This window comes from Aquarana catesbeiana, linkage group LG05 (genome assembly GCF_042186555.1).
Source record: "Aquarana catesbeiana isolate 2022-GZ linkage group LG05, ASM4218655v1, whole genome shotgun sequence".
Taxonomy (NCBI): Eukaryota; Metazoa; Chordata; class Amphibia; order Anura; family Ranidae; genus Aquarana; species Aquarana catesbeiana.
Genome location: NC_133328.1, coordinates 12330290 through 12402378, shown reverse-complemented (window position 1 = coordinate 12402378; position 72089 = coordinate 12330290). Strand labels below are relative to the sequence as shown.

Sequence of the window (72089 nt, the reverse complement as noted above, 5' to 3'; positions counted from 1 at the left end):
TGATGGCCCCCCTACCCGCAAAGTAATCAAGGTATCTAAGAAGAACCTCGCGGGGACTCAGGGGGGGCAAGTCAGGACGGCCACTTTCAAGCGCCATCAGGGTTGGTTCATTATGAATTCCAATAAAATAAAAATGAAACCGCTGCGCCAACTCCAAAATTTCAGCCGCCAGCACTACCAATTAGACTAATTGTATGTGAAAATTGAAAGTGAGTTGACCCCAGTTGAAGTCTAAGGAGACGAAACGCGTCGGTGTGTGACGCTACCACAGCCATTATAATTCACTGCGCCAGAGATGTTTTATTTATTTGTTTGAGAAAAAAATTTTTAACTTGTTTTTTACTCGAAAAAATGTTTAATAAAATCTCCTGCTACCCGGGATTTTACACTATGTGGAAGCTTTTTCTCCTTTTGTCGCTGTATATGGGGATTGCCAAGTGAGGGAAGATTCTAGGTGAACACGGGATTCTTTCCGAAGGGACGAGGCCACATCCAGGAGAGTTCAGAGTGGTGGGATACATCTCGGCCATCCCCAGGAGAGGAGATATCCCTATACCGTCTATACGGTAAAAGTCTGTATGACTCACCGCCAACGGCCTGTGAGTCCACCAGTTCCGGTAAGGGCAATTTATGTACATCTCACAGATTTGAATACAAGAGGAACCTCCATGATTTTGAATATGTATCTAACAAGATGAGAGTTGCACACACGTGTTTGAGATCACCCTGACAGTTGATTGAAAGGTTTTACCTGAGAGACTGATTTAAGACTTTTCCTGTTGTCTACCTCTTTATGAGGATAGCTGGATCCCATCTATGTTTATTGATTATTTCTGGATTAAGATAATTTATGAGGATATATAAAAAATATTTTTTTTTTTTTGGGATTGTCACATCAGATTATAATATCACATTTATATTGAGGTCATTTTGTACACGTTTTTTGCTAAGTGTTATCACCTACACGGATACACTTTCATACAGTGTTACTTGTATGTTTTATTTATATATATACAAGCACTCTTTATTGTAACATAGCACTGCACTTTTTCACTTTCATTATGAATTCCAGCCTCAGGCCCAACTGAGGCAGCATAGTTGGCCGAATTTTGCCTTAAAAAGTTGTGTAGAACACAGCACGCCAGGATGATATGATTCAGTTTGTACTCCGCCATGTGTATGGGTGTAAGAAATAGGCGGAACCGGCTGGCCATGATTCCAAATGTGTTCTCCACCACTCTTCTGGCTCTGGCCAGCCGGTAATTAAAAACCCTCTGGGTGAGGGTCCTCATAGGGAATGCCCGCATAAGATGGTCCCTCAACGTAAACACTTCATCAGCAACTAAAACAAATGGGAGTCCTTCCACATTGTCTTCTGGAGGTGGCAAGTCCAAGCTGCCATTCTGGAGACGCCTGTAGAACTCCGTCTGGGCGATGACTCCACCATCGGACATCCGGACATTCTTCCCCACGTCCACATACAGGAACTCATAAGTAGCCAACACCACTACCAACATCACAATACTATTGAACCCCTTATAGTTGTAGTAGTATGACCCTGAGTTGGGTGGTGGGACGATGTGGACATGTTTCCCATCAATTGCCCCTCCGCAGTTAGGAAACTCCCACCGCTGGGCAAAGTGGGAGGCCACAGTCTGCCATTCCTGTGGGTTGGAAGGAAACTGTGGAGTCGAACAAGAAAAAAAAAAAATAATTTACACATATTTCTATTGTTGTGTAGGATCTGGGGCTGCTGTCCCTCCACCCCCCTCTCCCCCTTTCCCCCTTTCCCTCTCCATCCCTCATTCATCTCAGACTCTAACCACACCCCTTTAGCCACGCCCACTATTTCGCGTAAACCACAACCACTTTTCTTCGCGCGCCACATTTTTTGTTTTTCCTATGCCACGCCTGCAAATGCATGCCCCGCCCCCTAATTATAATACAACTCTGCCTACAGCCAAAAAAAGTGTCCCAGAATTTTTTTTACAATGTTGGCAACTATGGAGGTCCTGGTATAGCTTTATTTCTGTGCCATTAAAGATGACTCTGTTTTTCTCCCTTGCTTTCTTTAGAATGGCTTCCTTCAGGGGGAAATTGACCAGGCAGCAGATTATGTCCCTGGGAGGATCAGTATCTCTTCCTCTTGGTCTAAGTGCCATGTGAATCCTCTCAAATTCAAAGGGGGAGTCAGGGGGTCTGTCCAATAGATCATTGAATATTGAGGAGGCAGTTTGTTCTATTCCATTTAGATCTGACAATTCTGGGACTTCCCTGATTCTTATATTGTGATGTCTTTCTCTATTATTGAGGTCTTCTAAGTGTCTTTGTAGCTCTATTATAAGGGAGAGGTGCATATCAGAAGATTTCTGCACCTGCTTAATGGCGTCAGCATGGCGTTCTGTGGCCTGCTCTACAGATCCCAAGTGAAATATTCCTTTAAATATCGTACCTGGGGGGTGTCTATAGTATGCCTGTAAAGTGGTGCATGTTTCCCGTGTTTAGAACAGTCCCTGCACAAAATGACATTTTTAAAGGAATGAAAGTCACTTAAAACTGCTTGCGGCTTTAATGTAATGTCGGGTCCCGGCAATATGGATAAAAATCAGTGAGACAAACGGCATGGGTACCCCCCCCCAGTCCATTACCAGGCCCTTTGGGTCTTGTATGGATATTAAGGGGAACCCCACACCCAAATTAAAAAAAGGAAAGGCGTGGGGCCCCCAAGCCCTATATACTCTGGACAGCAGTATACAGGTGGTGCAAACAAGACAGGGACTGTAGGTTTGTTGTTAAGTAGAATCTGTTTGCAATTTTGAACTGGTACATTTTTAAAGTGTAGCTCCAGCCAAAAAATCTCTTTTTAAGCTTTTTGGAAAATGTAGGAAAGGGGTATGACCCCTGTGACATTTGTTTTGCTGTCTGTGCACCTCTTCAGAAGATTTCACCTCACTTTCTGTCCCAATGACAAATGTTTTTTGAAAATTTTGGGTTTTTAGTGAAACAAGGATTGGTGATAAAGCATCAGTGGAGAGGAGACACGTTTTTCCCATATTAACTCTTACAGGAGAGAATTTCCCTTCCTAGGGGTAGATTTCATCTCACTTCCTGTTGTCTCCTTCTGTTTGCAAGTAGGAGTCGTTTGTAAGTTGGATGTTTGAAAGTAGAGGCCTGCCCTATAGACTCTGCAGAAATTGGGGCCTTAGGTGTTGGTGTTGCCACAACACTGTAAGCCCTCACAGTTACTCTTGGTGGGCGCAGGAACTGGCCCTGCTGTGAAATATTAGATCAAGAATTGTAATTACATGCCATTGTTGAACAGGGGCAGAAAAACTGGGCCTTTGGTGGTGGTGCTGGTGCCACAACACTGTAAGTCCTTACAGTTACTCTTAGTGGGCGCTGGAACGGGCCCTGCTGTGAAATATTATATCGAGAATTGTAATTACATGTCCCTGTTGAACAGGGGCAGAAAAATTGGGCCTTTGGTGGTGGTGGTGTTGCCACAACACTGTAAGCCCTCACAGTTACTCTTGGTGGGCTCAGGAATGGGCCCTGCTGTGGAATATTAGATCAAGAATTGTAATTACATGTCCCTGTTGAACAGGGGCAGAAAAATTGGGCCTTAGGCACTGGTGCCATAACACTGCAACCCCTCACAGATGCTATAGTTAGAGCGCAGGAATGAGCCCTGCTGCAAAGTATTGCATCAAAAATTGTAATTACACGCCCCTGTTAAACAGGGGCTGAAAAATTGGGCCTTAGGCACTGGTGCTGGTGCCATAACACTGCAACCCCTCACAGATACTCTAGTTGAGCACAGCAACGAACCCTCCTGCAAAATATTGCAGCAAAAATTGTAATTACACACCCCTGTTAAACAGGTGCTGAAAAATTGGGCCTTAGCCACTGGTGGCAGTGCCCAGAACCAAAAATGTTCTTACAAGCTATCAGCATTAGCAATGAGCTTCGAGTTCGAGTCGAACTCATGTTCGACTCGAACATCGGCTGTTCGCAAGTTCGCCGAACAGCGAACAATTTGGAGTGTTCGCGGCAAATTCGAATGCCGTGGAACACCCTTTTAAAGTCTATGGGAGAAATCAAAAGTGCTAATTTTAAAGGCTTATATTCATGGTATTGTCATAAAAAGTGTTTGGGGACCTGGGTCCTGCCCCAGGGGACATGGATCAATGCAAAAAAAAGTTTTAAAAACAACCGTTTTTTCGGGAGCAGTGATTTTAATAATGCTTAAAGTGAAACAATAAAAGTGTAATATCCCTTTAAATTTTGTACCTGGGGGGGGTGTCTATAGTATGCCTGTAAAGGGGCGCATGTTTCCCGTGTTTAGAACAGTCTGACAGCAAAATGACATTTCAAAGGAAAAAAATAAATTTAAAACTACTCGCGGCTATTAATGAATTGCCGGTCCGACAATACACATAGAAGTTCATTGATAAAAATGGCATGGGAATTCCCCACAAGGGAACCCCGAACCAAAATTTAAAAAATAAACGTGGGGGGTCCCCCTAAATTCCATACCAGGCTCTTCAGGTCTGGTATGGATATTAAGGGGAACCCCGGCCAAAATGAAAAAAAAAAACGGCATGGGTTCCCCCCAAAAATCCATACCAGACCCTTATCCGAGCATGCAACCTGGCAGGCTGCAGGAAAAGAGGGGGGACGAGAGAGTGCCCCCTCCTACTGAATCATACCAGGCCACATGCCCTCAACATTGGGAGGGAGCTTTGGGGTAGCCCCCCAAAACACCTTGTCCCCATGTTGATGAGGACAAGGGCCTCATCCCCACAACCCTGGCCAGTGGTTGTGGGGGTCTGCGGGCGGGGGGCTTATCGGAATCTGGAAGCCCCCTTTAACAAGGGGACCCCCAGATCCCGGCCCTCCCCCCTGTGTGAAATGGTAAGGGGGTACTGTACCCCTACCATTTCACTAAAAAACTGTCAAAAATGTTAAAAATGACAAGAGACAGTTTTTGACAATGGAGATGGAGGAAGAAACTGAAGGAAGATAGAAGATAGAAGAAAGAAGAAAGAAGAAGCATTTAAATAAAGGAATTGTCAAAAACTGTCTCTTGTCATTTTTAACATTTTTGACAGTTTTTTAGTGAAATGGTAGGGGTACTTTTGTACCCCCTTACCATTTCACACAGGGGGGAGGGCCAGGATTTGGGGGTCCCCATGTTAAAGGGGGCTTCCAGATTCCAATAAGCCCCCCGCCCGCAGACCCCCACAACCACCGGCCAGGGTTGTGGGGGTGAGGCCCTTGTCCTCATCAACATGGGGACAAGGTGTTTTGGGGGGCTACCCGAAAGCACCCTCCCAATGTTGAGGGCATGTGGCCTGGTATGGTTCAGGAGGGGGGGCGCTCTCCCGTCCCCCCCTCTTTTCCTGCAGCCTGCCAAGTTACGTGCTCAGATAAGGGTCTGGTATGGATTTTTGGGGGGACCCCACACTGTTTTTTTTTTTATTTTGGCGCGGAGTTCCCCTTAAAATCGACCTGAAGGGTCTGGTATAGATTTTGAGGGGGACTCCACGCCATTTTTTTTTTTTTTTTTTTGGGCGGGGTTCCCCTTAATATCAATACCAGACCTGAAGGGCCTGGTATGGAATTTAGGGGGACTCCCACGTCATTTTTTTTTTTAATTTTGGTTCGGGGTTCCCCTGTGGGGAATTCCCATGCCGTTTTTATCAATGAACTTCTATGTGTATTGTCGGACCGGCAATGCATTAATAGCCGCGAGAAGTTTTAAATGACTTTTTTTCCTTTGAAATGTCATTTTGCTGTCAGACTGTTCTAAACACGGGAATCATGTGCGCCTTTACAGGCATACTATAGACACCCCCCCAGGTATGAAATTTAAAGGAATATTACACTTTTATTGTTTCACTTTAAGCATTATTAAAATCACTGCTCCCGAAAAAAATGGCCATTTTTAAAACTTTTTTTTGCATTGATCCATGTCCCCTGGGGCAGGACCCAGGTCCCCAAACACTTTTTATGTCAATAACTTGCATATAAGCCTTTAAAATTAGCACTTTTGATTATTCATGTTCGTGTCCCATAGACTTTAACGGTGTTCGCGTGTTCGAACGAATTTTTTGCCTGTTCGCATGTTCTGGTGTGAACCGAGGTGTTCGGCTCATCCCTGATCAGCATGATCATTCAGGAGGAAGAGTATAATCACTCAGCATAACAGGATAGTCACTCAGCATCAGCATAGGCAGTCTTGAAGGGATCTGACATTTCAGAAAAAATTATTCGGTAACATCAGCATCAGGTGCTTGGTAGCTGGTGGTGATCCAAGACTAATTCATTTTTATGAAGGTCAGTCGATCGACCGAGTCGGTGGACAGGCGCACCCTGTGATCAGTTACAAAGCCTCCAGCAGCACTGAATGTGCGTTCTGAAAGAACGCTGGATGCAGGACAGGCCAGTAGCTCAATTGCATACTGTGCAAGCTCTGGCCAGTTATCCATCCTCAAGACCCAGTAACCCAGAGGATTTTCGGGGGGAAAGGTGTCCAAGTCAGATCTTGCCCCTAGGTATTCATGCACCATGTAAAACAGACGCTGGTGATGGTTGCTGGAACTGATCATACCTTGGGGCTGCAGACTAAAAAATTGTCTGAACGCATCGGTCAGACGGCCACCTTCTGCACCGCTCCTTCTTTGACTGACCGAAGCCTCAGCAACACGTTGTCCAGGAACAGGAGTTTGTAACCTCCCAGTCTCTGGGAACGTGTTGCACAGACCTTTCTGCAAGGCCTCCCGAAGATGTTTCATCCTCTGCTCCTTCCGCGATGGCAAGATAAGGTCCGCAACCTTACCCTTGTAATGCGGATCAAGGAGGGTTGCCAGCCAGTATTGATCCCTCTCCTTGATATCACGAATACGAGGATCCTTACACAGGCTTTGCAGGATCAGGGAGGCCATGCAGCGTTGGTTTTCTGAGGCATTTGGTCCGGAGTCATCTGGGTCATTAAGGACGACATGATCCGCAGCCACCTCCTCCCAGCCACGTACGAGTCCATGGGTTTCTTGGGACTGTCAATGATCCCTTGAAGACTGCTGCTGATGCTGAGTGCCAGGCTCCACCTCCATGCTGACACAATCCTCCTCCTCGTCCACTTCCTGTGTGATCGGCGGGCACGCAGGAACACTGTCTGGATAAAGGGGGCCTTAAGAGGTAAGGAAGTCCTCCTCTTCCTCCCTTTGTTCTGCCTCAAGTGCCCTGTCCATTATTCCACGCAGCGTGTGCTCCAACAGGTGGACAAGAGGTAAAGTGTCAATGATGCATGCACTGTCACTGCTCACCATCCTTGTGGCCTCCTCAAATGGTGACAGGACAGTGCATGCATCCCTGATCATAGCCCACTGGTGTGGGGAAAAAAACCAAGGTCCCCTGACCCTGTCCTTGTGCCATAGTCGCATAGGTACTCATTGATGGCCCTCTGCTGCATGTGTAGCCGCTGCAGCATGGCCAATGTTGAGTTCCACCTGGTGGGCATGTCACAGATTAGGCGGTTCTTGGGCAGGTTAAATTCCTTTTGGAGGTCAGCCAGCCGAGCACTGGCATTATATGACCTGCGGAAATGCTGGTTGGTGCCATTGTGGCAAACCACCATACCTTCCTTAAGCTGGCGTGGTGTCAACCACCTCTGAACCTGCCCCTGCAGAGCTGACAGAATCTCTGCCCCAGTGTGACTCCTGTCCCCTAAGCACACCAGTTCAAGCACTGCATAGCATATTTTTGCCTGCGTGCTTGCGTAGCCCCTTGAACGCCTACGGAGCACCGCTGGTTCCGAGGACAAATCAGTACAGGAAGAGGCTATGGAGGAAGAAGGAGAGGTGGAGGTGGAGGAGAGAGGTATGGCAGAATCACCACTAGTAGAATTTTGGAGGCGTGGTGGCGGAACAACCTCCAACACTACTGCACCCTGTCCTGCATCCTTCCCAGCTGCCAGAAGAGTTACCCAGTGCACGGTGAAAGATAGGTAACATCCCTGTCCATGCCTGCTGGACCATGAGTCAGTGGTAATATGCACTTTACTGCCCTGTCCAGCGAGGCCAAGACATTGTCTTCCACATGCCGGTAGAAAAAGTGGTGTCTGGGAACCTGCCACTGAGGAACCGCACATTCCACAAACTCACGGAAGGGGGCAGAGTCTACCAACTGAAAAGGCAGCAGTTGAAGTGCTAGCAATTTAGCCAAGCTAGCATTCAACCGCTGGGCATGTGGATGGCTGGGAGCGAACTTCTTTTGGCGGTGCAGCAGCTGGGGCAGGGAAATTTGCCTGGTGATGTCGGTGCAGATAGCATATTGTCCGCAAGTGCTTGGCTGTGACATACCTAATTCTACACCTTCATTCCTCTCAGTGCAGGTCTCAGAGAGGACTGAAGGTATAGTGGGGTTGGAGATCCCAGCTGATGAGGAGCAAGGAGAGGTCCTCTTTGTTCTTTGGTGTGGGTCTTTTAGGTACGCTTGCCAATGAACTGCATGGCAGGTCAAGATATGTCTGGCCAAACATGTGGTGCCCAAGCGGGTGATGTTTTGGCCACGTGAGATACGCTTGAGACATATGTTGCAAATAGCAGCGGTGGGATCTGATGCACTCGTCTCAAAAAAGGCCCACACCAAAGAACTTTTGGAATAACATGCAGAGACAGCAGCACCCTGCACATGCGGAGCTCTGCAGTGTGATGCAGTCGGTGTGCTGCCCTTAAGCTGGCCCCTGGAGGGCATCCTGCCTCATTGGTGATGTGCCTCCTCCTCCTCCTCCCCTCTCCTATCAGGCACCCATGTGGAGTCAATGACCTCATCACCCCCTCCCTCCTCATCACTGGAGCATACCTGGCAGTATGCTGCAGCTGGGGGAACATGACTGCCAGATTGCTGTCCTTCTTGGGCACCCCATCTCTCTGGGCTCACGTTACTGCCTTCCTCTAGCTGGGTACCATCATCAGAGCCTTCAAAACGCTGGGCATCCTCCTGGAGCATGTACCCAACACTGTGGTCAAACAGTTCGGGGGACTCCTCAGGAGGACATGGTGGGGCTAGGGAAGGAGTCACTGATGCCATTGAGCCGAGAGAAGAGGCCGCCTTCAGCTGCTTTGCTAGACAAAGTACCCTGAGCCTGGGTGAAAGAGGATGAGGAGGATGAGGACTGCTTGGTCATCCACTCTACCAAGTCTTCCGCATGTTGCGGCTCAACACAGCCAGCTGCCGAAATAAAGGACAAGTATGTCCCACGGCCACGTGCTGATGAGGATGCACCGTGTCCACGATCAGCACTGTTGCCTCTAGACACAGAGCCTGCTTGTCCTCTTTTATTGGCTTGTGACTGTCTGCCTCTCCTTGTTGGCCTTCCAGACATACTAATGGCCTGCAGTGAGAGGTAGCTGCACAAAGCTGGGAAGTATATATACTGATACTGCAGCTAGCAGAATCAACTGCCTGCCTGTAGTATTATTAGTATGAGAACATCACCAATTGTCTTCAGGTAGCTTTAGGTGCACACTGTGCAAAGGACACAGTACACTAACTGTAAATACTGTAGCTGCCTGCCTGTGGTACTAATAGGAGCAGAACAACAGCAATTGTCTCCAGGTAGCTTTAGGTGCACACTGTGCAGAGGACACACTACACTAACTGTAAACACTGTAGCTGCCTGCCTGTGGTACTAATAGGATCAGAAGAACACCACCAAATTCCTTTAGGTAGCTTTAGGTGCACACTGTGCAGAGGACGTACTACACTAACTTGTAAATACTGCAGCTGTCCAGCAGGGGGCACGCATCGAGGCGATCGCGAGTGCTGCGTGTCATTCTGACACCCCGCATCTCCGATCCTGATAAGAAGCCTCTGTCAGAGGCTTCTTACCACGTGATCATCTGTGACTAGGGATGAGCTTCGTGTTCGAGTCGAACCCATGTTCGACTCGAACATCGGCTGTTCGATCGTTCGTCGAATTGCGAACGATATGGGCCGTTCGCGCCAAATTCGTGTGGCGCGTCACGGCCCATAATTCACTGCGGCATCGCAGTGCATTGCTTGCTGATGATTGGCCAAGCATGCACTATGACCCGCATGCTTGGCCAATCACAGCGCCGCCTTAACAGAGAGCCATAATTGGCCAAAGCCAAGGAGGCTTTGGCCAATTATGGCTCAGGGGATTTAGTACACGCCCCACACTATATAAGGCCGCCTGCACGGCGGCCCTGTGCAGTGTGTTTTCCGGTGTGCTTAGAGAGAGAGAGAGACAGTGTCATTTCATTTGAGTTAGCTAGATTAGGCAGGACAGTCAGTCAGTTAGCTGCACTTAAAGTGTATTGTGTATACATATGCATCCCAGGTGTTGCATATATATATATATATATACACTGTATTCAGTTTAGCTAGATCCGTTCCTGTTATCTTCTAGACTATTTACATTTAGTGCAGTGCGTCCTGCTCACAGTGTTCAGCTAGATCCGTTCCTGTTATATTCCTACTGACAGGCAGACTTGTCTTGTTACAGTATTTTGAAGAAAATTACTGGTGTTCTTTTGATCCTATTAGTGCCACAGTCAGGCAGCTAGACTATTTACATTTAGTGCAGTGCGTCCTGCTCACAGTGTTCAGCTAGATCCGTTCCTGTTATCTTCTTACTGACAGGCAGGCTTGTCTTGTTACAGTATTTTAAAGAAAATTACTGGTGTTCTTTTGATCCTATTAGTACCACAGTCAGGCAGCTAGACTATTTACAGTTAGTGCAGTGCGTCCTGCCCACAGTGTTCTGCTAAACCTACAAGTAAGTGGGGTGCGTCCTGCTCACAGTGTTCAGCTAAACCTACAAGTTAGTGGGGTGCGTCCACCTCACAGTGTTCAGCTAAACCTACAAGCTAGTGGGGTGCGTCCTGCTCACAGTGTTCAGCTAGATCCGTTCCTGTTATCTTCTTACTGACAGGCAGGCTTGTCTTGTTACAGTATTTTAAAGAAAATTACTGGTGTTCTTTTGATCCTATTAGTACCACAGTCAGGCAGCTAGACTATTTACAGTTAGTGCAGTGCGTCCTGCCCACAGTGTTCTGCTAAACCTACAAGTAAGTGGGGTGCGTCCTGCTCACAGTGTTCAGCTAAACCTACAAGTTAGTGGGGTGCGTCCACCTCACAGTGTTCAGCTAAACCTACAAGCTAGTGGGGTGCGTCCTGCTCACAGTGTTCAGCTAGATCCATTTCTGTTATCTTCTTACTGACAGGCAGGCTTGTCTTGTTACAGTAAATACAGCTACCTGAAGAAAATTGCTGGTGTTCTTTTGATCCTATTAGTACCACAGTCAGGCAGCTAGACTATTTACAGTTAGTGCAGTGCGTCCTGCTCACAGTGTTCTGCTAAACCTACAAGTTAGTGGGGTGCGTCCTGCTCACAGTGTTCAGCTAAACCTACAAGTTAGTGGGGTGCGTCCACCTCACAGTGTTCAGCTAAACCTACAAGCTAGTGGGGTGCGTCCTGCTCACAGTGTTCAGCTAGATCCGTTCCTGTTATCTTCTTACTGACAGGCAGGCTTGTCTTGTTACAGTATTTTAAAGAAAATTGCTGGTGTTCTTTTGATCCTATTAGTACCACAGTCAGGCAGCTAGACTATTTACAGTCAGTGCAGTGAGTCCTGCTCACAGTGTTCTGCTAAACCTACAAGTTAGTGGGGTGCGTCCTGCTCACAGTGTTCAGCTAAACCTACAAGTTAGTGGGGTGTGTCCACCTCACAGTGTTCAGCTAAACCTACAAGCTAGTGGGGTGCGTCCTGCTCACAGTGTTCAGCTAGATCCGTTCCTGTTATCTTCTTACTGACAGGCAGGCTTGTCTTGTTACAGTATTTTAAAGAAAATTACTGATGTTCTTTTGATCCTATTAGTACCACAGTCAGGCAGCTAGACTATTTACAGTTAGTGCAGTGCGTCTTGCTCACAGTGTTCTGCTAAACCTACAAGTTAGTGGGGTGCGTCCACCTCACAGTGTTCAGCTAAAGCTACCTGTAGAAGGTTGGTGGTGTTCTCATACTACAGGCAGGCAGTTGATTTTGCTAGCTGCAGTATCAGTACATATATATATATATATATATATATATATATATATATATATATATATATCCCAGCTTAGTGCAGCTGCAGGCCATTAGTATGTCTGGAAGGCCAAGAAGGAGAAGCAGACAGTCACAAGCCAATAAGAGAGGGCAAGCAGGCTCTGTGTCTAGTGCTGGTCGTGGAGACGGTGCATCCTCATCAGCACGTGGCCATGGGACACGCTTGGCCTTTTTTTCGGCAGCTGGCCATGTTGAGCCGCAACATGCGGAAGACTTGGTCGAGTGGATGACCAAGCTGTCCTCATCCTCCTCATCCTCTCTCATCCATGCCCAGGGTACTTTGTCTGGCAAAGCAGCGGCCTCTTCCCTCGGCTCAATGTCATCAGTGACTCCTTCCCTAGCCCCACCATGTCCTCCTGAGGAGTCCCTCGAACTGTTTGACCACAGTGTTGGGTACATGCTCCAGGAGGATGCCCAGCGTTTGGAAGGCTCTGATGATGATACTGAGCTCGATGAAGGCAGTAACACGAGCACGGACAGAGGGGGTGCCCAAGAAGGACAGCAATCTGGCAGTCATGCTCCCCCTGCTGCAGCATACTGCCAGGTTTGCTCCAGTGATGAGGAGGGAGGGGATGATGAGGTCAATGACTCAACGTGGGTGCCTGATAGGAGAGAGGAGGAGGAGGAGGAGGCGGCACATCACCAACGAGGCAGGATGCCCTCCAGGGGCCAGCCTAAGGGCAGCACATTGACTGCGTCACACCCCAAAGCTCCACATGTGCAGGGCGCTGCAGTCTCTGCGCGTTATTCAAAGAGTTCTTTGGTGTGGGCCTTTTTTGAGACGAGTGCATCAGATCGCACCGCTGCTATTTGCAACATATGTCTCAAGCGTATCTCGCGTGGCCAAAACATCTCCCGCTTGGGTACCACATGCTTGACCAGACATATGTTGACCTGCCATGCAGTTCGTTGGCAAGCGTATCTAAAAGACCCACACCAAAGAACAAAGAGGACCTCTGCTTGCTCCTCATCAGCTGAGATTTCCAACCCCACTAGACCTTCAGTCCTCTCTGAGACCTGCACTGAGAGGAATGAAGGTGTAGAATTAGGTGTGTCACAGCCACGTACTTGTGGGCAATCTGATTTTGGTACACCGACGTCAGATTGTACCAGGCAAATTTCCCTGCCCCAGCTGCTGCACCGCCGAAAGAAGTTTGCTCCCAGCCATCCACATGCCCAGCGGTTGAATGCTAGCTTGGCAAAATTGCTAGCACTTCAACTGCTGCCTTTTCAGTTGGTAGACTCTGCCCCCTTTCGTGAGTTTGTGGAATGTGCAGTTCCTCAGTGGCAGGTACCCAAACGCCACTTTTTCTCACGGAAGGCGATTCCGGCTCTCTACCAGCATGTGGAAGGCAATGTCCATGCCTCGCTGGACAGGGCGGTCAGCGGTAAGGTGCATATTACCGCTGACTCATGGTCCAGCAGGCATGGACAGGGACGTTACCTAAGTTTCACGGCGCATTGGGTGACTCTGCTGGCAGCTGGGAAGAATGCAGGACAAGGTGCAGTAGTGTTGGAGGTTGTTCCGCCACCACGCCTCCAAAATGCTAATGATTGTGACACACCTCTCTCCTCCACCCCCTCCTCTTCTTCTTCCTCCATGGCCTCTTCCTCGGAACCAGCGGTGCTCCGTAGTCGTTCAAGGGGCTACGCAAGTACGCAGGCCAAAAGATGCCATGCGGTGCTTGAGCTGGTGTGCTTGGGGGACAGGAGCCACACTGGGGCAGAGGTTCTGTCAGCTCTGCAGGGGCAGGTTCAGAGGTGGTTGACGCCACGCCAACTTAAGGCAGGAATGGTGGTTTGCGACAATGGCACCAACCTCCTCTCTGCCCTCCGACAGGGACAAATGACCCATGTGCCCTGTTTGGCTCACGTCCTTAACTTGGTGGTGCAGCGGTTCTTGGGCAGGTACCCGGGCTTACAGGATGTCCTGAGGCAGGCCAGGAAAGTCTGTGTGCATTTCCGCCGGTCATATAATGCCAGTGCTCGGCTGACGGACCTCCAAAAGGAGTTTAACCTGCCCAAGAACCGCCTAATCTGTGACATGCCCACCAGGTGGAACTCAACGTTGGCCATGCTGCAGCGGCTGCACACGCAGCAGAGGGCCATCAATGAGTACCTGTGCGACTATGGCACCAGGACAGGGTCAGGGGAGCTTGGTTTTTTTTCCCCACGCCAGTGGGCCATGATCAGGGATGCATGCACTGTCCTGTCACCATTTGAGGAGGCCACGAGGATGGTGAGCAGTGACAGTGCATGCATCAGTGACACTGTCCCCCTTGTCCACCTGTTGGAGCACACGCTGCGTGGAATAATGGACAGGGCACTTGAGGCAGAACAGAGGCAGGAAGAGGAGGACTTCCTTAGCTCTCAAGGCCCCCTTTATCCAGACAGTGTTCCTGCGTGCCCGCCGATCACACAGGAAGAGGACGAGGAGGAAGAGGAGGAGGAGGAGGAGGAAGATTGTGTCAGTATGGAGGTGGAGCATGGCACTCAGCATCAGCAGCAGTCTTTAAGGGATCAGTCCCAAGAAACACATGGACTTGTACGTGGCTGGGAGAAGGTGGCTGCGGACCATGTCGTCCTTAGTGACCCAGAGGACTCCGGACCGAATGCCTCAGCAAACCTACGCTGCATGGCCTCCCTGATCCTGCAAAGCCTGCGTAAGGATCCTCGTATTCGTGGTATCAAGGAGAAGGACCAATACTGGCTGGCAACCCTCCTTGATCCACGTTACAAGGGTAAGGTTGCGGACCTTATCTTGCCATCGCAGAGGGAGCAGAGGATGAAACATCTTCGGGAGGCCTTGCAGAAAGGTCTGTGCAACGCGTTCCCAGAGACTGGGAGGTTACAAACTCCTGTTTCTGGACAACGTGTTGCTGAGGCTTCGGTCAGTCAAAGAAGGAGCGGTGGAGAAGGTGGCCGTCTGACCGATGCGTTCAGACAATTTTTTGGTCCGCAGCCCCAAGGTATGATCGGTTCCAGCAACCATCGCCAGCGTCTGTTTTACATGGTGCATGAATACCTAGGGGCAAGATCAGACTTGGACACCTTTCCCACCGAAAATCCTCTGGGTTACTGGGTCTTGAGGATGGATCACAGGCCAGAGCTTGCACAGTATGCAATTGAGCTACTGGCCTGTCCTGCATCCAGCGTTCTTTTGGAACGCACATTCAGTGCTGCTGGAGGCGTGGTAACCGATCACAGGGTGCGTCTGTCCACTGACTCGGTCGATCGACTGACCTTCATAAAAATGAATGAGTCTTGGATCACCACCAGCTACCAAGCACCTGATGCTGATGTAACCGAATCATTTTTTTTGAAATCTCAGATCCCTTCAAAGACTGCCTATGCTGATGCTGAGTGACTATTCCTGAGTAATTATCCTCTTCCTCCTCAATCATCACGCTGATAGCTTGTAAGAGCATTTTTGGTTCTGGGCGCCACCACCAGTGCCTAAGGCACAATTTTTCAGCCCCTGTTTAACAGGGGCGTGTAATTACGATTTTTGATGTAATACTTTGCAGCAGGGCTCGTTCCTGCATTCCAACTAGAGTGTCTGTGAGGGGTTGCAGTGTTGTGGCACCAGCACCAGTGCCTAAGGCCCAATTTTTCAGCCCTTGTTTAACAGGGGCGTGTAATTACAATTTTTGATGAATACTTTGCAGCAGGGCTCGTTCCTGCATTCCAACTAGAGTGTCTGTGAGGGGTTGCAGTGTTGTGGCACCAGCACCAGTGCCTAAGGCCTAATTTTTCAGCTCCTGTTCAACAGGGGCATGTAATTACAATTCTTGATCTAATATTTCACAGCAGAGCCCTGTGAGGGCTTACAGTGTTGTGGCCACAGCAACACCTAAGGCCCAAATTTCTGCTGAGTATATAGGGCAGGACCCTACTTTCAAACAACTAACTTACAAACGACTCCTACTTGCAAACGGAAGGAGACAACAGGAAGTGAGAATAAATCTACCCCTAGGAAGGGAAATTCTCTCCTGTAAGAGTTAATATGGGAAAAACATTTCTCCTTTCCACTGATGCTTTCCAATCCATTGGGACAAAAAGTGAGGTGAAATCTTCTGAAGAGGAGGAAAGACAGCAAAACAAATGTCACAGGGGTGATAACCCTTCCCTATGTTTTCCAAAAAGCTTAAAAAAGATTTTTTGGCTGGAGCTAAACACGTTAAAAATGTACCCGTTCAAAATTACAAAGAGATTCTACTTAACAACAAACCTACAGCCTGTATACTGCTGTTCAGAGTATATAGGGCCTGGTGGCCCCACACCTTTCCTTATTTTAATTTGGGTGCGGGGTTCCCCTTAATATCCATACAAGACCCAAAGGGCCTGGTAATGGACTGGGGGGTACCCATGCCGTTTGTCTCACTGATTTTCATCCATATTGCCAGGACCCGACATTACATTAAACCCGCAAGCAGTTTTAAATGAGATTTTTTCCTTTAAAAATGACATTTGGTGCAGGGACTGTTCTAAACACGGGAAACACGCGTCACTTTACAGGCATACTATAGACACCCCTCAGGTATGATATTTAAAGGAATATTTCACTTTTTTTTTTTTTTTTTTTTTACTTTAAGCATCATTAAAATCACTGCTCCCGAAAAAACGGCCGTTTTTAAAAGTTTTTTTTGCATTGATACATGTCCCCTGGGGTAGGACCCGGGTCCCCAAACCCTTTTTAGGACAATACCATGCAAATTAGCCTTTAAAATGAGCACTTTTGATTTCGAACGTTGGAGTCCCATAGACGTCAATGGGGTTCTAACGTTCGTGCAAACTTTCGGTCCGTTCGCAGGTTCTGGTGCGAACCGAACCGGGGGGTGTTCGGCTCATCCCTATCTGTGACCAATCACAGCTGATCACAGCGTGAACCAGGAAGTGCCGGTAAACAGCATTCCTCGGTTCGCGCTGACAGGAAGAGCCGATCGGAGCCGATCGGCAGCTCTCCCTGTCAGAGGGGGGGCCTGTGCTGATAATCAGCACATTGATTATCAGCACAGCCCCCTCAAATGTACAAAAAACACTACCAATCCGTGCCCAGCATTCCCCCAATAAAAAAACCCTTCAAGTGTCCACAGTGCCAATCAGAGCCCACCACAGTGCCAATCAGTGCCCATCACAGTGCCAATCAGTGCCCAGCAGTAACACATGTCAGTAACACATCAGTACCTCATCATCCGTGCTGCCCAACAGTACCACCTGTCAGTGCCCATCAGTGCTGCCTATCAGTGCCCATCAGTGCTGCATATCAGTGCCGCCTATTGGTGCCCATTAGTGCTGCATATCAGTGCCAACTCATCAGTGCCCATCAGTGCTGCCTCATCAGTGCCCATCAATGCCGCCTCATCAGTGCCGTCAGTGCCGCCTCATTAGTGCCCGTCAGTAAAGGGGAAAACAAAATTTTATGACAAAAACTAAGAAAAACTTTTTTTTTTCAAAAGAAAGCTCTATATGTGGGAAGAAAATGATAAAAATTTTGTTTGGGTACAGTGTTACATGACAGCGCAATTGTCATTCAAAGTGTGACAGCGCTGAAAGCTGAAAATTGTCCCTGATAGCCGCCGGCTACTCGCGATTACTCCTGAGAAGAAGAGAACGGAGATCTGTCAATGTAAACAGACACATCTTTATTCTGTCAAGGGTGAGTAGAGCAATCTGTTGTTCCTAATGATTAGAAAAAAGGATCGGTCTCCATCCCCCCCCAGTTAGAATCACTCCCTAAGTAAAACACAATTAACCCCTTGATCGCCCCCTAGTGTTAACCCCTTCTCTGCCAATGACATTTATACAGTAATCAGTGGCTATTTATAGCACAAAATAGGTCCCAAAATAGTGTCAAAAGTGTCCGATCTGTCAGCCGCAATGTTGCAGTCCTGATAAAAATTGCAGATCGCCACCATTACAAGTAAAAAAATAAATAATAAAAATGCCATAAATCTATCCCCAATTTTGTAGACCCTATAACTTTTGCGCAAACCAATCAATATACGCTTATTGTGATTTTTTTTTTACCAAAAATATGTAGAAGAATACATTTCGGCCTAAACTGAGGAAGAAATTCATTTTTTTTATATATATTTTGTGGGGATATTTATTATAGCAAATAGTAAAAAATATTGCTTTTTTTTTTCAAAATAGTCCGTCTTTTGTTTATAGCACAAAAAATAAAAACCGCAGATATGATCAAATACCACCAAAAGAAAGCTCTATTTTTGAGAAAAAAAAGGACGTCAATTTTCTTTGGGTACAACGTTGTACGATCCGCTCAACTGTCAGTTAAAACGACACAGTGCCGTATCGCAAAAAAAAATGGCCCCGTCAGGAAGGGGGTCAATTCTTCCGGGAGTGAAGTGGATAATATGGGTTTTAAACGGATATTATTTTTCACATTTTGCATGATACTTTAACCTCTTTGAGCCAAGGGCACACAAATATGTGGCCTCTTTGCGGCCAGGCCTTGGCACAGAGTGGCCGCATATTTGCATGCAATAGCACCGATAGAGCTGTTCCCAGAGCGTGTGCCCCGTGCTCCTGGCACAGTTACCATCAGAAAGGTCCCATTCTCTGCTTGCGATCTGGAGCTTTCTGATCATGTGACCACCATGATAGCCAATCACATGACCATAAGCCCCGCCCCCAACATTTTAAACCTGCCAGCAGGCTCGTGGACTCTAAGGGGTTAATTCAAGAGCCATTATTAGTACCTCTGTCTCAGGGTAATCTGTGGGGTTCAGCTGTCACTTGGACCATCAGGGCCTGCTATGTGTATGAGTAGTGTTGGATCCATGGGTCAAACTGATAGCCCAGAAGACAACAGGTACCAGGACAAATTGCAAAATCCAGGACAGACTGGTACATGCCCCCGCCACTGTGCCAGGCAGTGGCGACCGGTCCTTAGGGGGCGCACGGCGCTGCCCCCCTCCCCCCATCCGTGTGTCAGGCCCCCTGATCTACCTGCAGGGCGCCGGATGCATGGATTCCAATGGGGGATTTTTTTTTAAGCACGTGGTTAGAGCCAGAGGCTCTAATAGGCTTCAAAAAAGGGTAGTACTGCAGAGTACTGCGCCCGAAGCCCACCCAGTTGTGTGACAATAGAGAATGAATATTCGCTATTGTCACACTGGTTTTGCCTCCCGGCCACTCAGGAAGCGTGTCCTGTGACCCGTTTCCCGATTGGCCAAAAGGAGAAGCTACACTATTGGCCGAGGGAGGAGGAGGGAGGAGATGCACGGCGAGGACGCCGCCGTGATGCCAAGGAGGAGACTCACAGATGCTGCTGAGGTGGAGATGCACGTGCAGAGGACGTAAGTGCTGCCTGAGGTAATTGTTGTGGTTGACCGACCGACCCGGGGGGTGGCTGTGCACTGTTTGCCACCCCCCCCAAAAAAAATATACCCCAGGCTGCCACTGGTGCCATGTAAAAGAGTACAGTTGGAGGGGGGCTGTTTAAAGCGGGGGTCACTGGCAGTCCATCTGTGGGGTACATTCCTCTATTTTGGTAGCAGAGTAAGTAGCACAATCAGGGTTTAAAAGCTGAAGCTTTCTCGGATGAGTAATGATACTAGATCCGATTACCTCTTCATACAGTACTGAGCAGATTATGCCGACAGTGGAAATAGATCACAAGCTCTTGGAACCAGCCAGGAATTTTAGCAAAGGGAACCACATCCATTTCTTTAAACAATACACTTTATACGTAGAACTAGATTGACAGCTTGTATGATTAAGACAACATACTTTAGAATTAGGTTTGTGTTTAAAACAGTTGCACACAATAAATCCTATAAATAAATACAAGTCATTGCTCTCTGCAAACACATTTTATTTATTTATTTATTTATTTACATTTTTAAGCAACTTCTGATACATTCAGTTATGTTTCAGATAAGACCCCCACACCGCCAAATAAAAGGAAAATGCTGCAATCAACAAGGCTAAATTTGATAACACAGGCAAACAGCTGGAGCGATGTCGGGGTAACACAGGCGATAGGCTGGAGGAGTCTCAGAACTGGTACCTCAGACCATCTGGCCTAAAAGAGTTGGAGAGAGGTCATGGACTTAGCTGTGACATATGAAGCAGACACAGGCATCAATAAAAAACATACAGTGTTTCAAACCCTTCCACATTCCATCCACAACTGAAAATTGAGATTTGGCTTTAGATACTCTTGTTTAGAGGGTCTATTTATACATTTTTTTTTTCACAAATTTCACCCAGGAGTAAATTAGGTTCAGTTGGCAGCGGTGGCCTGTGCATTGTGGGTGCACTCCGCTGCCCTCCCTATTCCTGTTGCTTCCAGGACGCCGGACGCATGGACTCCAATGGTGGGGGTGGGAGGGGTGTTTTTTTAAGAACCAGAGGCTCTAATAGGCTTCAAAAAAGGGTGGGCTCGGGGAGCAGAGAGTGCACCCTGATCCCACCCTGTTGTGTGACCATAGCGAATGACGTTTCGCTATTTTTTACACAACAGTACCTTCCCGACAATCAGGAGGCAGGTCAGTGAGACCTGTTGCCCGATTGGCCAAAGCACCAGGTGATCCTATTGGATGCCCAGCGATTTGATGGAAGAGGAGACACACAAGGGAGGAAACTGGAGGAACGGAGGTCCGGCACTTACCGCTGCTGCCCGTACTGAGAGGACCCAACAGCCCGGTAAGTGCCGGACCTCCCATGGGGGGTGGGGTGGGTGGGGGTGTTTTGCTCTCAGTCACCCGCACAGCGTGGTGGGGGTGCTTTCAGTATCGAAAGACCCGCGCCGCAGGGGGTGTAGGGGTACTGTCAGTGCACCAGCGAGACCCATGCTGGGGTAGTGGTATGGGCAGTGCTGTCAGTCTTATCTGTGATGATGATCTATATACCCTGATCCTGTGATTCTGGGGCTGTATACTCTGTCCTGTGATGCTGAGCTGTATACTCCTGACACTATGGGTGGAAGCAAGAGGAATACAGGGGACGGAGTGAGTGGATTCTATAAGGGGTGGGGCTTATGAGAAGCAGGATGGGTCAAAAAGGAAGGGTGTGGTCTGGCATCCCCCATCCTAAAACTTCACCAGCCGCCACTGTCAGTTGGGAAAATATGTGAATCCTGGGTGAAAGTTGTGTGAATTTTGGGTGGAAAGATTTATACATTATACTTTTACTCTTTTAAAATAAAAATATATAGACTGGTGTTTCTGAAGAGTTTCTTGAGTGAGTCAAGACTGTAAGGTGTGGAGAACATCCTCCTCCAGTCAGATGGGAAAACATAGATGTGTCATATTTTTCTGGGGCCTTAAAGCAGAACTTCACTCTCTCAATCAACACTGACTATTTTTAATCCTTATGCTGCTAGCATTAGTAAATAGATAGGAAAGAATATCATATTAATTTGTTTTAAATGTTCTTTTTACATTTATTCAGTTACTTCCTAGTTACCATGCCTAGGCAAATGATGTCATACATCCCAGGAGTCTTCGGGAGAGGAGAATTTGGCTTTTTCAGCTAAGCAAGCCCTCCTGCCTGCATGGCTAAACTAACGGCTGATGGATTCCAGGAAGTAAATGCTACATGAATCATCAGCCCTTACTCAAGATGGCCAAAACTAGGGGGGGGGGGGGGGGGGGTCAAACTGATTTCTCAACAAAATAAAGCAATGAAGACATGGATGGATGGGGGAGTTTGTTTTGAATATAAAAATGAATTAAATTGTGTTTTTGGTTGTGCAGTGTAGTTCCACTTTAAGGACATGTTATTTCCTGGATATTAAATTTGATGATCAACTTCAGTATTCCTTCTGCCATGTTCCTCTGAGGTTTACCTAATAATAGTTGACCCAACTCACGGGTTCACCGTAGACCTCCAGCTCACAAATGGTCAGGATTTCACTGCGCCCTGGGATCACCACACTGACGTATCGACCCTCCATCCCATTACAGAAGAAAGTTGATTTAGCATCAGTTTTTTGGGTGACCGTACCGCACCTGTGGAAGACAAATAAGGACCAATACAATGATACAGAAAACGGCACTTATTCACCTATAAGAGATTTACAAAATGGGTTCATAGTATACATACGTCAATCTTTAAAAACTTCTTCAAAAAATAATAAATGTGGCCAGAAATACATCTTCTTATTTTTTAAATATTTATTTTATTTATTAAATACAGAGAATTGCTAAATCCTGGGGGGCAGTCTCTATCTTTTGGGTATGCATTGCAGGCACTATGATCAATGAGAAGTTTAGGACTATTTTTAAAGATACTCATACAATGTATATCAAAGTATGGTCTCCTTGGGTGGGATATCATAGATCCATTGGATTTGACCATCTTGATATTGCCTTTTCTGCTTCTCTGTGTTCTCCCTAGCATTAACCCCTCTTTCCTTTCATCCATACATCCATACCTCCTCCTTTTCTTTAGTCTCTAGTTCTCCTTCTGCTTTTCTTGTTTTTCTCTTTTGTGTCCACATTCCCCTTTTTACGCTATAGATTTTACATATTGTTTTTTTTTTGGGTGGTCTTCTGAGTCGGCCTATCTGCTAGGTGCCTTCTTTCTGTCTTTTTTGTTAACGCTCAGAAAAAGAAACAATAAAAATTTTGTAAGAGCAACTCTCAGAAATACTATCACTTACAGCATTTTTGAGAAGAGATTTTAGTCACTGTTGTTCCTCAATCTTTTCAGTAATGTCTGGCTACCTGCAGAAAGTGCCTAAAGTTAAACCCCCCTTCCGAAATCTTGGTGTGGCTGTCAAAACTACATGTCCCATTGTCAGGCCTGGACTGGCCATAGGGTACACCAGGCAGTTGCCGGGGCCACCAGGCTGCATGTCCCCCCAAATATGTCCCCCCAAATATGTTTTTGTATATTGTAATAGACCCTGACCAGGTTTTTTTGGGCTGGAGCACCCCTCTCCCTCCTCATTACCTCTTTATTAGTGATCACCAGTGCATAGCAAGAATCCCTTCAGTTGTCCCACATAGAGGAGTTTGGCTCCCATGGTTGAGACGCAGGATCTTTCATTCTATTACTAGAGTAGGACCCACTAATTCGGGGTACTTTGTCGCAGTAAGTGGGCTTAGCACTATATGACCATATAGTGTGACCAAAGCCCCGTATATTTTTGAATATGTTCAGGTGTTTTTAACTAGCCTTGCAGGATAAATGTAATTCTTGAATGTGTGCGCTGTAATCTGTTTTGTACTGGCAGGAGCAGCCTGTTGGGGGTCGGGCCCTGTGGCGGGAGGTGGGCAGTGGCCGTGGTTCAGACAGGGCTGATGCAGGCCATGGTCGCCTCTTGCCTCCCACTGCGTGGCCATGCCTGTGTCTCTTCTACTGGTGTAGAGTGACGATCTGTATCCTCTGCAGTAACTGCAAATGTGCCAGATTTAGGCAAAACAAGCCGAGCTGCACCCAAAGAGGTCACTGAACTCAGTCAACTCCTTATATGCTGAATGGCGGCTGGTGGTATTTTTTGACCCGGTCGGGTCACCTGCACCTTCCCCCCGGCCAGTCACCTGACCACAACACTTACCCCGGGGGACCGACTTCCCCTGTGTCTCCTCTACTCGCGTCTCCTCCCTCCTCCTCCTCCTCCCGGTGGCCAGCGTATCTTCTCCTTTCAGCCAATCCGGAAACGGGTCTCAGACCCGCTTCCTGATTGTCCAGGGGGAGGATTCGTGTGACAATAGCGAATTTTCATTTGATAGTGTCACACAACTCAGTGAGCCCACCCTATTTTGAAGCCTATTAGAGCCTCTGGCTCTAATTAATCAAGTGCTTCAAACACCAACCCCCCCCCCCCCCCCCAATTGGAATCCATGCATCTGGCGCCTTGCATGTACAGTGCCTTGCAAAAGTATTCACCCCCCTTGGCATTTTACCTATTTTGTTACATTACAGCCTCCTTTAGTTCAATGTTTTTTTAATCTGAATTATATGTGATGGATCAGAACACAATAGTCTAAGTTGGTGAAGTAAAATTAGAAAAAAAATATATACATAGAACTAGTTTTCAGAAATAAAAAACTGATAATTGGCATGTGCGTATGTATTCACCCCCTTTGTTATGAAGCCCATAAAAAGCTCTGCTGCAACCAACTACCTTCAGAAGTCACATAATTAGTGAAATGATGTCCACCTGTGTGCAATCTAAGTGTCACATGATCTGTCATTACATATACACACCTTTTTGAAAGGCCCCAGAGACTGCAACACCTAAGCAAGAGGCACCACTAACCAAACACTGCCATGAAGACCAAGGAACTCTCCAAACCAGTAAGGGACAATGTTGTTGAGAAGTACAAGTCATGCCGCGTACACACGACCGGACTTTCCATCAGAATAGACTCCGACGGTCTTTCCGACGGAGTCCCGCTGAAACGGACTTGCCTACACATGATCACACCAAAGTCCGATCGCTTAGAATGCGATGACATACGACGGGACTAGAAAAAGGAAGTTAAATAGCCAGCAGCCAATAGCTGCCCTTGCGTCGTTTTTTGGTCCGTCGGAATAGCATACAGACAAGCGGTTTTTCCGATAGGAACTGATTCTGTCGGAAAGATTTGAAACATGTTCTATTTCTAGGTCCGTCAGAATTTTAGAAAGAAAAAGTCCAATGAAGCCCACACACGATCGGAATGTCTGACGGAATGATTCCATCGGACCTTTTCTTAACGAAAGTCCGGTCGTGTGTATGCGGCATTAGGGTTAGGTTATAAAAAAATCACCATCAAATCTATCATAACCAAATAGAAAGAACATTGACAACAGCAAACCTGCCAAGAGACGGCCGCACACCAAAACTCACGGACCGGGCAAGGAGGGAATTAATCAGAGAGGCAGCACAGAGACCTAAGGTAACCCTGGAGGAGCTGCAGAGTTCCACAGCAGAGACTGGAGTATCTGTACATAGGACGACAATAAGAACACCATCCCATCCCCATCATGCTGTGGGGAAGTTTTTCAGCAGTCGGGACTGGGAAACTGGTCAGAGTTGAGGGAAAGATGGATGGTGCTAAATACAGGGATATTCTGTGTGTGATTTGAGGCTAGGACAGAGGTTCACCTTCCAGCAGGACAATGACCCCAAACACACTGCTAAAGCAACACTTGAGTGGTTTAAGAGGAAATATGTAAATGTGTTGGAATGGCCTAGTCAAAGCTCAGACCTCAATCCAATAGAAAATCTGTGGTCAGACTTAAAGATTGCTGTTCACAAGCGCAAACCATCCAACTTGAAGGAGCTGGAGCAGTTTTTCAAGGAGGAATGGGCAAAAATCCCAGTGGTAAGATGTGGCAAGATCATAGAGACTTATCCAAAGCAACTTGGAGCTGTGATAGCCGCAAAAGGTGGCTCTACAAAGTATTGACTTTAGGGGGGTGAATAGTTATGCACATTGACTTTTTCTGTTATTTTGTCCTATTTGTTGTTTGCTTCACAATAAAAAAAACATCTTCAAAGTTGTGGGCATGCTCTGTAAATTAAATGATGCAAATCCTCAAACAATCCATGTTAATGCCAGGTTATGAGGCAACAAAACACGAAAAATGTCGAAGGGGGTGAATACTTTTGCAAGGCACTGTAGATTAGGGGGCTGGATGCATGAACAGGGGGGGTGTGGCGCCTGTGCGTCCCTTATGGACAGACAAGGAGTCTTAGGACTCCCAGCAGATAGGGTCTCAGGGCTCGCTTCCTGTTCGGCCAGGAGGAGAAGCAACGGCCCGGAGCGAGGAGTAGCTGGAGTGAGGAGCAGCAGCCCTACCCTGGATCCTTGTCATCTGCCTCCTAAGGTAAGGAGGCCTCTTACCGCTACCTTCCCGTCCGTCTCCTGGGGGGAGATACAAATTATTTGGATCATTCGTTACATTGTTACCTTATTTTGGATGCTTCAAACATCTCAATTAAACAAATTAATTCCATATTTAGTTTCCTTATAATTTATTTCAGATTTCGTTGCTATTGTGATTCAGAGATTCATATACCTCCGAATCTCCGAATAACGAAAATTTCAATTCGTAATGAAGTCTATACATCAGTGCGATAGATAAAAGAAACTACATAGGAGTGTTGAGGGGATCGGTTCCCTACTGTACCCACAGCAGACTCAGGTATTCGGGTTCTTGCACAAGAAAATGTTACAGTTTATGCCTCTGAAAGATGAATTTAGCAGAAGATATCAGACCAAAGGAGAAGAAATCAGGTAAGTCATAGCAGGTCAGATGCACCTGTCATTGAATTCTAAGTGATCTCAAATGCATCTCAAACTGAGGCCATCGACATAAGCCCAAAGACCCTTGACATAGGTACCCTTACAGTTTGTTGTCCTTGTGGTACTCACACTGGGTTGTTATTGTCTGGAGAATTTCCAACTCGGACGTTTGCACCCATCAGCCGTTCCATACAGCAGTCCGACCGGCCAGTGAGTACAACATTAACTACTTTGTATTTATGTTTCATGTCTAGCCTCCACCAGGGCGACTGTTCATTACTTGTGGAGGCACAGAAGCCATGCTGAAAGTTTGTATCTTTCACACTATCAATGGCCCTGTAAGCGTAAGCTGTAGGCTTAAAAGGTTGCAAATCGGAGCTCTGTGAGGCTTCCCCAGTTCTGGCGATATTAAAGGCTGAAAAAAAGAAAAACAGGAGACACTCAATAATTATACATTTTGGGGTCCGTTGGATGAACGAATGTGACAAATATCTGTACAGCTCCTCAAAACTTATATTCTGTGTAATATAATTATCTCCTATGTTAGCAAGCGCCATCTAGTGGCTGTAATGTATTTTTTTTTTTTTTCTAAACGTCTCAAACAGGCACAAAATGCATTATGGCCACTAGATGGCGCTTACAAACATAGAAGATAATTATACAGAATACGGCAAGATTTGTTGGAGCTGTGCAGATATTTGTCACATTTGTTCAGCACACTTTTTTATACACTTAACCCATAATGTTTTTCCATCCTTCTAAATCATTGGCGGCTGGTGCTAAATATTTCAGGAGGGGTTGCAAACTAATGCCATCCACCCCCCACCCGGGGAGACGGATGGGAAGGCTGGCGATCGGCGCCTATGGGAGAAGATTAGGCAGAATAACTTCCTGTTCTGGGGACAACCATTTACCAGACAAGAAGTGATGCAAAATCTGCAAAAAGAAAAAAATAATTTTACTTGTCAAGTAGTGAAGCTTCCCTCCAACCACTCTGCATATTATTTTATATATACTGTGATTCTGTACTTGCCAAATATGCTGCAGAAATCTCCCTCCCCTGAGTCTGGCTGCAACCATTAAAACTGTGGGCAGATGAAGCTGCTGCCTGTTCACTTCCTGGATTTACACAGAGGCACACCTCCAGCTCTGCAGCTCTCATTGGCCCTCTTATGACTCCCCTCCTCCCTTGCTGGCAAACTCTCAGGAGAGTGAGAGAGAGACAGAGAGAGAGAGCTGTGTATGATGTCATAATCCTAGTCTAATGACCAGACAAGAAACAGGAAGTGGGCTGTATAAGGGATTTACTGGCAGAAAGAAAATGTTTTACTATCCAAAGTTAAAACAACAACAACAACAAGGGCAGAAGATTTAATAGATGGAAAGATGAAAAAAATGACTGAAGTTTCGCTTTAAAGTGATTGTTATTTTATTTTTTTCCTTTACAAACATGTCATACTTACATGCTCTGTGCAGTGGTTTTGCACAGAGTGCCCCCGATCATTCTCTCGCATACCCCCCAGCGCTCTGGGCCCTTCCCCCTGGCCCAGAGCCCCAAATGCTGTGGCGGTACTCGTGCATGCTCGCTCCCGAGCCTACTCTCTGTGTCTTCACGGCTCAGCCCCACCCCACCACTCCCACCTCACTGGCTGTAATTGACATTGATATTGGCATCTCAGCCAATCAGGAGGGAGAAACCCCGGAGAGCCTCGGGTCTTGTGCACATCACTGGGTCAAGATCATGCTAAGATAAGTTTTAGGGGGCTAAGGGGGAGCTGCCCACTGAAGGTTGTTGACCTTCATGCATATGCATGAAGGTCAACAACCTTCACTCCTGACAAACACTATAAATACTTCAGCTCCAAAAGGTTTTACCCCCTTCATGACCAGGCCATTTTTTTGCGGCACTGCAATAATTTACAGTAGGTGACCGCGATATTGTGTCAATCTTGCCACTGCTATCGGCGAGATTTGACACCTGCGAGCCCCATCGCGGGAGCCAGCACCGAGCTGGCTTGCTCATCAGGAAAGGAAAACTTTTTTTTCCTTTTGCGATGAACGTCAGGCAGTGCTGACAGCTGTCTGCTATGAATCATGAGGGGGAACGCCGCCCCAAATTTTAAATAAAAAACCGGCATGGGTTCCCCCCAGGGGCATATCAGGCCCTTAGGTCTGGTATGAATTTTAAGGGGAACCCCCCACTCCGAAAAAAAAAGTTTGGGGTCCCCCAAAATCCATACCAGACCCTTATCCGAGCACGCAGCCCGGCCGGTCAGGATAGGGGGTGGGGACGAGCGAGCGGCCTCCCCCCTCCTGAACTGTACCAGGCCGCATGCCTTCAACATGGGGGGTGGGCACTTTGGGGCAGGGGGGCACCCTGCAGCCCCCCCCCCACCCCAAAGCACCTTGTCCTCATGTTGATGAGGACAAGGACCTCTTCCCGACAACCCTGGACTTTGGTTGTCGGGGTCTGCGGGCGGAGGGCTTATCGGAATCCAGGAGCCCCCTTTAATAAGGCCCCCCACCCTATGTGAATGAATATGGGTACATGGTACCCCTGCCCATTCATCTGGGGGAAAAGTGTCAATAAAAAAAACACACTAGACAGGATTTTAAAGAAATTTATTAGGCAGCTCCGGGGGTCTTCTTCAGACTTCGGGGGGTCTTCTTACGACTTTGGGGGTCTTCTTACGACTTCTCCACTCTCTTCTCCCCCTCTCCGGCCTCTTCTCCCGGTGAATACGCTTTTTATTTAAAATTTGGAGCGACGTTCCCCCTCATGATTCATACCAGACAGCTGACAGCACTGCCTGTCGCTCATCGCGAAAGGAAAAAAAAGTACCCTGTCGCCGAGAACCAGCGCGATGGGATCGCGCTGGAAACACATTCTCGCGGTCACGTACTGTAACTGACAATTGAGCAGTTCTACGATGCTGTACCCATATAAAATGTACGTCTTTTATTCCCTACGAATAGAGCTTTCTTTTGGTGGTATTTGATCTAATTCTGGAATTGCTGCACTTCTCTCTTCTGTCACTAGATGGCCGGGTATCTGGTGCCATTAGATAAGACAAGGGCTTTGCAAGGACAGATTAGGAATGGATGGGGTGTCTCAGCCAATGGGCAGGGATTTTCTTGGGTCCCTTGGCCTGCAGAGAGACCCTTTTTATTTGGGTGAGGTCAGGTGATCTGGGTTCTGTGCCACTTGGACGGCTGTCTGGGTGGACGTGTGGTGTGCTGCCCAGAACCTGAGGCCTATCCCAGGGACATCTGGCTGCTAGGCTGTCTGAGTATCCAGGGCCAGGGACCCAACCAGTGGAGGTGACACTTGCAGAGTAGCCTTGTGTGCCAAGCCAGGGACAGAGCAGGCCAGTGGGGTGACGCTTGAGGAGTATCTGTGAGTGCCAAGCTAGGGACTCAGCAGGGATGCGGGGGTGACGCTTGAGGAAGATACTCAGTGAGAAGACTGGAAGAGTTCAGGAGATCCAGTGGCAGTGGATCAACAAGTCTAGTGAGAGATACTGGGAGCTCAGTTGAGTGAAGATCTACAAGAAGGAGATTGTAGAGGAAGTGAAAGAGTTCATTGTAACCTTTGTTAGGAACTGTTCAAGATTGTTGCCAAAGGGGACAGCGTGTCTACACATGCAGATGTGGTGTCCGCGGGGTACCTTTCCCTACATGGCTGTCTACCTATAGAAGTCTCGGAGTCTAACAATTAACATTGAAACTACTAAAGGGTGTCCTGGCACTAAACCCTCTCTCCCACAGTTCTGTTTAAGAGATAATAAATCCCTTTATTTTAAAGGGGCTCAGTAGAACCCCCCACTCAACAGACCACCGACTCTTTAGTACCCCTGTTCAGCAGATCCCCAGCTTATTAGTACTCAAGAAGTGTCTGGTGTCCATGAATCTACCTTGAATTACACCCACCATCCCTCGTAACTCACTCTACATAGAAGGATGTCACCTATTCCTAACTCTTGAGGTTCTCATTAGACCAAAGTGGGCTCGGGACTTGGCTACACATCTGCAGATAGAAGTTTAACCCTTTGATCTGCAGATGAATAAACAGAATGATACACAAGTCACAATATGTTAGATTGTATCTTTCTGTAGCCTCTGAGCAAATGTTTTATAAATACTGTCAGACTGGGATTTTTTTTCACAGCTTAAAGTGGACCTTCAGTCATTTTTTTATCTTTTCATCTATTAAAACTTCTGCCCTTTTTGTTGTTTTAGGTTTGGATAGTAAAATATTTTCTTTCTGCCAGTAAATCCCTTATACAGCCCACTTCCTGTTTCTTGTCTGGTCATTAGCCTAGGCTTATGACATCATGCACAGCTCTCTCTCTCACTCTCGTGAGAGTTTGCCAGGAAGGGAAGGGGGGTGAGTCGTAAGAGGGCCAATGAGAGCTGCAGAGCTGGAGGTCTGCCTCTGTGTAAATCCAGGAAGTGAACAAGCAGCAGCTTCATCTGCCCACAGTTAAAATGGTTGCAGCCAGAGTCAGGGGAGGGAGATTTCTGCAGCATGTTTGGCAAGTACAGAATCACAGTATATAAAAAATCATATGCAAAGTGGTTGGAGGGAAGCTTCAGAATGGCAAAGATGTTTTTATTACAAATTGTGTTAGCAGACTGCAGTTTCTCTTTAAAGTGATTGTAAATGATCACCTTGTAAAATATATTTAGGGTTGTTAACAGAAATCTTCCAGGAGTTATTTTTATTTACTAGTATCTGCCATGAGAATGTATTCAGACCACCCCCCCACACACACACCACCACCACCACCACCACTATCTAGTGCACCACAGTTATTTTCTATATTTATATTATTCCTTATTTACCTCCAGGATCAATTTTAACTTTGCACCAAGCCAGACCCAAAGAGCCCAGGAATAGAACAGCAACCAGAGTCTTCATTCTGGAGGAGACATCAGGACACACAAAGTCCATTATCATTCTAAAACAGTAAAATAATACAGAAATATATTCGTCTACAATAAATCAATCAATAGGTTAATCAAACGATTATAATAAAAACAGTCATTAGAAAATAACTCCAGGAATGTCTTACTCCTCTTTCCCCAGTCAGTAAAGGCTTTATTCTAGGGACATTCAAACAAACAGCTGAACTTTTGCACATCGAACCCTCTGTTCAGCGGGAACTGAGCATCATATATACAGGTGGTATCTCTAATGCTTCTATACGGGGCCGTCTTTAATATTGATTGGACCCTGAGCAAACATTTTCTTGCCCCACCCCGCACAATTTTACTCTTTCATTACACAGGACCCCTCCATACTACCCCCTTTATTAGACAGAACCCCCTCCCCCTTACTACCCCCATCATTACACAGGACCCCTTCCCTCATACTACCCCCATCATTAGACAGGACCCCCTCTCCCTTACTACCCCCATCAGTATACAGGACCCCCTCCCTCATACTACCCCCATTATTACACAGGACCCCCTCCCTCATACTACCCCCATTATTACACAGGACCCCCTCACCTTTACTACCCCATCATTACACAGGATCTCCTACCTCATACTACTGCCATCAGTACACAGCACCCCTCCCCCTCACTACCCCCATCATTACACAGGATCTCCTCCCCCCTACTACCCCTATCATTACAAAGGACCCCCTTCCCCATACTTGCCCCCCCATCATTACACAAGACCCCCTCTCCTTCCTCCTCAGACTGCTGCATTGCCCCGCCCATAGTCTCACCTTAAGAGTGTCTCCATCAAACCCTCTGGTGCAAAAGTTCTTAAGCGGGCCTATGATCTGCAGCTTATTGGACATGGTGAACGAATGGGGTTGGTGTGATTGTGCCCAGGACTGACAGATGCTCTCCCGGGGCAAGGTTTACCTTACCTAGCTGGCCAATCGCTGCACAGACTGCAGACATAACACCCAACCAAACACCAGTGCCCCCAACATTCAGTTCCACCCTCATCTCCTGAATGATTGCCAAATCACAACTTATCAACTATTTGCAGGCAGCACATGCTCAAGGGGCAGCTTAGCTGTTTGGGTCCCACAACAATGACTGGGCCCAGGGCAGCTGCCTCTTTTGCCCCACATTAAAGATGGCCCTTCTTCTATATATGACGGCTTTCCACTGTTACTAAGGCAGCCCCGGGTGCTTAAACCCACAACGTCCCTAGGAACCACTGGCATCACCAGGAACCCCTGCCAACTAAGCAAAGGGGCGGGGATAGCAGTGACCTCAATACCCAAATATAGCCATGGCCAGATTGGGTCAATGATGTCACCACTATTCCCATTCCTTCTCTGATATAGCTGATGACAGCTCAGGGAGCTAATTAGGAGTACCATCGGGCTTGGTCATCCTTTTTTTTTTTCAGTGGGCATCATGATTGACAATGGATTTACAACGAGGGACTTTTTTTTAGATATTTTCATTTTTAATAAATGCCAGACTATTGGGTGTCTTTGTTTCTATGTTACAATTCTTTTTTTTTGTAAGTGAGTAGAGGTACTAGGGGTAAGCCTGTTATTTAAATGTGGTGGTGTGCACATAAGTCTCGCTTATGCTGCAGAAACTTTGGTGAAGAGGAGTGATGAAATTACTTTTGGTGGACTTCCATTTAAAATGAAATGTGATTTGTTGGCTAATTTAAAAACAGTTTTCCTTTGTAAAAGGCTGTACTACTGCAGCCTTTCCTGCACATCATAGAGATGCGCCCCTTCACAGACAATATTTGGAGACCCCATTGGCATGTTATATAACCACTTCAAGACCAGACTGTTTTACCAACTTTCAGACCAGGCCACTTTTCAGATCTCAGAGTTGTCACACTTTCTGAGCACGCTATAGTCGAAAAATGGCTACATCACGGCCGTCCAGTTCTGGGACGTCTTCCAAGAACCTCAGCCAGGTGCCCATCAGGAATGCTCTGTGATCACAGTTCGAGGTAAAGGGCCAATCACAGCAGCCCTTTACCATGTTATCAGCTGTGTCCAATCACAGCTGATCCCATGTAAATAAATGCTGGTTATCGGCATTTCCTTTCCTAAGCACTGTCACTGTGAAGAAAAGAAAGCTGATAACTCGCTTTCCTGTAACAGCAGATATTTACACTTATAATCAGTGCAGCCCCATCAGTTCCAATCAGTGCCAGTCAGTGTCCATCAGTTCAGCATATCAGTGCCACCTATCAGTGCCCATAAATGCCGCCTATTAGTGCCCATCAGTGCCATCTTATCAGTGCAGCATCATCAGTGCCACTTCATTGGCGCCCATCAGCACCAATCAGTGCCCATCAGTGGCCAAAAGTGCCGCCTCATCAGTGCAGCCTCATCAATGCCCATCAGTGAAGAGGAGAGGGTTTTCTTTCAAAATGTTCAGTCTTTTTTCATTTGGTTAGCAATAAATAAAAACCCAGTGGTGATTAAATACCAGCAAAAGAAAGCTCTATCTGTCTCAAAAAAATATACATACATTGAATTTGGGTACAGTGTTGCATGAAAAATGGCCTGGTCAGGAAGGGGGTGAAAGTGCCCAGTAGGCAAGTGGTTAAATGACAATTACAACATTGTACCCAAGTTGATTTTATGTAATTTTTTTACACACATAGAGCTTCTTTTGGTGGTATTTAATAACCACTTTTTGCATTATAAAGGAAAAAAAGATTAAACTCAAAGTTACAAATTTAATCCGACCATACTGGCATAAGAGGGAAGACCCATACAAACTAATAAAAATATACACATTTTATATAAATATAAAGGAAAAAAGATTGAATATTTTTTCTTAATTTCTGTAACTTTGCAAATTTTGGGGGAAAATGAAGAAATAAAATAATGTTTTTTTCACAATGTAATTTTAAATTATGTCTCACACACATCATAGGCAAACTATTGTTACACTCCGAAACACATTCTGCTGTTCCTCCTAAGTATGGGGATACTACATGTGTGAGACTTTTTCAAAACCTAGATGTGTAGAGACAGGGCCTAAAATCCAAAAAGTACATTTGGAGGTGGATTTTTGGAGGCCCTGGAGCACCAAGATAGTGGAAGCAACCACAAATTACCCCAAGGTATTTTCTAACTGGCATAGTGAGTGTTTTTAAGACTTAGATTTTTGCCACAAGTTTTTGAAAAATGCAAAATTAAAATGTAATTTTTACAAAAAGTTGTCAATTAATAGGATATTTCTAACACACAGCATAAGCATACTTAGAATTACACCCCAAAAACACATTCTGCTAGTCTTTCCATGTGTGGTGAAACCACAAGCGTGAGCCTTTTTCACAGCCTAACCACATAGTGGGACCCCAAATCCAAGGAGCACCTTTTACACTTTGATTGCTTATACAGTCATGATGACTGTGTAAGCAATCATTTAGCTGAGATCATTCAAAGGCTGCATTCATTCATAAATGCAGTCTTTTGTTTGCTACCATGAGGCTGTGTTTGGCCACAGCAACACATGGTACGGGGCCAATTTCATTGGCCCTGTACCATGTGATCACTTTGATAAATCACAGCAATCACAATAGTAATATGGGCTTCGTTCATGAAAGTATGCATCTTTTGTTTATTAATGTGATCGCTGCACCATTGTGATTGGCCCTGTACCCCAGTAGGCCAGCACTGGTGCTTCCACAAGGCTCCCCTTTAGTTGCTCAAAAGCCTTTTCGCACTTCACCGTCCTTTGTTCCTAAATGGATTCACATGGCCTCCTGGGGCCTCTCTTCTGGGCTTTCTGCAGATTCCCTTCCATCTGTTTCTGCAAGAGTTCATTCAGTGGTCGAGCAATCTGTGAGAAGTTCTTCACAAATCTTCTATAATAGGAGCAGAATCCCAAGAACGACCTCAATTCAGTGACGGTGTTCCAACTTCTGGGGGTCCGTAGCTATCCCCTCAGCAGAAACCATGATATGTAACTGAGGTCTGGTAGAACTGGCATTTCTCTAGCGACTATTTCAGCCCTTCTGTGTGTAACTGTTGGAAAACTTTCTCCAACAGAGCTTATTGCTCCTCCAACGTTCTGCCAAACACCAGAATATCATCAAGGTACACTAGTACTTCTACCAAATTCATATCACCTACAGTGTTCTCCATCAATCTCTAAAAAGTGGCAGGGTCCTAGTTAATCCTTGTTGCATTCGGTCGAATTCTAAGAATCCTAGAGGGCTGATGAAGGCCGTTTTTACTCTTTCATCCGGATGCATGGGTATCTGGTAGTATCCACTCTTCAGATCCAGCACACTGAACCACTTAGCCCCTGATAGACACTGCAGAGCCTCTTCTATTCAAGGTTCAAGGTTCCGTAGTTGATACAAATCTGGAGGGACCCATTCTTCTTTCTCACCACCACAATAGGGGAAGCATAATGGCTCCTGGATTCCTTAATGACCCCTGACTTTTTCAGCTTCGCTAGCTGTTCTCTAAGGTCCTCCAGATCAAACAAAGGGATTCCCCTGGCCCTTTTGCGAAAAGGCTTAACTTTAGTTAACTAAATTCGATGTTGGGCACTCCTGGTGAAGCCCACATCAAAGTAATCTTTGGAGAACATCTTCTCCCATCAGGCTAGTTGGGCTTTAATCTTCTCCCCCCATCCCAAGGGTAAATTTGGGCAATGGACAGTGGTCTCTTCTCCACTTCCCTTCTGCACTAGGTCATTCCCCATCACTGGACTCTTGGACTTTTGCTTGGGTCTCCATTACCCACATCAAGGCATGATATATATGAGTTTGGGCCTGAGCTACCTGAGCCATTAGTTCGGTTGGCCCAAGTTCACCTGCTGGCTTATTAGTGTCAGGAATGGCCAGTCCTACCGGTTCGCACTCAGTTCCACTGTCCTCATCTGAGAAACTCATCTCCGTGTGAACAGCCCCGTCCACCACTTTCAGTCTATTTCCAGCAATAGGACCCACCTCCCTGGTCCTTTGGCTTTTCTTTTCTAATAAAGCCTCTTCTTCTCTTATCAGTTCAGGGTATGTAGGCACCACTTTGGTTCTCTTTAGTAACAACTTTAATACAATCAGGTGATTTGGCCTAGCTCCTTGCAGAACTTGGTCTAGACGAGCTTGGTCAGCATCTTGATCTTTGGGATCAATACCCCTCTTGAGGTTAATTTGATGGAGCATTCTGTCTACTCAAGATATGTACTCAGACAGACTCTCCCCTTTCTGCTGGTGGGTGTGGATGAATTTGTACTTCAAATCTGCAATAGTTTCAACTCTTCCAAATACAGCATACAGGGCGTCTATGTAGTTCATGGCAACACAAGTTTTCTTTCCCAGAGTACGAATCAGTACATCAGCTGCCAGGCCTCTATTACTCTCACTGAGCCATTGTCGTTTCACGGCCTCTGTAACACTCCATTCTTCCATGGCCTGCAGAGCTTGACTCATCCAGGTTTCAAACTCATCTTCCCCTACAGGAGTTGGTAACTGTCCTTAGAAAAACCTGAGTCTCCGATAGCTCTGGTTGGCATTTCCAGCACCACTTTTCACCAAACTATCGACTACTCGGTTCATATCCGTGTAAAAAGAGAGAGGAGGAACATTGGCCCCTTGGGGGACGGATCCCACTGGTACTGGGCCCTTTTCCTGAGCCCTTGATGGGGGCTATTGCTCAGCGGGCTCTCCCCCCCACTTTGAGCGGTTTCACTCTAGCAATTATTCCTTTGGCTAGGCGTACCTCTTCCCTGTGGAAACACACAGGTATCTCTTCTTGCCACTCCAGTAGCACCCAGACTTGATCTCTTCTTGGCATAACCCTGGTATCCTCTTGTTCTGCCGGTGGTCCGCTACAAGATAAAAGTGATATCTGCAACGTATTTGCAGCGAGATCACTTTTATCGGCGGCGGGAGTGGGCCCCCCACCACACTCTGGTGCCCTCTGCCGCTTTCCGGAGCCATCGGCAGTGGTGGAGGCGATCGGGTCCACTCTGTGGCTGCACATGGAGATGAGTGAGGGGAAGCTGGCCCCCACCCGTCTTCATGACATTGCAGGGCGGAAGCGACGTTAAAATGTCACTTCCACCCCATTTTTTTTAAATCATTTTTTAAAATGACAAATTCATTTTTTTTATTGAATTTTAGTGTAAATATGAGATCTGAGGTCTTTCTGACCACAGATCTCATATTTAAGAGGTCCTGTCATGCTTTTTTCTATTACAAGGGATGTTTACATTCCTTGTAATAGGAAAAAAAGTGACACAATTTTTTTTTAAAAAGAACAGTGTAAAAATAAAAAATAAAAGGTAAAATAAATAAGACAAGGTGGACGTGGCCTCGAGAGCGATGGAGTAGGATGCATGCAGTGAGAGCCTTGCTTGCCCATACTCCTAGATATCCTGCCTCAATCCTGCTTGATATTCTCCAGCCTCTACACTTCAGCAGGCCTGCCTTGCTCCTTTCACAGTCCTCAGAGCCTCCCAGCTTGTTAGAGCGCCACCACGAGGCCCCCATCGCAGGGCTTCTCCATTCTGTAACTGCCTGAGGGACAAATTACGACTCCGGCCTAGCTTCCGGAGTGGCGGCTATCTTGCTGTACCCAGCGACGGCCCCTGCAAGTTCTCCTGGCCTCCCTGACTGCCCTGAGCCCAGTCTCCTCTTGCTACAGCCGCCGGACTGCCTGAGACCGTTATAGCGGCGCTTCCTCATCCTGCAGCTGCCTAAGGGACAGTCCACGGCTCCGGCCCAGCTCCTGGAATGGTGGCCATCTTGCTTCACCCAGCGACGGCCTCGGCAAGTACTACAGGACTCCCTGACCACCCTGTGCCCAGTTTCCTCCTGCTACAGCCGCTGGACCTCACAGCTAGCCGACCGCTACCTGCAGCTCCCATTGTGACTCTCCTAAACTGCGGCGAGAGGGGACATCAAGGATCTGGCCTAGTAAGCAGCGGCCATCTTGGTACACCCGGTGACCCTCCCGACCTCCTCTGGAGCATGTCTCCACCTAAAAAGGCTTCCGAGGCCGCCGACAAACTCACCTAGTACCGCCGGCTTGAAGAAGACCAACAGACCAAAGATGGCGCCGGCATCTCCTCGGTCATGGAGCACTCCGTGACGGCCACTAACAAAGTGCTGGATGCTATAGCCCTGTGCCAGAGCACGCTCACCACCAAAATTGAGGAGGTCAAAACTGATGTGTCCCTTATCCGGCAGGATCTCTCTACCCTGCGGGACCGCATAGCAGAGACGGAGACCCATATTGGCAGAGTGGAAGACATCTTACACCCCCTGCAACACACTACAACAGATTAGCGCGAAACAGGACGACATGGAAAATTGCCTCTGGAGATGCAATCTCCGCTTTATCGGCCTTCCTGAGACTGCTGAGGGCAACGACCCGGCGAGCTTCCTTGAAAACCTCCTGACATCCACTAACACACATGTGGCCCTCTTCCCGGACTTCTCCAATGAGGTACAATGGCAGAGGTCCAGGTTCCAGGATGTTAAGTGGCGCCTCCGCGTTCTACACCTCAAATACGCTATGCTGTACCCTACAAAGCTTCGCGTGGAGTGCGATGGCCGAACCCACTTTTTTGAGGACCCCGAGCTGGCATCTGTGATGGACTGGGATATATATATATATATATATATATATATATATATATATATACGGTCACATAAGAGACAAAACAGACACCCCATAGTCCACATTAATATTTTTAATTTTTTCTAAGCAAAAGAAAATGGAATTGCTATCCTGTTATTCTATTTACAACCAGTAGATGGCAGAGAAGACACACGAACAGAGTCTATATAAGACCACACACCATGTGATTGAAAGTAAAACCACTTCAGTCATAAAAGTGATTGATCATATCTTCTCCTGTTCGCGTCTTTCTTTGCAGGCAGGTACTTTTAATCGTTTCTAATCCTTGCTAAACTGTGATAGAAAGATTCCTAAACATCTTGAGCAGATGCAGGAAAAGTTTCAGCAGATTTTATGCAATAGTTTTGCTGTAATTAGAGGTTCAGAACAACATGTGTTAGGAGCAGTAAAAAAAGGGCACCAAAATCACAAAACTACTGTATTAGTCAGAACAAATTTCTATTGTAAGCACTAAACTGTTATACATAGGTATATTTAAACCTGGTTTAAAGGAAGTTACATAAATTAGAAACCACATGTTTAAAAACTATATTAAATGGTTAAGAATCTAATGTACTGGAAAGGTTATACATTGCTTCTTACAGACATGCAATGTGCACCATCTAGTGGTCAAAAGAGAGAACTACTGAAGGATAGCTGCATTAAACAGTATTAAAGCAATACAATGCAATTATCATTATGGCACAGTTAAAGTGTACCAGAGAGATAAAGATAATTATCAATAACACTGAATAAAAGGAAAATATATGTTTACTAAAATATAATAATGTTCATTGTTGTAACTATGTTTTAAAGTATTTCAGTCAAAATCTGTACTATTATTATTGTCAACGGTTATGAATATGTGACTATAAGAAATGTAATATATGTATTGTTATGTAAAAGTGAAACCACTTCAGTCATAAAAGTGATTGGTCATATCTTCTCCTGTTCGCGTGTTTCTTTGCAGTACCCTCCGAGATGATCACATTACCTCATCACGTCTACAATCATCGGCTCTCTTCATTTATATTTTGAGACCGGTAACACATCCACTTGGATTGATCAGAGGGATTGCAGAGACTGAGCATGCCACACTGCCTACAAGCTGTGAGGACTTTTCTTTTCTCTCCCCTGCTCCCCCCTGTGCCCGCAATGCTGCCCGTTTCCATTCTGATGCTCAGCCCTTCGGTGGATACATTGCATGTGTATGTCCTCTGCCGAGGGCAGGGGGGCAGACCTGGAAATCCTTTTCTGTATTACACTGGACCTTGCAGCATGCCTGCCGCCTCCGGGCGACCTTACTGTCTCATGATCCCCGTTCTCCCCACACCTGAGAGATACCTGTAGAGGACAGTATATCGAAAGTTGCTGAGATTTCCTGCTTCACTTCACTTACCACCCTGATGGCAGGCGCCCCCCGCGCAGCTGTAATGTTGCTGCACTTTTATGGCTCCTACATCCCATGCACTTCTCAGAGAAGTCACCCCCCTAGGATCTTTGTGAACTTTTTCACCCCCCCCCCCCGTTTGCCTGACTGTTCTTTCTTCCCCCTTTTTTTTCTTTTTATCACGGGTATCTGTGCTCCTTTTGAAATTAAGTTCCTTGCCTCCAGTGGGTTCTACATGTTGGATGTCCCCAGTTTATACCTGGTTATGGGGTACTATGTCCATGCCGAGTTGGGGTGGCAGTGGACTGGGAGGGAAGAGAAATGTTGTGGTTATTATTTTTTTTGCACCACCATATTTGCAACTGTTTACTTACGCTAAAGGTACTATGTTATTGTCATACATGCACTATCGATATTGGTTGCCACTGTGTTTTATGCTATCTGATGTGTCTATATCTGCTCTGCTGGTCCTGGTCCAGTTGCGGTCTACCATATATGCCCTATACCCACCATGAGTTCCCTGAAGTTTCTCACATGGAATGTTAAAGGCTTGCACAATAGGATCAAATGCACAGCCTAGGGTTGCTGACTGCTGTTACTCTGTTACCACGCTAATTTCCAATCCTATATTTATTCAACTTGTGATCACTTGTTTAACTTTTTTATCTGATGCTTGTGAAACGTCTGCTGTACCGCTGATGATTTCAAATAAACCTGCTTTTATCGGTTCATGCACCATGTGGAGATTCCCTTTTTTTCCCTATGTGGATGACATTGTGACGTGGTGAGAACTACATCCTTTCGGCCACCAGCGTATTGGAAGAAGTGAATCCATCCATCCATCCATCCATTTGATGACCTACAGTCTACCTTGTCTCTGAAGTCGCTATGTATGCAATTTCCGGTACTGTCCATTGGCACTGAAAACGCATGTTTGATTATACGTATGTCCCCGCCATACAACTCAGTTGTAATTAAGGAGGGCCTTGCCTTTATGACACAATATACTTCTGTACCAACAGTGTGGATGGGGGAATTTAATATGACCCTCATCCCCGCTCTGGACTGAATAGGCGTACTGGACCCCCCCTTGACCCACCGGCCCATACTAGACTACCCCGCATACTGACTGATTTTGCTCTTGTTGACACTTGGCACCACAAGCATCTGCACACTAAAGTCTTCTCGTGCTTCTCAGCCAGTCACAACACGATGTCACGAATTGATTTCATTTTAATTTCAAAGTCCCTGACACCAAAATTGGGAGATGTGGGCTTTGCTCTGAGAATACTCTCGGATCACGCCTCCTACTGAATCACGATCCAGCTCCTGAAGGCCTCCCCTGCTGCTTCTTGGCGGCTAAACCCGTTTTGGCTGACTGCTCTGCAGGATCAGGATGACATCCCCGCGGAATTGCAATACTATTTTACAGCCAACAGGGACTCAGCCACATACGACATGGTGTGGGAGATGTTTAAGCTCCACGCCCGTTCCCTGCTTTTCACGCGTATCAATAGACTTAAAAAATCATTGAAACTCATTGTCCAGCAGGCTACAGAACACCTACAGGTGCTGGAGGAGGCGTTCCATCGGGATCCCTCACCCAGCACTGCCAATAATCTTAAGATTCAGACACGACAGGTCTCCCAATTGCACATGGAAAAAGCTAAGCAACGCATCTTTTTCTGTAGACAAAGGGTTTTTGAGTATGGAGAAAGAACGGGCAAACTACTTGCGTATCTTGCCCATTTAGATTTGCGTCCCCCGGTGGTGGTGTCGTTGATCGATCCGCAGGGGCACGACATCACTGATCCGCAACAAGTGGCGGAGGAATTTGAGAGATTCTACCGTGCACTCTACACTTCCCAAGTCACCCACACTCCCCAAGATACCAGGGACTACTTAGCGGGAGTTAAATGACCTAGATTGACTAACGACCAGCTTGAACTCTTGGAGGCCCCTATTACTAAGGAGGACATTTCCAAACAAATTACACATTTTTCAAGCAGAATCAAGCATATAATTACAATTCTATACACAAATATTAGCAAAGGGGAGAAATCATATTATTCATATACTATAACATTGTCTCTTAAAAAAAAAACCCTTAGCAAACTTATATGAATATGCATAAATACTCACCAAATACCTGAAAATAAACAAGGAAAATTTACTTCATTCTAATTAAAATTTGCCCCTTTTGGGACATCATATAACACAGTGAAAACAGGGCTGCCTTACCCCACACAGCCCCGTATCCCATACAACAAATCAACAAATTGCCTTATATTCCTACGCACATGCGACAGAAAAGAAAAAGCAAGATTAGCAAAAGTTTGTGGGTCCTGGTAGTAATTGCCTGATTAACCCCTATTCTTTCTCCTTGCCAAAAGGAGCATAATATTACGCTTTTAAACTTCTTACAGGCTTACCTAAAGCCAGGCTTCCCAAAAGCCACTTCTTAACAGGCATGATCCGTCTCCCTTCTTTTTTTTTTTTTTTTTTTTAAGAGACTAAGGTTTAATCAGAGCTGAGGCAAGCAAAACCTTACCACAGGTGAGCCTTATCTCAAGTCCTAAATTCAAAAATCTTAAGCGGTTGAAAGGAAATCAACAGTATTTCCGTATACCTGACAAGACCAGCTAGGTATAATCACAATTACCACACTCACAAAACCCTCTCAGTACTGAGGAGATAGCTTCTTGGTGAACACAAAAAGAGATGATGCAGAGTCTATGTTCAAAGCTATCTGATTTAATTTTGGGCAGGTATACAACTTATATACGTTATCATTAGCCAATCATAATAGGGAACAAGGGGGTGGTCAATACAGGGGTGTACATTTCATATCATTACATATCATTAATACTCAAATGCCCAACCCCTTAAACATGGCTGACCTAGCAACTATAGTAACCATGCCATCTGCTTCCATGACTCATAGTCATGCCTTTGGTGTTCCCCTTTACACAGGAAAATGTCCCAGACAGCTCTACACTGCAGAAGCTTTATATAGAAAGGTACAGAGCAAAGATGCTGCTGTAAGCTATATTTTCTTATATGTGTGCTTTATATAGAACCTGTTATCAACTAGTTGACTTTAACTAGAGTCTGAATATACAAGTTAAGATATAGGAATCCAAAATGGAGTCATCTCTGTTCAGTCATATAACTACAGCTATCTCCTGTTTGGCCACATCTAAGGCCCCAGGATCGGACGGCTTACCACTTGAATTCTATGCCACCTACTCTGAAATTCTAACCCCTAAACTCTATGACCCGTACAAATCCATATTTGATTCGGGAATTCTACCCCCCTTTATGAGAGAGGCCCAAATTGTAGTAATCCCTAAGCCCGGTAAGGACCCTAAATATTCGGAATCGTATAGACCTATTTCCTTGCTACAGGTTGACATCAAAATACTCGCTAAGATTCTAGCCTCCCGCCTTAACCAGGTCATTCTGTCACTGATCCACCCTGACCAGACAGGCTTTATGCAGGGGAAAAACTGCTATGAATATTCGCCGCCTATTCATGAACATTCAGGGGTCCCATGATGAAATCGGCTCGAGGGTTGTGGTGACTCTGGATGCCGCCAAGGCCTTTGATTCCGTGAAGTGGAACTACCTGTGGGAGTGCCTCTCGGGATTTGGATTTGGCCCCAACTTTATTCGCTGGGTTCAGCTCCTATATCAATCCCCAAAGACCAAGGTGTTTGTGAACTGTTGGCTTTCCGTCCAATTCCCGCTAGAGAGATGAACCCGACAAGGCTGCCCCCTTTCCCCCATGCTGTATGCATTGGCTGTGCAGCCATTGGCCATCATGGTTCGTGCAGACACAAGCATCAGAGGCCTTAAGATAGGGAACCTGGAAGAAAAGATTGGGATGTATGCCGACGACAAGCTCCTATACTTGGCGGACTCAGGTCCCTCTCTTGTTGCAGCCCTCCACTCCATAGAATGTATTGGTAGCCACTCGGGTCTGAGTATTTACTGGTCTAAATACCAGATCCTTCCAATTGACCATTTCCCCCCCTCATTCATGTCCCCTCCTCTGACTCTCCCAAGGGTCTCCTTGATCAAGTACCTCGGTGTACAAGTCACCAGATCGCTCACAGACTACACACTCTTGAACATTGAACCCCTGTATACCCTGATCAAGACCAAGACACAGACTTGGGCCAGACTACCCTTGGGTGTTATGGGACGCGTCAGTTTAGTCAAAATGATACTCCTCCCAAAGATACTTTATTTGGTGTGGCATGCCCCCCTGTATATACCACAATTATTTTTTCAAAATAATTGAATCCGTTCTTAACTCGTTTATATGGGGTCACAACAGACACAAATTATCTTGGAGAATTCTGAAGAACCCAGTGAGATTGGGAGGAACTGCTCTTCCAGATTTTCAGGACTATTATCTTGCCTCCAAACTGTCCCAGTTCTAACATTTTGACAAAAACGAGCTACTAGGATACCAGCTACTACTCTGTGAGCACCCTGATGACCCAGCTCATACCCCACTTCAGTCAGTCCTCAGAGCCCTATTGACAAGACATCCCTCCCAACACAAAGGAGACATGCTGACACACCACTGGAGGGTATGGCGTACAGCACTACAAAAATTTGAGACCCACAGGTCCACTCTCACACCCCTCTCTGGTTCTACACACGCTTGCCTGAATGATTGTCCATTCCAGACCCTGCGGTGTGGATACGCCATGTGATCTTGTACATTCACCAGATCATGACCACTACGGGACTTAAAACATTCCAAACGCTAAAGGACAAATTTTCCCTCCCCAATTGCCTTCTCTTTAGGTATTTACTCCGCATTGCTATACAAACACAGTTTACTGGCTCCAACCCATCCCTGGCAGTCCCCTCTATAGTAGACACAGTCACAGGTACTGAACCAGCCAAACTAATCTCCACCCTATATTCTGCCATCCGTCTCTCTAGTACCACAGCCTTGGCCTATGCTGCCAGGACTGGATGGGAGATGGATGTTGGAGTAATTGAGGATGAGGATTGGATGAAATTTTGGAGGACGTGAAAAAAGTTTCCCCCAAACTGTCAGACCGCCTCACGCAGTTGTATATTATACATAGGATGTATCAGACTCCTCAGAGGATAGCGCGTTTCAAACCTATGTACAATCCAGGGTGCTGCCTAAGCGACCACACCCCAGGCTCCTTCTACCACCTCATATGGTCCTGCCCAACTATCCAAGCATACTGGATGCAGGTGATACGCTTCCTGCATGACCAGATTGACTCTCCTGCTACCCTAGACCCAAAGATGTGCCTGCTTGGTCTGCTGCCAGTCTTAGAAGCTGACAAACCCCTCCGTACCTTTTTACATGAGACGCTACTCTTGGCGAGAAAAGTGGTGGCCCGTAATTGGATGCAGGCCCTGCCCTTCTACAATTCAGTGCTGGAAAAAAGAGATTAACGACACTCTTCCATATAAGAAGCTGATCTATGTACATAGAGGGTGTCCGCTTAAGTATGAGAAGGTCTGGAGCAGATGGTTGGCGGATGGTGAAACGTGTACCTGATATGTTCATCCCTCATTCCCCTCCCCCCTTTTTTTTTTCTCTTTTTCTTTATTGCGTATTGGCTCCATTTCGGTTGGGTATTTCACCTTATGTCATACAGATACTTCAATGTGTTTATGTATGTATTAATGTTTTGGCCACGTTGGCTTATATTGATTTATGTACCATGCATATACTGTGCAATAAAGTTGGTTTTCCAATAAAAAAAAAAAAATAAGACAAAAAAAAAATGCTCGTGTGCAGAAGCGAACGCATACGTGAGTAGCGCTCACATATGAAAACCACACATGTGAGGTATTGCCACAATCATTAGAGGGGGATCAATAATTCTAGCCCTAGACCTCCTCTGTAACTCAAAACATGCAACCTGTAGAATTTTTTAAATGTCGCCTATGGAGATTTTTAAGGGTAAAAGTTTGTCGCCATTCCACGAGTGGACGCAATTTTGAAGCGTGATATGTTGGGTATCAATTTACTTGGTGTAACATTATCTTTCACAATATAAAAAACTTTACTGTTGTCTTATTTTTTAATTCAAAAAATTTTATTTTTCCCCAAAAAAGTGCGCTTGTAAGACCGCTGCGCAAATACGGTGTGACAGTAATTTTCTACCAAAAAATCCTGTTTTTAACTTGTTAACAACAAATCTCAGAAAGAGGCTCGTTCCTTAAAGCGGAGTTCTACTTAAAAAAAAAAAAAAAATTAAAAATCAGCAGCTACAAATACTGCAGCTGCTGACTTTTAATAATTGGACACTTACCTGTCCCAGGATCCAGCGATGCGGGGGATCAAAGCCATGCTCGTCTCCCCCTCCACTCGGTGGCGCCGACACTTTAACTGTGGGCGCCCGGCTGTGGCTTCACAGCCGGGCACCCACTGCGCATGCGCGAGCCGCGCCGCACTGCGCACCATGACTGGCCGCACAATCATCTGGGACCTGTCACAGGTCCCAGATGATTGCCTAGAGGGAGGGAGGAGAGGTGATCTCCCTTCCTGCACCGAGGGAAGTAACATCAGGAGCCCAGGCGCTGAAGGAGGCAGATTTCGAGGGACCACATAGCAACAGGCATAAAAAGGTAAGTAAAAAAAAATTTCTTTTTCCAATGCTTATTTTTTTAATTTTTTTTCATGCACATTGATGAAATTTCTTTTTTTTGGGTGAAACTCCACTTTAAGTAGTTAAAAAAATCATTCCACATGACCAAATGGATTTTTTAAAAATGTTTTTTACATTGTGCATGGGCTTTTTTTAATTTCACTGATTCAGCTTTCATTCATTTCTATGGGGTTCGGTATCTGAACTTCTTTGAAGTTTGCCAAACCATGCTAAAACCGAACGCAGGGCAGTCCAGCTCATCCCTAATGAAGAGGTATTACAGGCTGAAACTCAAGTGGTTAAATTGGACCTTCACCCAAAAGACAACTTTTTCTCCTGGTTCCTTCTTTGCAGTGGCAAAGCTAGATGAGGTTGGTGTCAGTAGAGCAATGAATAGTGTCAGTTTTTTTATTTTAATTATTTTATTTTTTAAGGGAGAGCCCTGGTGCTCAGTATGGAGAGAAAGGAGGCACTGCTGGTCAGTGGGGAGAGAAAGGGGCACTGCTGGTCAGTGGGGAGAGAAAGGGGCACTGCTGTTTAGTGGGGGGGGACAATAGGGGCACTGGTGCTCAATGGATGAACAAGGAGGAGAAATGGTGATCAGTGGGGGGGAGATGGGGGGATCTGGTGCTCTGTGGGGAGACAAGGGGAGCACTAATGTTCAGTGGGGGGGACAAAGGGAGCACTGGTTCTCAGTGGTGAAAAAAGGAGGGAAACCGGTGCTCAGTGGGAGGACAAGGGGTCACTGGTGCTCAGAGGGGGGACAAGGGGAGCAGTGGTGTTCCATGTGGGGACAAAGGAAGGGCAGTGGTGCTCAGTTGGGAGGACAAAAAGAGCACTGGTGCTCAGTGGGGGAACAAGGGGGGCACTGGTGCTGAGTGGGGAGACAAAAGAGGGCACTGGTGCTCAAGGGAGTGAGCAGGGGGCACAGGTGTTCAGTGGGGGCACAAAAGAGGGCACTGGTGCTCAGCGGTGGAACAAGGGAGGCACTGGTGCTCAGTAGGGAGAGAAGGGGGGCACTGGTGATCAGTGGGGGAAGGAGGTAGGCAGTGGTGCTGAGTGGGTAGAGACAAGTGGGGAGACAAGAGGAGCCCTAGTGCTCAGTTGGAAGACAAGGGGACACTGGTGCTCAGTGGGGGTACAAAAGGGGGCATTGTTGCTCAGTGGGGGGACAAAAGGCGGCAGTGTTGCTCAGTGGGGGGACAAGGGGAACTGGGCTCAGTGGGGGAAATGGTGGGTCCTGGTGCTTAGTGGGGGACCAGGGGAGCACTGGTGCTCAGTGGGGGGGAGTGGGAGGCACTGGTTCTTAATACCTGCTGGACTTCAAATTTCCAGCCCCCACTCTCCTTTTCTGAGGCACAGCCCTGGGGATTGGAGTGTGGGCAGACACAGAGTTGTAGGGGCGGGAGGAAGAGGTGCAGAACAAGCCCTCTCTCCTCTTCCGTCTATGTGTTTGTGTGTGGGGGGGGGTTGTTAGTGTTGGCTTTGGGCAGTATAAAAGAGAGTGTAACAGACACTCTCAGCTTAGACACCTGCAGCCAGCAACCCTGCTGGGAAGCCATAGTCCAGTCTGAATAATGTGTCCGGGTTTCAGGCAGTCTGAAACCCAGATGCATGATTCCAAACCCGAACTGTCCGGGTGAATCCCAGACAGGTGACAACCCTAGGTGGAAGTCTTCCTTTGCCACCAGCTCTTTGTTTAATTGGCTAAGCTGTCTCTGCACTGGCATCCCTGGCATCTCTTCAGATGTGCCGGCCACAGGAATAGCGATACCGCTGTCAATATTTCTGTCTTGATGTGGCACCCCGGGCACATGTACCCCCCTGCTCCCCAGTTTTGGCCCTGATCCTCCCTCTTTCCCTCACAATTTGAAAATGATTCCTTATTCCTTTTTAATGTTGCATCACAGGATGTCATTTCTTGCCTAGGGGAGAATGACGTAGTGCCCCCATCAATGTCGATGTTTCCACAACACACAAAAAAGTGAATCTCTTTTGCAGGCATGCAACCGCGCACCCGCCAAAATGCATGCTAGCATAGTGCCGTGTGTTTTGGTGCAGTGCAACTTAAAAAAAAAAAAGGAATATGCACTTTTGTGCGATTTTCACATTAAGGCTGGGTTCACACTGATGCGGGTGGGGGTCACAGCGGGGGGTCCAGTGCGTGTCTATTTACTGATTCAGATGAGCATCAGGTACACATTTTTGCCTGAATTCGCACCTGAAACGGAGCTACAGACGCACAGGACCCTTTTCCAATGTAGACCGGCTACATTGAGAGCCAATCACACTCGCCTGTCATGCGAATTGGATACGGGGAAATTTGCATCAGTGTGAACCCAGCCTTAGGGTACCCTATTGAAATAAATGGGCTGCCCTAAACAAGACACATAAATTGCACAAAAATGCATGTGTACTGTAGAACTTGCATAGGTGTGAATGGAGCCTAAATATTCGTTTATCTATCCAATTTGACTAAAAACATTGTCATTAGATACACTTTAATTTCTCTGGTACCTTTGGGATGTCTTTGTATCCCCTTGTGCTTTGCAACCTAAGCAGTTGCCCTCCTCTCCCCCGCCAACAGGTATTTCTACATATGAAGTTCTTACCTGTACAGTCTTGAAGCTTCTGAAATTTTCATAGCCTCCCCTCTGTATTTATATGGGTGTTTGCTTTACACATTTCCTCCCACACCAAATTCCCTCCTCAATGAGGGCGGGGAACCTGGTATGACTTATCGATAAAATCCATCCAATGCCTAATTATCCTGGGGAGGGGGGAGGAGCTGTGTAAAGTCAGAAGACTGTAATTGAATTTTTGGATATGCAAAGTTCATTTTGTCAACCAGTTCAACAGAACTTTCAATAAATTATAACAACGATGTTATACATGTGCAGACTTGTCTTGAAAAAGTATTCATACCCCTTGAAATTTTCCATATTTTGTCATGTTACAACCAAAAACATAAATGTATTTTATTGGGATTTTATGTGATAGACCAACACAAAGTGGCACATAATTGTGAAGTGGAAGGAAAATGATAAATGTTTTTTACTTTTTTTTTACAAATAAATATGTAAAAAGTGTGGGGGGAGGGGGCATTTGTATTCAGCCCCCTTTACTCTGATACCCCTAACTAAAATCTAGCGGAACCAATTGCCTTCAGAAGTCACCTGATTAGTAAATAGAGTCCACCTCTGTTTTTTAATCTCAGTATAAATACAGCTGTTCTGTGAAGCCCTCAGAGGTTTGTTACAGAACCTTAGTGAACAAACAGCATCATGAAGGCCAAAGAACACACCAGACAGGTCAGGGATAAAGTTGTGGAGAAGTATAAAGCAGGGTTAGGTTATACAAAAATACCCCAAGCTTTGAACATCTCACGGAGCTCTGTTCAATCCATCATCGGAAAATGGAAAGAGTATGTCACAACTGCAAACCTACCAAGACATGGTCATCCACCTAAACTGAAAGGCCGGGCAAAGAGAGCATTCATCAGTGAAGCAGCCAAGAGGCCCATGGTAACTCTGGAGGAGCTGCAGAGATCCACAGCTCAGGTGAGAGAATCTTTCCACAGGACAACTATTAGACCTTCACTCCACAAATCTGTTCTTTATGGAAGAGAGGCAAGAAGAAAGCCATTGTTGAAAGAAATCCATAAGAAGTCCCATTTGCAGTTTGCGAGAAGCCATGTGGGGGACACAGCAAACATGTGGAAGAAGGTGCTCTGGTCAGATGAGACCAAAATTGAACTTTTTGGCCTAAAAGCAAAACACTATGTGTGGCGGAAAACTAACATTGCACATCACTCTGAACACCCCATCCCCACCGTGAAACATGGTGGTGGCAGCATCATGTTGTGGGGATGCTTTTCTTCAGCAGGGACAGGGAAGCTGGTCAGAGTTGATGGGAAGATGGATGGAGCCAAATACAGGACAATCTTAGAAGAAAACCTGTTAGAGTGTGCAAAAGACTTGAGACTGGAGTGGAGGTTCACCTTCCAGCAGGACAATGACCCTAAACATACAGCCAGAGCTACAATGGAATGGTTTAGATCAAAGCATATTCATGTTTTAGAATGGTCCAGTCAAAGTCCAGACCTAAATCCAATTGAGAATATGTGGCAAGACTTGAAAATTGCTGTTCACAGATGCTCTCCATCCAATCTAAAAGAGCTTGAGCTATTTTGCAAAGAACAATGGGCAAAAATGTCCCTCTCTAGATGTGCAAAGCTGATAGAGATATCCCCAAAAAGACTTGCAGCTGTAATTGCAGAGAAAGGGGGTTCTACAAGGGGGGCTTCTACATGGACCACTAATGTAAGTGAGGATTTGAAACTGACCACAAATGCAAGTTTGGATTTTTTTCTTACCGATTACCATTATAAAGAGGAGTTTCTACACTGGCCACCAATGTAATGGGGATTTACACTGACCACTAATGTAAGGGAGACCTTCACACTAGCCACTAGTGTGAATAAAAGGATTATACACCAAGCCAAAATGTAATGAGAAGATTGACACTGTCCATCGATGTAACTGAGACATTTAGCCTGCATTCACATTTGTGTGTGCCAGGAACACATGCAAAATCAATTTCCTGGCACCACAGAAACGTGCTGTCCTTTAGCAGATACACAGCAGTGCCATTAATTGTTAATGACACCATAACACATCTGCTGATATGTTATTTTAAAAAAGGGCTTCACCTTTAATTTGCTTACCTTTCCACAGTTGAAGGCAAGACTTGCAAGCATGTCCATTTACCTCCCCAGTGTGGGCAGCATTCAGCAGAAGGGATGGTGGAGATGACCTCAGGGGGGCATGATTTACATATGAATGCCGCTTCTATTTACATATCAATGCCGCTGGTCCACGGCTATTTACATTATTTACATGTAAAACACAGGGTCTGCAGGTGAGTCATCTGTACACAACAACAGGGCAGAGCTAAGCAGCATTAGTAACAGAACTTCACACTGTGATATCAGGACACAACATGGGACTAAAACTTCAAAAGACAAGGGAATTTAAACTGGTATAGCTGGTAAGTATGAGGCAGCTGCTAAGCGCCCCACAACTGACTTTTGGTACATGTGAATACACACATCTCAGCCAATGCATGAGGGTGTCATTAACAATTAATGCCACTGTTGTGTATCTCCAAAAGGGCAGCATGTTTCTGTGGTGTCAGGAAAGAGATTTTGCATGTATTCCCAACAAACACAAATGTGAACGCAGGCTAAATGTCTCAGTTACTACATTGGTGGTCAGTGTAAATCTTGTCATTCCATTGGGGCTTGGTGTACAATCCCTTCATTCACACTAGTGACCAGTGTGAAGGTCCCCCTTACATTGGTGGTCAGTGTAAATCTCTCTTTACATTGGTGGTTAATGTGAATGCTCCTATTACATTAGTTGTCAGTGTAAATCCCCATTACATTGGTGGCCAGTGTAGAAACTGCTCTTTATATTGGTAATTGTAAAAAAAATGCAAACTTGCATTTGTGGTCAGTTTTGAATCCTCTCTTACATTGGTGGTTCATGTAGAAGCCCCCTTTAAATTGGTGGTGAGTGTAAATCCCCCTTACATTGGTGGCTAGTGTAGCAATCCCCCTTAATCGTTTGTTGATGTAAAATCCCCCACTGCATTGGTTGTCAGTGTAAATTCTTCATACCATTGGTGATAAGTGTACATTTCCCTTGGTGGTACATTGGTGGTAAGTGCAGAATTGCCCTTACACTCTTGGTCAGTGTAAATCCCCCTTTACATTGGTGGTCAGTGTAAATCCCCCCCTAACATGGAGGTAATTGTATATTCCCCCTTACACTGATGGTTGGTGTAAATGCTCTAATTACATTGGTGTCAGTGTAGAAATCCCTTTTTTTATTGGTGGGTGGCGTAAAATCCCCCGTTAGATGGTGGTCAGTGCAAATTCCCCCTCACATTGATGGTCAGTGTGAATCCCCCCTCGCAGGGGACATGTATCAATGCAAAAAAAGTTTTTAAAATGGCCGTTTTTTCTGGAGCAGTGATTTTAATAATGCTTAAAGTGAAACAATAAAAATGAAATATTCCTTTAAATATCGTGCCTGGGGGGTCCCATTAGTCTGCCGGTTATGTCACCGGGTGGCCACGCCTTTAGAGCTGTCACCGCAAAAAGGCTGCAGTCGCCGAGACGCCTCCCATGGAGGCTGAGTTTTTCCTTTTTTTTTCTCTCGGGACCTTTGGTGCCATGATTGAAGATTGATTTACATCGCGGGGCACTTTTTTTTGTAACAAAGGAATTGTCAAAAACTGTCTGCTGTTGTTTTCCCTTTTTTGACACTTTTTTGGTGAATGGGTAGGGGTACCCCTACCCATTCACATAGGGGAAGGGTGGGATCTGGGGGACCCTTTCCAGAGTTCTGGTGTGAACATGTTCTGGTGTGAACCGAGCCAGGGGGTGTTTGGCTCATCCCTAGCGCAGATGTACTGGTGTTGGTGTATTGGCATTCAGATAGAGATGGGTTGTTGCCTCTATAGTTAGCTTGCACTTGAGCTGGTTGTTCGGGCATAATTCCCCATGAATGGAGTAGTTGGAGTCCCTCCTCGACTGTATAGATGGTGTGTTTCTTCCCATTTTTGGTAGCAATTATTTTAGTGGGGAACCCCCACTGGTAGGGAATCTTGTGGTTGTTTAGAGACTTGGTAATCGTATTCTGTTGGCGCCTTAGCTGATGCGTATATTGTGACATGTCTGCATCCAATCGTAGTTTAGTGTACGGGTGGGAAGCTGACCAAGGTGTCTTGTTTTTGTCAGAAGTTGTTGCTTTGTGAGATAAAATTGTATTCTCATTAATACGTCACCGGGGGTTTCCTTTGGGAGATGAGAGGGTTTAGGTAGGCGATGGATGCGGTCTATAATGGTTTCCATAGGAGAAATCTCTGGGAGCAGTGTGGAAATTAATTGTCTAGCATAGGCATTGAGGTCAGATGGGAGGATGGTTTCCGGATAAGCCTCGTATCTTTACACTATTGCGGTGAGACCTGTCTTCTAGGTCCACCATTTTAGCTGTCATCCATTGCTGCTCATCCCGTGTGTGTTCACGAGCATCCACTAGATCAGGGGTGTTCAAAGATTTTTCAAAGAGGGCCAAATTTGATGAAATGAACATGCATGAGGGCTGAAAATTTCGCCTGACATTCTTTGAACCATTAAAATTTGGTCTACGTGTGTTCGTCCGAGCACTAATACACTGCCCAACAAGAATTCTCTTACCTTTGTGGCTGTGTGTGTGGTGAAGAGATGAGCTTGGGGTGTTATTTGTATATATATATATATATATATATATATATATATATATATATATATATATATATATCTTTTGTGGCCCCCAACTAATCCCTGAGCACCGAGGATGAGCTCAGGCATGGTATTTGGATATAACGCACCTTCATTTTAAGAAGGAAGTTTCAGGAAAAAAACTAAGATATTAAATAAAGAACTGTGAAGCAAAATAAGGGTCAGTGCCCATCAATGCAGCCTAATCAGTGCTCATCTGCAGTCTCACCATTGACATGAATGCAGCCTCACCATTGCCATGAATGCAGCCTTACCATTTTCATGAATGCAGCCTCACCATTGCAATCAATGCAGCCTCACCATTGCAATCAATGCAGCCTCACCATTGCAATCAATGCAGCCCCACAATTGCAATCAATGCAGCCTTACCATTGCAATAATTGCAGCCTTACCATTACCATAAGTGCAGCCTTACCATTGCCATAAGTGCAGCCTTACCATTGCCATAATTGCAGCCTTACCATTGGAATGAATGCAGCCTCACCTTTGCTATCAGTGCATTCTGATCGATGCCCATCTGCAGCCTCGGAGGGGACAGGAGTGGGGGTGCGCCAACAGATTACATACAGGAGAATCTCCTGTTTACTCGGTGGCCTCTTTATTACAAAGTCCCGCCTCCTATGATAGAAATAACAGTCGTCCAATGGCAGCCCAGGAGATGGGACTTCCTAATACAGACGCCGCCGACTAAGCAGGAGATTCTCTTGTATGTAATCTGATGGCACTCATCCCACCCCCTCCGACGCAGCGCCAATAAATACAATATATATTTTTTGTGGCCCTAGGGGGCCGGAAAAGATATATATATCGAAATCACCAGGGGGGCCGTATTAAACCGGGACACGGGCCGCAATTAGCCCGCGGGGCGGACTTTGGACATGCCTTCACTAGATCATTAACTGTCTCTGTCATGTCACCCATTTAATTTTCTATGTGATGTACTTTTTTCCCCAGTGAGTACATTTCTGAGGTAAATTTATTGCACATAGATGAGATAGCAATATGGAGGGAACTTTGGAGCAAGATTAGCATCTCTTTCATTGTGTTGTCGAGCACTGGCTGGTTTAGAGTAGGAAATTATGCTATAGGTGATGGTTGTGCTGCCTGTATGGGTGTAAGGTCTAATGGAGGGCTCACCTCAGTGCTGAGTGGGTCAGAGTCCAGTCTCATCTGTGACTTTACCAGGCTGTTGCTGGTAGAGGAGGTTGAGGATGAAGAAGAGACATCTGCTGCATCTCTTGGTGAGATAATTTCCGAATTATCTGCATCTGGGAGGTCTGTATATGAGCCATCAGTAGTGTGTGCATGGCCGTGGGCGCCACTTTGGCCTCGCCCTCTCAGCGGTTTTGTGAAGAATGCCGTCAGCTTCTGAGGCTGATAGTATTCCTTTCGCTTGCGGGATATATCGGGGTGATCATCCCAGATTGTGGAGCCCTCAGTGGGTAAGGGATCTTGTCTGCTGAGCAGTGTTCCTGCGGTAATTCTCTGGTCCGTGCTGGAGCTGTCTGCTTAAGCGGCCATACTGCTTGGCGGTTAGCCACGTCCATAAAAAAATTGAAAACTATTTATTGTATACAGTACATTTGCACACAATATATGCAATGTTATAGATGTGCACACAATATATAAAATGTTACACGTGTGTAATGTTACAATGTGTGATATTTGGTGGAACCAGATTACTAGCCATCAGTGTCTTTTATAAAAACAAATGTAGGGATCTGCTGCCCTCTGTATTTGTAAATAGCTGTGCTATTATTTATGTATATATTAATTATGTATAGCCCTTCCTGTCTTTGGGTTGTCAGGCTGAAAACCCCAGAAGGAGGAAGTGGAAAGCTCTTACTGAATACAGACCAGAATGCAGGAATTACTAGTGTAGAGAAGTGTTCTTTTGTACACTGTCTGTGAGGTTGTTTACATTCATGCCTGGTACATACCATAGAGTTCTTGCCACAAACAGATTCTTGCTGTTAAGAGGTTGTTTCCTGTCCTTGCTTAAGGACCCCCTCAAGGCTATATATATAGCTCCCTCATCACCTCCTCCCATATCCGCCTCCGGGACTTCTCCCGAGCCTCGCCCATCCTCTGGAATTCCCTAACCCAATCTGTCAGACCGTCTCCAAATTTATCCACTTTTAGGCGATCCCTGAAAACTTTCCTCTTCAGAGAAGCCTATCCTGCCTCCATCTAATAACTGCACTATTTTCTCCATTAGCTCATCCCCCACAGCTATTACCCTTTTGTATAACTTGACCCTCCCTCCTAGATTGTAAGCTCTAACGAGCAGGGCCCTCTGATTCCTCCTATATTGAATTGTATTGTACTTGTATTGTCTGCCCTAATGTTGTAAAGCGCTGCGTAAACTGTCGGCGCTATATAAATCCTGTATAATAATAATAATTATATATATATATATATATATACATATATATATATATATATATATATATATATATATATATATATATATATATATATATATATATATATATATATGTGTCTTACAGGAAGTGAAGGGAGTGGCCAGCCACATGCTGAGCAAGCCAGAAGGTGCTGTAGGCTGCCTTTGTTCTGTATCCATCCATTCAGGCTGAAAAAGGGGACAATTGTGTAGCTCACTGTTTGTTATATAACTGTCACTCATGTGTGAGCACTTCTGTGTGGGAATCAGAGATATCTGTCAGAGGCTTCTCTGATTCACTGAAACTTTCTATTTGCATACTGCAATATACTTGGGCTATTCTCAAGTGTAAGAGAGCAAAGCTTATTTGATTATAGTTTAAATAGATAACTCCTGCGCTGTCTAAAAAATTAAACCTAGGGGACACTGCTGCAAATACCTGCTAAACTGATCCTATACAGAAAAATTGAAATAAATGGATAAATGGTGGTATTTGCGCTGTGTAAAAATTACAGAGAGTGCACTAAGAGAGCAGTATTAATGATTAGGGATAGGCCGAACACCCCCCGTTCGGTTCGCATCAAGAACATGTAAACTGGCAAAAACTTTGTTTGAACATTCGAACACCATTAAAGTCTATGGGACATGAACATGAAAAATTAAAAGTGCTAATTTGAAAGGCTTATATGCAAATTATTGTCATAAAAAGTGTTTGGGGACCTGGGTCCTGCCCCAGGGGACATGGATCAATGCAAAAAAAAGTTTTAAAAACGGCCGTTTTCTCGGGAGCAGTGATTTTAATAATGTTTAAAGTGAAACAATAAAAGTGTAACATTCTTTTAAATTTCGTACCTGGGCGACGCCTATAGTATGCCTGTAAAATGGCGCATGTTTCCCGTGTTTAGAACAGTCTGACAGCAAAATGACATTTCTAAAAGGGGAAAAAAAAGTCATTTAAAATTGCTAGCACTAGTGCCGGCTGTAAGGAATTGTTGGTGCGGCAATACGCATAAAAGTTCATTGATAAAAAACGGCATGGAATTTCCCCACAGGGGAACCCAAAATGAAAAAAAAATGCGTGGGGGAACAAGGGGACCCCCAGATCCCAGCCCCCCCATGTGAATTGGTAATGGGGTACAAATGTACCCCTATCATTTCCCCCAAAAAGTGTCAAAAGTGTTAAAAAAGACAAGAGACGGTTTTTGACAATTCCTTTATTAATTTCTTCTTCTTTCCCCGTTTCTTCTTCCATCTTCTTTCTTCTGATCTTCCTTCGGTGTTCTTCTTTTTCCTCCATCTTCTTCTTCCCCCACGTCTTCCTCCGCTTCCTTCTCCGGTCTTCTCTTCCAGCATCTTCCCCCGGCTTCTTCTCCGCCTTCGTCCTCCAGCAAGATCCGCCTCAGTGGGATTGTTCCGCTGTGTGACACTTCTGTTGAGGTGACAGTTCTTATATAATGGAGGGCGGGGCCACCCAGTGACCCCACCCCCCTGTGACGCACGAGGATATCCCTATGGCTTTCCACATGTTGTCAGAGGGGGCGGGGTCACCTGTTTACAGCATTTTTTTTTATTTTGGCGCAGGGTTCTCCTTAAAATCCATACCAGACCTGAACTCATGTTCGACCCGAACAGACAACCCATCCCTATTAATAATACATGTGTAAATCAAACATATAGCTACAAATTAGTAGCGTGATAAATTCCTTGTGCAAATAGGTGGCAAAACAAACAAAATGATCCAGCAAAAAAGTCAGTGTCATTATACAAAGTAAAAGTGACAAATCAAACAACAAAAAAGTCTGTGTCAGTGTACAAAGTGAATCCCACCACCAATATGGCAAATGAAGTGCTGAAAGAAATCTTCAGTGGTGACTCCTGTGTATCTGCAAGCCTCTTACCCTGCTGCCATAAGGTATACAGCATGGATAAATCACAGGTGCAGTGTTCAATAATTCCCTCCTGGTTTTGATAGCTTTAGTCCTTCATAGATGATCTCAGTAAGCGAGTTTAGGCATATAGAAGAAAATAAAACTCATAGCATAATTCCATAAAAGAAAGGGGAGATGGATATGGCAGACCAAAATGATTCCACTCACTTTAAAAATAAAAGCATAGACATCAATCCACGAACGCCGAGTTCATAAGCTTCTAATGCAATCCTGGTACTGCCTTTAATCCAGAGACCTTCTGGTGTTAAGGCAGTACCAGTCCTTCAATCAATCCTTCTGGATTGATGTCTATGCTTTTATTTTTAAAGTGAGTGGAATCATTTTGGTCTGCCATATCCATCTCCCCTTTCTTTTATGGAATTATGCTATGAGTTTTATTTTTTTCTATATGCCTAGACTCGCTTACTGAGACCATCTAAGAAGGACTAAAGCTATCAAAACCAGGAGGGAATTATTGAACACTGCATCTGTGATTAGGGATGAGCTTCGAGTTCGAGTCAAACTCATGTTCGATTCGAACTTAGGCTGTTCGCCAGTTCGCCGAACAGCGAACAATTTGGGGTGTTAGCGACAAATTCGAAGGCCGTGGAACAACCTTTAAAAGTCTATGGGAGAAAACAAAAGTGCTTATTTTAAAGGCTTATATGTAAGTTATTGTCATAAAAAGTGTTTGGGGACCTGGGTCTTGTCCCAGGGGACATGTATCATTGAAAAAAGATTTTTTTAAAACGGACGTTTTTACGGGAGCAGTGATTTAAATAATGCTTAAAGTGAGACAATAAAAGGGTAATATTCCTTTAAATTTCATACCTGGGGGGTGTCTATAGTATGCCTGTAAAGGGGCGCATGTTTCCCGCGTTTAGAACAGTTTGACAGCAAAATGACATTTCAAAAGGAAAAAAGGTCATTTAAAACTACTCGCGACTATTAATGAATTGCCGGCCCGACAATACACATAACAGTTCATTGATAAAAACGGCATGGGATTTCCCCACAGGGGAACCCCGAACCAAAATTTAAAAAAAAAGATGGCGTGGGGGTCCCCCTAAATTCCATACCAGGCCCTTCAGGTTTGGTATGGATATTAAGGGAAACCCCGCGCCAAATTTATACCAAAATTTATACCAGAGCCTTCAGCTCTTAAGGGGATCCCTGCGCTAAAATTTAAAAACAAATGGTGTGGGGTCCCCCTATAAATCCATAGCAGACCCTTATCCGAGCACGCAACCTGGCAGGCCGTGGGAAAAAAGGGGGGATGAGAGAGCTCCCCCCATCCTGAACTGTACCAGGCCACATGTCCTCAACATTGGGAGGGTGCTTTGAGGTAGCTCCCCAAAGCACCTTGTCCCCATGTTGATGGGGAGAAGGGCCTCATCCCCACAACCCTTGGCCGGTGGTTGTGGGGGTCTGCGGGCAGGGGGCTTATCTGAATCTGGAAGCCCCCTTTAACAAGGGGACCCCCAGATCCCACCCCCCCGTGTGAATTGGTAATGGCGTACAAATGTACCCCTACTATTTCACAAAAAAAGTGTCAAAAAGTTTAAAAAACACAAGAGACGGTTTTTGACAAGTCCTTTGTCAATTTCTTCTTCTTTTGGCTTCTTCCATCTTCTTTCTTTTGGTGTTCTTTCGGTGTTCTTCTTCTTCATCTTCTTCTTCTCCATCTTCTTCTTCTTCCGCTCTTCCGCCAAGTGAGGGAAAGATGGCCCCCACTCGGCTCCATACCATTGGATGGCGGAAGCAACATCAAACGCCACTTTCACCCAATGGTCTTTTTTTTATTGCATTTTATTGTAAATGTGAAATCTAAGGTCTTTTTGACCCCAGATCTCATATTTAAGAGGTCATGTCATGCTTTTTTTGTATTACAAGGGATGTTTACTTTCCTTGTAATAGGAATAAAAGTGACCCACATTTTCTTTTTTAAAATGACTGTGTAAAAATAAAAAGTAAAATAAATTAAAAAAAAATTAAAAGATCCCTGTCCTGCCGAGCTCGCGCGCAGAAACGAACACATACGTGCATATGAAAATGGTGTTCAAACCACCATGATCGTCAGAGCGAGAGCAATAATTCTAGCACTAGACCTCCTCTGTAGCTCACAACTGGTAATCTGTAGAAATGTTTAAACAAGGCCTATGGAGATTTAAGGGTCAAAGTTTTTTGCCATTCCACGAGCAGGCACAATTTTAAAACCTGACATGTTGGGTATCAATTTACTCGGCGTAACATTTTCTTTCACAATATTAAAAAATTGGGTTAACTTTACTGTTATCTTATTTTTTTATTCAAAAAAGTGTATTTTTTCCACCAAAAATTGCGCTGGTAAGACCGCTGCGCAAATACAGTGTGACAAAGTATTGCAACGGCCGCCATTTTATTCTTTAGGGTGTCTGAAAAAATATATATAATGTTTGGGGGTTCTAAGTTATTTTCTAGCAAAAAAAATATATTTTAACTTGTAAACACCAAATCTGATAAATAGGCCCGGTCTTTAGGTAGTTAATCATAGGTATATGCTTGACATTACTTTAGTAAGGCTCAATTACTTTCATAAGGCCAGAAACTTTGAGTTTAATCAAATGTTTTATTGCAAGCTAGCAAGATAAATATGTCACAGCAGAGAATATGTCAGTTCGACCTTCTAAATAGATAACAAAACCTTTCTAAATCAACACAATAGTTTATTCTGCTTGCTTACTTTAGCTAGATTAAATATGCAATATTTGAGGAACAGTAAACAATTAATCAAGGTGGTTTTGCCTTAAATTGTACTTTAATATGATGTGGTTATGATGTGATATATAAAGTTGAATCATCTATCTTTTGATAATGCACGCCAAAATGTATAATTATTATCAAAGTCATAGCTCCCAACTGTCCCTGATTTTGAGGGATTGGCCCTGATTTGGAGCAATGTCCCTCTTTCCTCATCATTTGTCCCTCATTTTGGTCAGATCTTTATAGTTGTATATAAAATGCACTTTTTATCTACCAAATCTAACACACCTGCTCCCCTTTCACACCTGAGAACTTGTAACACTAACGAGTCACATGACACCGGGGAGGGAAAATGGCTAATTGGGCCCAATTTGGACATTTTCATTTAGGGGTGTACTCACTTTTGTTGCCAGCGGTTTAGACATGAATGGCTGTGTGTTGAGTTATTTTGAGGGGACAGCAAATTTACACTGTTATACAAGCTGTACACTCACTACTTTACATTGTAGCAAAGTGTAATTTCTTCAGTGTTGTCACATGAAAAGATAGAAGAAAATATTTAAAAAAATGTGAGGGGTGTACTCACTTTGTGAGATACTGTGTATATATATATATATATATATATATATATATATATATATATATATATACACACACACACACACACTCTGCATTCAGTGTAGACTATATTTTCAGTGTAGACTCTATATTCAAGTCAAGTCCATTTGAATACATACATACATACATACATACATACACACACACATATACATCACAGAAGTGAGTACACCCCTCACATTTTTGTAAATATTTTATTTTACTCAACACACAGCCATTGATATCTAAACCACTGGCAACAAGAGTGAGTGCACCCCTAAGTCAAAATGTCCAAAAAGTGTCAATAGTGTGTGGCCACCATTATTTTCCAGCACTGCCTTAACCCTCTTGGGCATGGAGTTCACCAGAGCTTCACAGGTTGCCACTGGAGTCCTCTTCCACTCCTCCATGACGACATCACGGAGCTGGTGGATGTTAGAGAGCTTGCGCTCCTGCACCTTCCATTTGAGGATGCCCCACAGATGCTCAATAGGGTTTAGGGCTGGAAACATGCCTGGCCAGTCCATCACCTTTACCCTCAACTTCTTTAGTAAGGCAGTGGTCGTCTTGGAGGTGTGTTTGGGGTCGTTATCATGTTAGAATACTGCCCTGCAGCCCAGTGTCTCCGCAGGGAGAAGATCGTGTTCTGCTTCAGTATGTCACAGTACATGTTGGCATTCATGGTTCCCTCAATGAACTGTAGCTCCCCAGTGCCGGCAGCACTCATGCAGCCCCAGACCATGACACTCCCACCACCATGCTTGACTGTAGGCAAGACACACTTGCCTTTGTACTCCTCACCTGGTTGTCGCCACACACGCTTGACACCATCTGAACCAAATAAGTTTATCTTGGTCTCATCATACCACAGGACATGGTTCCAGTAATCCAAGTCATACTTGTCTTTGTATTCCTCACCTGGTTGCCGCCCCACAAGCTTGACAGCTCTGAACCAAATAAGTTTATCTCGGTCTCATCAGACCACAGGACATTATCCATGTCCTTAGTCTGCTTGTCTTCAGAAAACTGTTTGCGGTCTTTCTTGTGCATCATCTTTAGAAGAGGCTTCCTTCTGGGACCAGCCATGCAGACCAATTTGATGCTATGTGTGACGTAGGGTCTGAGCACTGACAGGCTGACCCCCCACCCCTTCAACCTCTGCAGCAATTCTGGCAGCACTCATAGGTCTATTTCCCAAAGTCAACCTCTGGATATGACGATGAGCACATGCATTCAACTTCTTTGGTCGACTATGGCGAGGCCTGTTCTGAGTGAAACCTGTCCTGTTAAACCGCTGTATAGTCTTGGCCACCGTGCTTCAGCTCAGTTTCACGGTCTTGGCAATCTTCTTATAGCCTAGACCATCTTTATGTAGAGCAACAATTCTTTTATTCAGATTCTCAGAGAATTCTTTGCTATGAGGTGCCATGTTGAACTTCCAGTGACCAGTATGAGAGAGTGAGAGTGAAAACACCAAATTTAACACACCTGCTCCCCATTCACACCTGATACCTTGTTACATAACAAGTCACATGACATCGGGGAGGGAAAATTGCTAATTGGGCCCAATTTGGACATTTTTACTTAGGGGTGTACTCACTTTTAAGAGATACTGTATATATACACAGTTAGGGGTGTACTCACTTTTATGAGATACTGTATATATACACAGTTTAGTGTATGTACTGTTTATACTCTGCATTCAGTGTAGCCTATATATTCAGTGTAGACTCTATATTCAGTCAATGCAGGCAGTGTAGTTTATATAACACAATTAGGGATGAGCTTTGAGTTCGAGTCGAACCCACGTTCGACTCGAACATCGCATGTTCGACCGTTCGTTGAATTGCGAACTATATGGGCCATTCACACCAAATTCGACTGGCACGTCACAACCCATAATTCACTGCGGCATTGCAGTACATTGCTGCCTGATGATTGGCCAAGCATGCACTATGACCCACATGCTTGGCCAATCACAGCGCCATCTTTAAAGAGAGCCGTAATTGGCCAAAGCCAGGGTGGCTTTGGCCAATTATGGCTCAGGGGGTTTAGTACACGGCCCACACTATATAAGGCCGCCTGCAAGTAGGCCCTGTGTAGTGTGTTCCGACGTTGAGAGAGAGATAGAGAGAGAGAGAGACAGTGTCATTTGATTTAAGTTAGAGTAGGCAGGCGTGTCAGTTAGCTGCACTTACAGTGTATTGTGTATATAGATATGCATCCTAGGTGTGGTTTAGCTAGATCCGTTCCTGTTATTCTCTTCCTACTGACAGGCAGGCAGGTGTTTTTACAGTAGCTGTAATACCTGAAGAAAATTGCTGATGTTCTTCTGATCCTATTAGCTACAGTATTTACAGTTAGTGTAGTGCTCTGCACAGTGTGCACCTAAAGCTACCTGAAGAAAATTGGTGCTGTTCTTCTGATCCTATTAGTACCACAGGCAGCTGCAGTATTTACAAGTTAGTGTAATGTGTCCTCTGCACAGTGTGCACCTAAAGCTACCTGAAGAAAATTGGTGGTGTTTTTCTGATCCTATTAGTACCGCAGGCAGCTGTAGTATTTACAAGTTAGTGTAGTGCGTCCTCTGCACAGTGTGCACCTAAAGATACCTTAAGACATTTGCTGTTGTTCTGCTCCTATTAATACCACAGGCAGGCAGCTACAGTATTTACAATTAGTGTACTGTGTCCTCTGCACAGTGTGCACCTAAAGCTACTTGAAGAAAATTGGTGGTGTTCTTCTGATCCTATTAGTACCACAGGCAGGCAGTTGATTCTGCTAGCTGCAGTATCAGAGTATATAATATATATATATATATATATATATATACTATATATATATATACACACACACACACACACACACACACATACACATACATACATATACATATACACACACACACACACACACACACACCAGCTTTGTGCAGCTACATCTCACTGGAAGCCATTAGTATGTCTGGAAGGCCAAGGAGAGGCAGACAGTCACAAGCCAATAAAAGAGGGCAAGCAGGCTCTGTGTCTAGAGGCAACAGTGCTGGTCGTGGAGACGGTGCATCCTCATCGGCACGTGGCCGTGGGACACGCTTGTCATTTTTTTCGGCAACTGGCCGTGTTGAGCCGCAACATGCGGAAAACTTGGTAGAGTGGATGACCAAGCCGTCCTCATCCTCCTCATCCTCTCTCACCCAGGCTCAGGGTACTTTGTCTGGCAAAGCAGCTGCCAACGGGGCCTCTTCCCTCAGCTCAATGGCATCAGTCACTCCTTCCCTAGCCCCACCATGTCCTCCCGAGGAGTCCCCCGAACTTTTTGACCACAGTGTTGGGTACATGCTCCAGGAGGATGCCTAGCGTTTTGAAGGCTCAGACGATGGTACCCAGCTAGAGGAAGGCAGTAACGTGAGCCCAGAGAGAGGGGGTGCCCAAGAAGGATAGCAATCTGGCAGTCATGTCCCCCCAGCTGCAGCATACTGCCAGGTTTGCTCCAGTGATGAGGGAGGGAGGGGATGATGAGGACACTGACTCCACGCGGGTGTCTGATAGGAGAGAGGAGGAGCAGGAGGAGGAGGCACATCTCCAATGAGGCAGGATGCCCTTCAGGGGCCAGCTTAAGGGCAGCACACCGACTGCATCACACCGCAGAGCTCCGCATGTGCAGTGCGCTGCTGTCTGAGCGTTATTCCAAAAATTCTTTGGTGCGGGCCTTTTTTGAGACGAGTGCATCAGATATGTCTCAAGTGTATCTCGTGTGGCCAAAACATCACCCGCTTGGGCACCACATGCTTGACCAAACATATGTCGACCTGACATGCACTTCATTGGCAAGTGTACCTAAAAGACCCACACCAAAGAACAAAGCAGACCTCTCCGTGCTCCTCATCAGCTGGGATCTCCAACCCCACTATACCTTCAGTCCTCTCTGAGACCTGCACTGAAAGGAATGAAGGTGTAGAATGAGGTGTGTCACAGCCAAGTACTTGCAGGCAATTTGCTATCGGTACACCAATGTCAGATTGTACCAGGCAAATTTCCCTGCCCCAGCTGCTGCACTGCCGAAAGAAGTTCGCTCCCAGCCATCCACATGCCCAGCAATTGAATGATAGCTTGGCTAAATTGCTAGCACTTCAACTGCTGCTTTTTCAGTTGGGAGACTCTGTCCCATTCCGTGAGTTTGTGGAATGTGTGGTTCCGCAGTGGCAGGCTCCCAAACGCCACTTTTCTCACGGAAGGCGATTTTGGCTCTCTACCGGCATGTGAAAGGCAATGTCTTGGCCTCGCTGGACAGGGCGGTCAGCGGTAAGGTGCATATTACTGCTGACTCATGGTCCAACAGGCATGGACAGGGACATTACCTATCTTTCACCGTGCACTGGGTGACTCTTCTGGCAGCTGGAAAGGATGCAGGACAGGGTGCAGTAGTGTTGGAGGTTGTTCCACCACCATGCCTCCAAAATTCTACTAGTGGTATTTCTGCCACACCTCTCTCCTCCACCCCCTCCTCTTCTTCTTCCTCCATGGCCTCTTCCTGTGCTGATTTGTCTCAGAACCAGCGGTGCTCCGTAGGCGTTCAAGGGGCTATGCAAGCATGCAGGCAAAAAGATGCCATGCGGTGCTTGAGCTGGTGTGCTTGGGGGACAGGAGCCACACTGGGGCAGAGATTCTGTCAGATCTGCAGGGGCAGGTTCAGAGGTGGTTGACGCCACGACAACTTAAGGCAGGTATGGTGGTTTGCAACAATGGCACTAACATCCTCTCCGCCCTCCGACAGGGACAACTGACCCATGTGCCCTGTTTGGCTCACGTCCTTAACTTGGTGGTGCAGAGGTTCTTGGGCAGGTATCCAGGCTTACAGGATGTCCTGAGGCAGGCCAGGAAAGTCTGTGTGCATTTCCGCAGGTCATATAATGCCAGTGCTCAGCTGGCTGACCTCCAAAAGGAATTTAACCTGTCCAAGAACTGCCTAATCTGTGACATGCCCACCAGGTGGAACTCAACGTTGGCCATGCTGCAGCAGCTGCACACGCAGCAGAGGGCGATCAATGAGTACCTATGCGACTATGGCACCAGGACAGGGGACCTTGTTTTTTTTCCCCACGCCAGTGGGCTATGATCAGGGCTGCATGCACTGTCCTGTCACCATTTGAGGAGGCCACGAGGATGGTGAGCAGTGACAGTGCATGCATCAGTGACACTGTCCCTCTTGTCCACCTGTTGGAGCACACGCTGCATGGAATAATGGACAGGGTACTTGAGGCAGAACAGAGGGAGGAAGAGGAGGACTTCCTTAGCTCTCAAGGCCCCCTTTATCCAGACAGTTTGCCCGCTGATCACACAGGAAGAGGATGAGGAGGAGGAGGATTGTGTCAGCATGGAGGTGGAGCCTGGCACTCAGCATCAGCAGCAGTCTTTAAGGGATCATTTACAGTCCCAAGAAACCCATGGACTTGTGCGTGGCTGGGAGGAGGTGGCTGTGGATCATGTCGTCCTTAGTGACCCAGAGAACTCTGGACCGAATGCCTCAGCAAACCTACGCTGCATGGCCTCCCTGATCCTGCAAAGCCTGCAGAAGGATCCTCATATTCGTGGTATCAAGGGGAGGGATGATTACTGGCTGGCAACCCTCCTTGATCCACGTTACAAGGGTAAGGTTGCTGACCTTATCTTGCTGTCGCAGAGGGAGCAGTGCAACACGTTTCCAGAGCCTAGGAGGTTACAATTTCCTGGTCCTCCTGGACAACGTGTTGCTGAGGCTTCGGTCAGTCACAGAAGGAGCGGTGGAGAAGGTGGCCTTCTGACCGATGCGCTCAGACAATTTTTTAGTCCGCAGCCCCAAGGTCTGATCGGTTCCAGCAACCATCGCCAGTGTCTGATTCACATGGTGCAGGATTACCTAGCGGCAAGATCAGACTTGGACACCTTTCCCACCGAAAATCTTCTGGGTTACTGGGTCTTGAGGATGGATCACTGGCCAGAGCTTGCACAGTATGCAATTGAGTTACTGGCCTGTCCTGCATCCAGCGTTCTTTTGGAATGCACGTTCAGTGCTGCTGGAGGCTTTGTAACCGATCACAGGGTGCGCCTGTCCACCAAATCGGTCGATCGGCTGACCTTCATAAAAATGAATCAGTCTTGGATCACCAGCTACCAAGCACCTGATGCTGATGTAACCGATTGATTTTTTTTAATGTGAGATCCCTTCAAGACTGCCTATGCTGATGCTGAGTGACTATCCTGTTATGCTGAGTCACAGTCCTCTTCCTCCTCAATTTTCATGCTGATAGCTTTTAAGAACATTTTTGGTTCTGGGCACCGCCACCAGCGGCCAAGGCCCAATTTTTCTGCCCCTGTTTAACAGGGGCGTGTAATTACAATTTTTGATGCAATACTTTGCAGCAGGGCTCATTCCTGCACTCCAACTAAAGTATCTGTGAGGGGTTGCAGTGTTGTGGCACCAGTGCCCAAGGCACACATTTTCAGCCCCTGTTTAACAGGGGCGTATAATTACAATTTTTGATGCAATACTTTGCAGCAGGGCTCATTCCTGAGCTCCAACTATAGCATCTGTGAGGGGTTGCAGTGTTGTGGCACTATTGCCTAAGGCCCAATTTTTCTGCCTCTGTTCAACAGGGACATGCAATTACAATTCTTGATCTAATATTTCACAGCAGGACCCATTCCCGCACCCACCAAGAGTAACTGTGAGGGCTCACAGTGTTGTGGCAACACCACCAAAGGCCCAATTTTTCTACCACTGTTCAACAATGGCATGTAATTACAATTCTTAAAACTAATGTTTCACAGCAGGGCCCGTTCCTGCGCCCACCAAAAATAAATATAATAATAAAAACACCAACACTTAAGGCCACAATTTATGCAGAGTATATAGGGCAGGCCCCTACTTTCAAACATCCAACTTACAAAGTACTCCTACTTGCAAACGGAAGGAGAGAACAGGAAGTGAGATGAAATCGACCCCTATGAAGGGAAATTCTCTCCTATAAGAGTTAATATGGGAAAAACGTGTCTCTTCTTCACTGATGCTTTATCACCAATCCTTTTTTCACTAAAAAACCCAAATTTTCATGTAGAGCTAGACCCCACTCTCCGGGCCTGATATTTCTGATCTATTCTTCTATAATCTCCTCAAGAAAGCTCCCGATTAGACCCTATCCCCTTCAATGGGAAAAAGAACTGGGAAGGCAGCTTGACCCAGAGTACTGGCAGGCTATGACTATAGCCATTTCCAAATGCTCACGAAATGTCCTTATCATGGAGAATGCCTATAAAGTGCTATACAGGTGGTATTACACGCCAGCTAGACTGGCCCGCTTTATACCAACTTATTCTCCTCTCTGCTTTTGGGGATGTTCGCAGAAAGGCTCCATGGCACATATTTGGTGGTCATGCCCGAGGACGAGCAGGTTATGGGTCAGGGTCTATGCTTTAATTTGGAATTTATTTCATGTTAATCTTAAAAGGGACCCCTTTGAAGCTTTTCTAGCAAAACCCATTGCCGAATTATTACGACCGGTTGGCACAACATATTTTTACTGCAACTAAGCTGACAATCGCTAAGGCCTGGAAAACCTCTATGCTTAGTTTTGAGGCGGTTAAGAATCGTATGAATGATGTCATGGTGAATGAGAAATTAAAAGCTATTTTGTTAGACACGCATGACAAGTTTCTTAGAGTTTGGCGACCATGAATTAGGTATACTTAACCTTCCCGGTTCGACAGTACGCTCCTTTCGATTTAAGGCTCCTCTGGCTCGCACCCTGTTGACTCTCTTTCTCTTCCTCTCTTTTCTTATTCCCTTTCTCCTTCTCAGACTCTTTCTTCTCATATTGGTTGCTTCCTTCCTTCCAGTTCATAATGCTTACTGTACTGATTGCATATGTCTGTCGAGCAGAAGGGATAGTCCTGATTGGATTGGTTATGCTTGATAACTTGTATTTTCAATGTTTCCTTTTGTTTCCCTCCTGAATCAGTTTAATTTTTTAAGTTACATCCACATGGATAGGGGGACTTTTGATCAATATTCATATATGGCTATGCTGGGATCTATATGAGGACACTTTTGCTTACAGATGCCTTATGCTCCCCGGGACGCCTTAGGCTGCTCATCCCATGGAGCATTGAGGCTAGCGCCAGCATATCCCTAATGTTTGTGTCCCTTTCTTCCTATATGTACTTTATCTTTATTTTTTCTATTTGATCCTTGCTTGTTGCATTATGTAATCATATATATATTGTCCTGATAAGTTGGCTGACATGCTAATAAAATTTTTGTGAAAGAAAAACCCCAAATTTTCAAAAACATTTGTCATTGGGACAGAAAGTGAGGTGAAATCTTCTGAAGAGGTGCACAGACAGCAAAACAAATGTTACAGGGGTGATAACCCTTCCCTATATTTTCCAAAAAGCTTAAAATAGATTTTTTGGCTGGAGCTACACTTTAAAAATGTACCAGTTCAAAATTACAAACAGATCCTACTTAACAACAAACCTACAGTCCCTGACTTGTTTGCACCGCCTGTATACTGCTGTTCAGCGTATATAGGGCCTGGGGACCCCATGTCTTTCCCTTTTTTAATTTGGGTGCAGAGTTCCCCTTAATATCCATACAAGGGGTCTGGTAATGGACTGGGGGGTGGGGGGTACCCATGTAATTTGTCTCACTGATTTTCATACATATTGCCGGAAACCCGACATTACATTAAAGCTGCAAGCAGTTTTAAATGACTTTTATTCCTTTAAAAATGTAATTTTGTGCAGGGACTGTTCTAAGCACGGGAAACATGTGCCACTTTACAGGCATACTATAGACACCCCTCCAGGTATGATATTTAAAGGAATATTTCACTTTTTTTTTCACTTTAAGCATCATTAAAATCACTGCTCCCGAAAAAAATGTCAGTTTTTAGAACTTTTTTTTGCATTGATACATGTCCCCTGGGGCAGGACCTGGGTCCCCAAACCCTTTTTAGGACAATAACTTGCATATTAGCACTTTTGATTTTGAACGTTCGAGTCCCATAGACTTTAATGGGGTTCTAAAGTTCACGCAAACTTTCGGTCCGTTCGCAGGTTCTGGTGCGAACCGAACCGGGGGGCGTTCGGCTCATCCCTAAACACAGTGTATTGAAGTGGTTAAGGGGAACACCACACCAAAATTTAAAAAAAAAATGGCGTAAGGGTCCCCCCCAAAATCCATACCAGGCCCTTCAGGTCTGGTGTGGATTTTAAGGGGAACCCTGTACCAAAATAAAAACAATGGCGTGGGGGTCCCCCCAGAAATCCATACCAGGCCCTTAAGGTCTGGTATGGATTTTTAGGGGAACCCCGCGCCAAAAAATAAAAATGGTGTTGGGGTCTCCCCCCAGATCCATACCAGACCCTTATCTGAGCTTGCAACCTGGCAGGCCACAGGAAAAGGGGTGGACGAAAGTGCGCCCCCCCTTCTGAACCATACCAGGCCACATGCCCTTAACATGGGAAGGGTGTTTTGGGGTCCCCTCAAAGCACCTTGTCCCCATGTTGATGTGGACAAAGGCCTCATCTCCACAACCCCTTCCCGGTGCTTGTGGGGGGTCTGTGGGTGGGGAGCTTATCGGAATCTGGAAGGGGTCCCCCAGATCCCACCCTCCCCCTATGTGAATGGGTAGGGGTACATCGTACCCCTACCCATTCACCAAAAAAGTGTCAAAAAAGTGAAAACGACAGCAGACAGTTTTTGACAATTCCTTTGTTACAAAAAAAGTGTAAATCCATCTTCAATCATGGCACCAAAGGTCCCAAGAGAAGAAAAACGGAAAAACTCTGCCTCCGTGGGAGGCATCCCGCCGACTGCAGCCTTTTTGCGGTGACAGCTTTAAAGGTGTGGCCACCCAGAGACATAACCGGCAGACTAATGGGACCCCCCAGGCACGATATTTAAAGGAATATTTTATTTTTATTGTTTCACTTTAAGCATTATTAATATCACTGCTCCAGAAAAAACTGCCATTTTAAAAACTTTTTTTGCATTGATACATGTCCCCTGGGGCAGTACCTGGGTCCCCATACACTTTTTATGGCAAT

The 72089-nt window shown here is 45.7% G+C and overlaps 1 protein-coding gene across 1 annotated transcript; it reads right to left on the bottom strand.

Moving 5' to 3' along the window:
* Positions 1–19957: 19957 nt before the first annotated feature.
* On the bottom strand, positions 19958–49661 carry LOC141144079 (fucolectin-like). Its single transcript, XM_073629445.1, has 5 exons — positions 49598–49661; positions 31193–31269; positions 26477–26762; positions 21952–22114; positions 19958–20184 (listed from the first exon to the last, which is right to left on the bottom strand). The coding sequence occupies exons 1-4, from the start codon at positions 49627–49629 to the stop codon at positions 21952–21954; spliced, it is 558 nt and encodes a 185-aa protein (XP_073485546.1). The 5' UTR covers positions 49630–49661; the 3' UTR covers positions 19958–20184.
* Positions 49662–72089: the final 22428 nt, after the last annotated feature.

Bases quoted from the DNA above. Each gene is read 5' to 3' on its own strand.
- LOC141144079 (XM_073629445.1), bottom strand. From the start codon at position 49,629: ATGAAAATTTCAGAAGCTTCAAGACTGTACAG. The intron at 26,763-31,192 runs GTAAATAAGGAA...TCTTTTTTTCAG, and splicing joins AGTTAAAATTGATCCTGGAG to CCTTTAATATCGCCAGAACT. The intron at 22,115-26,476 runs GTGAGTACCACA...TGTCTTCCACAG, and splicing joins CCAGACAATAACAACCCAGT to GTGCGGTACGGTCACCCAAA.